This window comes from Coffea arabica, chromosome 1c, assembly GCF_036785885.1.
Source record: "Coffea arabica cultivar ET-39 chromosome 1c, Coffea Arabica ET-39 HiFi, whole genome shotgun sequence".
NCBI classification, from domain to species: domain Eukaryota; kingdom Viridiplantae; phylum Streptophyta; class Magnoliopsida; order Gentianales; family Rubiaceae; genus Coffea; species Coffea arabica.
This window is the reverse complement of record NC_092310.1, coordinates 39,480,602-39,536,947: the sequence shown is the minus strand read 5'-3', so window position 1 is coordinate 39,536,947 and position 56,346 is coordinate 39,480,602. Positions and strand designations below refer to the sequence as shown.

Sequence of the window (56,346 nt, the reverse complement as noted above, 5' to 3'; positions counted from 1 at the left end):
AAATTTTCATTCTACCCCTAACAAATTTCTTGATGCATCAAGGTCCACTTCTAAGACCACTCAAGAGACTCCTAAGCCTAGGAGTAGAGATATCAAATGCTTCAAATGCCAAGGATTTGTACATATCCAATCCCAATGTCCAAATCAAAGGATCATATTAGTAACTCACAACGAAAAAATCGTATCCGATGACGATGATTGTGAGGAGATGCCCGGCTTGACCAAAGATGATTGTTTGGAGAATGACTCGATCGAGGAAGAGTGCTTTCCTACTCAAGGAGAAATTGGTTGTTTGGTGGTACGACGAGTGCTCACCGCCTGAGTCAAGGAGGATGAGCATTTACAAAGGAAAAACTTATTTTATACTCGATCTAAAGTAAGTGACAAAGTATGCAGTCTCATCATTAATGGAGGAAGTTGCACCAACGTGGCAAGCTTGCTAATAGTGGAAAGTTTGGGACTTCTTACGACTAAACATCCACACCCGCACCAATTACAATGGCTAAGTGAGGATGGAGAGGTGCGTGTCTACAAACAGGTACGCCTTCCTTTTTCAATTGGCAATTATATTGATGAAGTTGTGTGCGATGTTGTCCCTATGCATGCTACTTATGCCATTTTAGGAAGACCTTGGCAATTTAATAAGTATGTTACATTTGATGGTAGATCCAATAAGTACATTCTATTGCACAATGATAAACGTATGGTCCTAACACCTCTCATACCTGCACAAGTATATGAGAACCAATTTAAGTTGCAAAGGGAGTGTGACTTAGACCGTCAAAAGAGAAAACAAAGGACGGCCGAATCTGGGAATTGCTCCACTTCAACAAGTGAGCATTCGGTCAAGGCTCAAGTCGGTATCCCTAGTGTCCCACATGATCATGCATTAATTAAATTCAACACTGGAAAGCAAAACATGATAATCAAGGCTAAGGATATTAGAAAGATTGTATATTCTGATCAGCCTGTGTTACTCATGATCTGCAAACATGTCCTTTTGAATGTTGATGAGTTCGATAAGGCATTGCCTTCGAGTGTGGTTGCACTGTTGCAGGAATTCAAGGACATATTCCCTTATGAGGTCCCTGATGGCTTACCACCCATTCGAGGGATGAAGCACCAAATCGATCTCATTCCTGGAGCACCATTACCCAACAAACTCGCCTACCGCATGGGTCCCGAAGAAACTAAGGAGTTCCAAAGGCAAGTTGATGGTCTACTAAGTAAGGGTTAGGTAAAAGAAAGTTTGAGTCCTTGTGTTGTGCCTATTATACTTTTTTCAAAAAAGAATGGTACTTGGCGTATGTGCACTGACTATAGAGCAGTTAATGCTATAACTGTTAAATACCGTCATCCCATTCCTAGATTAGATGATATGCTTGATGAACTTGATGATGCTGTCATTTTTACTAAAATTGATTTGAGAAGTGGCTATCATCAAATTAGGATGAAAAAGGGAGATGAGTGAAAAACAGTTTTCAAAACAAAACATGGACTTTATGAGTGGTTAGTCAAGTCTTTTGGGTTGACTAATGTCCCTAGCACTTTCATGAGATTGATGAACTATGTTTTAAGGCAATTTATAGGAAAATTTATCATTGTTTACTTTGATGATATCTTGATATATAGTCGAAACATGCATGAGCATATGGAGCATCTTAGATTGGTACTTGAGACACTTCGAAAGGCAAGCCTCTATGCTAATGTCAAGAAGTGCACTTTCTGTACTAATGAACTTGTGTTTCTAGGCTATCACTACAAAAAAATTGTTCATCAGTGACAACACAAAGTCATCGCAGAACATACAAATATCGTCACAAATACATTTTATTGACGACTTTTTGATCGTCACAAAGTCGTCACTAAATCCCCGTCGGTAAAAGAAAACAGTGACGACCTAAAATGTCGTCACTAAATAGTTTTCATTAGTGACGACTTTAAGTAGAGCATTTTTGACAAAAGATCAAGTCGTCAATAAAACACTTCCAAATTGTTGTCACTAATGACAACTATTTAGTGACGACCTGAAATGTCGTCACTAAATAGTTGTCATTAGTGACAACAATCCGGAAGTGTTTTATTGACGAATTGATCTTTTGTCAAAAATGCTCTACTTAAGGTCGCCACTAAAAAGCACCGAAAACCATTGTATATAACTATTTTACTGACAACAATTGTCGTCACAAATGTAGCTTAGATTTAGTGACAGTCTCTGTTGTGACAAGGAGTTTTTATTTTCTATTTTGTGACAACTTTTTTTGTCATTAGATAATTTCTCAATAGCTTAATAGTCATAATTTGGCCTGTAATCATTGCTAAATCATTGATTTTAAACAAACCATACAAATAAACATGAACGATTGATAACCAAAAGTATTTGCATTAGATTACATGGTAATAATATAGCATTCTCAAATGCCAAATTCAAGTGTACATTACCCAACTAATGCCTACAAAAATAACATTTGTCCAAAATATCACTTGTACATAAGGTACATTTACAAAAGCAATCACAGTTTAAGAAATTGAAGAACATCTAAATGAACCACTCCATGAGCAAAAGGCAATTTTGTCTTCAACATTCTTCAACCATAACCATAGATATCTTCCAAAAGCTAATATGAATAGCATTTATCTGTCATAAAAGAGTAAAAGAAGTAGGTAAGGGGAGGAGTACAATAATAAAGAACAAGTAATGAGACTTAGATTATTAAGACAAAAATTACAATTCATTAAACCTCATATAATTTGGGCCCACATATTACAACACCAGCAAGAAGTTAGAAATCACAGTCCAATCTATACAAATACAACACTGCATAAGCTCAACTAAAGAGCTCTCTAAAACAGTTTTTTTTTAAATTTTCTTTCTTCTTCTTTAAATAGCTCAACTTATTGAACAATTAAATTGGACTCCCACAGTAATTATTGTTTAATCTTTATGCTTTTGGTTGTTTATATATTAAAACACAGAAAGCAACTTATTGTACGAGGTGTGAATACAGGAGGTACTAGCCCTCTTTGATTTTAGGAATTTATGCTTCATAAATCACGAAGGAAACAATGCCTCTGTAGGATTAAACTGTACAAAGAGAATGAGCTATTTGCCTCACAATGTGAAAGTGAAGACCATCTAAATAGGTGAAACCAATCAAAGTTCACAAACGCCCCCTTTGCATTATATTCATTTCTTTCAAGTCACTACATAGGCAAAAAGAAGATTGCTATCCATGCATGGTCTGTCGCTTGTACTTGGAAATAATATACTATTGCAGATGAACAATCAGATTTTTACCTCTATATTGATAAACTAACAGCACTATATACATGATACCAAGATATTTCCCAAAGAATAAGTTCAGATAACAATAATGCATAACATCAGCCCCAAAAAATGTTATTACACAACCATCAGCCCCATAACCATAACCATAAACTACACAAAGTCACTATCGTCAAAGTCACTATCGTTGTCATTTATTTCTATGTCATCATTCTCATCATCAGATTCAAACCCTTCGCCATAATATATCCACCTGGTATAACTATCAACAATTCCTCGACACAAGTGATTGGCCATGATTTCCTTAGTTTGATCCTCAAAATTATTGCATACTTTGCAAGGACATGGCAGTTTACAATTAGGATCCTTGCCTAGAAAAGCAAACTTAATAAATTCATCAACTCCATCTAAATACTTGGGGTCTAGGTAGTTCTTAATAGACATCCAACTCCTATCCATATTGTTGCAGCCCTTTATCCTACCATAAAGAATATGACCGCCACATTATATAGAAAACAAATGCAATGTAATATGAACTAAATTTAAACTCCTCAAATACCAGCAATGGGATCCAAAGTGTAAAACACATTTTTAGCAAAAATCAACCATCTCAAGTACAAATGCATTAGTAAGGCAACAAACTAAATAGAATCTGCAGCCACAGTATACATGCAAAAGTTTGGCAAACAAAAGATAAAGCTATAACATGAATAATCAATTTCATAGGCTGATTTTGCTAGCTAACAGCACACTACATGTTCAAAAAACATAGGATCAGGCATCATATATTTGTAAAGGGAAGATGCCCAACGCAGAAATAATAGAAGAGTAAAGCACAAATATAAATTTCAAGCCTGAATAATGGTAAGAAGGAACAGTACCTGAAACTCAGACCACTCAATTGGTTTCCTTTTCCTACCAAGAACAGGAGCTATTTGCAATCTTAGCACCGCTCCAGATGCAGCAGTATGTGCCTTTACAAGAACCTCCTTATATCTGGTCTGAAATGCAACTGGGAGAAAATGTCCAGTGCTTTTGTCACCAACCCTGTTTATCAAGAATATCCCCAATTATATGGTAAGCCACTAATGCCTTGTATAATTAGTGGTAGGAATTAAGTCTTCAGATTTAATGTTTATCATATCCTCCTATGAGTTTTTTACTAATAAATGAGCTATGGTTGACAGTTTAGCTTTGTTTTTTGTGTAGGCTAGGTCTATGGGTGGGCCTGTAGGCGAAGCAGTCCACAATTTACCACATCATCATAAGTGCATTGAATATTCATAGATCTAAACTCTTATTTTCTTTTGTTTCCTATTTTTGGTTTGGTCTTTTACTACTATTAAGTATCAAAGAGTTTTCCCTTTGCAACCATATTCATGCTGTACCAAGTCATTGGAACTGATTCTTAAGGACGCAACTCTGTAGGAACAAAATGGTGGCACTTCCATTTTCCTTTTAAACAAAGAAAGCAGGCGAAAATGGAAAAAGAAATAAACTCTAGGTAGGAAATTTTGGGAGAAGAAAAGAGGAAAAAAACCCATCCCTGTTCACTTCTATCTTTCTTTGATTTTTACATATACTAGAAAAAATCCACTTAACATGCTAAATTAAATCAAGTGAGACCCTTATATATTCATGTGCAACTTTTTCATTCGTCTAGAAACAACTACTAAGCATGCCTACTAGTTGTTTCGGACCGATATAAAATTTTCTATTCCGCACACCCCATAATGGAGGCAGATTTGTTGGGTTAGAGTTATGCAGAATCCTAGATACAAAAGGAAAAGAATTAGTGAGACTATAAACCAATGATCAATTTGCTAAAAATGGTTTGTCGACAAATATAATAACAGCAAATAAAGTGTAATTAAATAACAACAAATAACAACAAATAATGCATTATAATTAAATAAATAAATCATTTATAATAAACAAATGAATATTTAATAAATAACAACAGAATCCTAATTCATCACCTTAATTAAATGCATTTGATCGAACCTCTTTAATTTAACTAATTTCACAACTAATTAAACTAATTAATCCACTAAACTAATTAAAATAATTGTTTACTAAATAACATAAACTAATTATCAACTAACTAAACAAATAATGTGAATAGCATTAAACTAATATCACTAGCTATGAAATTTTGCTATGCTAATTACATTAATTTTATGTATTTATTTTATTAGCATAGGTATTATTTCAATTACTTAAATTGCTCCGACTAAACGGCTATCTTAATCAAAACTCAATTGCACAAATTCGTTCAATTAATCCATTCAATTAATTAGCCTTGCCGAATACATCTAAATTCACCCCTAATTGAACCTCTTAAAATTAATTCATTCAATTAATTAAACTAATATATCCTATTGGCTAATTAAACTAATTCATATACTAAATAACATAAACTAATTCATTTAAATTCATTTAATCGAAATTCATTTAAACTAATTAAACTAATAACATATACTAAATAACATAAACTAATTCATTTAAATTCATTTAATCAAAATTCATTTAAACTAATTAAACTAATAACATATACTAGATAACATAAACTAACCTTGCCGAATACATCTAAATTCACCCCTAATTGAACCTCTTAAAATTAATTCATTCAATTAATTAAACTAATATATCCTATTGGATAATTAAACTAATCATATACTAAATAACATAAACTAATTCATTTAAATTCATTTAATCGAAATTCATTTAAACTAATTCAACTAATAACATATACTAAATAACATAAACTAATTCATTTAAATTCATTTAATCAAAATTCATTTAAACTAATTAAACTAATAACATATACTAGATAACATAAACTAACCTTGCCGAATACATCCAAATTCACCCCTAATTGAACCTCTTAAATTCAACGAATTCCACAATTAATTAAACTAATTAATCCACTAAACTAATTAAACTAATCATATACTAAATTACATAAACTAATTCATTTAAATTCATTTAATCGAATTTCATTTAAACTAATTAAACTAATAACATATACTAAATAACATAAACTAATTCATTTAAATTCATTTAATCAAAATTCATTTAAACTAATTAAACTAATAACATATACTAAATAACATAAACCAACCTTGCCGAATACATCTAAATTCACCCCTAATTGAACCTCTTAAATTCAACGAATTCCACAATTAATTAAACTAATTAATCCACTAAACTAATTAAACTTATCATATACTAAATTACATAAACTAATTATCAACTAATTTGCATAATAAAGTAAATTGTATTAAACTAATAACACTAATATCGTTAATTAAGTTATGCTAATTTTATGTATTTTAGTTAAACTAATTTAATTCATCCATTAAATAAATTTAAACAACTAATTAAACTACTTAAACTAATTTTATCACTAAACTAATTCAACTAAGCATGTACCATATTATTATTAAACTAATATTAGCTAACTTACGTAAAAAGTAAATTACATTATTTGTATACAACTATTCTATAATAAATTAAATATTTATTTAATAAAAAATATTAATAACACAATATAACAACAATATAAAATATTTATCACCAATTGAGTAACATAATATAACAGTTATAACAATTTTTATATAAGACAGATCACTAACCTCTTTCGAACTATTTATATTTAAAAAATTGATTGTCTTGTCAGCACTGTTAGTAGTCAATACGGCGACCTAAACAAAAGCACCGTAATTAATTAGCACGGCGGTATCGTAATTAATTAACACGAACGCCTTAGCAAAAATACATTAACAATAGGCTCACCAATTCTGCCCGCGAACAAAGCTATGGCCAGAGACACCGACAGGGACAATCCTCGACAACGCAAATCTGAGACACCAATAGGGAAGGCAAATCGCAAACACAACAAATGTCTTTCGGCTCTGGAGGAACTTTGGCCGAGAAGCTGAGTGAGAAGTGAGAGGGATGATGCAAATAGAATTGGGAGAGCTCAGAAATCAGGAAATGAGAAATGAGGTGCGGGGTGAGGGTGAAGGGTGAAGTTTGGTTCGTTTATATACACATTCGGAGTTCACGACGCTGGAGCAAGCCCACGTGATTGCAGCTTTTGTTTGTCTGTCCGTAGCTAGCCACCACAGGGTGCTAAGTTGAGATAGCTTTTGTTTGTTTTTCCGTAGCTAGCCACCACGGGATGCTAAGCTGAGATTCCACCAGCTAAGAAGCACGTAAATACAAAAGCTCTGGCGGGTCAGGAAATTGCACGGAGGGGCGCATGGCTTTAAAAAGCTGTCTGGTGCACAGCTTTAAAAAAAAAAAAAAAGGAGAATCTGCCCGACACAAAATTCTGTCAGTTGCACCTGACAGCCCACACCTGCTAAAAATGTGTCAGGTGCCGGGCTGAGACCCATGTGGATTTAAAAAAAAAAGAAAAAGTGTCAGACAGCCCGGCACCCATAGATTTATACTCCCTGCCTGTCAGATCCGTAGTTGTCCGACAGTTTTTTTTTAACCTATATACTGATCAATTAGCCGCTGGAACCCCTAACTGATTAATTAAAATTGGCACAAAAGAAAAATGAACTTGGAAAGCAAAAAAAGAAAAAGAAAAATCAAGTTAATTGTTAGTAAAACTCGCCATTTATAATAGAATCTTCTTTTTTTTCTCTGTAATAATAAAAGGTAAGGTTGTGTTTGGATTGCATTTTTCATGGATTTTTCGTTGGAAAAATACTGTAGCGATTTGATGTATGTGAGGTAAAAAGGTGATAGGGAAATGTGTTCACGGAAAATAAGGCATTTTTTCTGTGGAAAATGGCTATCTAAACAAGCCCTAAGAAATTTTTGACATAATTATTTCCTAACATATTAAAAGCATATCAAATGCACATTAGTAGAAAATATAGTTTATTTGAATTCATTTCATTATCTGAAATCTTGATTATCGTCTTCTCACTATAACTTATGTCTCTTATTTTGTTGTCCTATTGCCTTCACAGTTTCAAAATTGAAATACTGCCCGTTGCAATAACAGTTGTAAAGTTACTTAATAAAATGTTATCTCTCCTCTTATATGAATTTTTTAATCCATAATGGATGATAATGTTACAAAATATGTCAATTATAGGGTGGTGAGATAATTTTTAAAAATATGAAGGTGTTCCATGATATTAAGGCAAACTTCAGGGGAGGTTCGTGAAATTATCCCCAGAAATAGGAAGGGTTTACGATGTAATCGAGGTGAATTTCCCAGTAACTTAATACCAGTGTTGTTCGTTGTTGTTTGGCCATGAAATATCTTCTGTCAATTATTGCACAATATAAATTCTTTGATGTCATCATTTTTTAATATGCTACTTTCAGATTGGTTTGGTCGAGCTTGAATGAGAAAATTTTTGCGGTTGAAATTTTTTAATATTGTATAATTGCCTTAAGTAAACTTGCAAGAGACTTATTCTTAGTTTAGAGAATCTTCATAATAATAAACAACGACAAGACTTAGGAGCGGCCTTGTGGATAAACTTGCACGACTTGGCTTACTTATCTTTGCTAATGTTACTTCTTATATAAAATTTCTTGAAATATTCTTATATAAAATATTGAACTTGCTTTGAGCTATTACATTTCTTTTTCTTTCTTTTTTGGACAATAATAATGTTTGGTTTACTAAGATAGAAAAAATTGTTCTTGTAAATTAAGTAATTAGAAAAAATCTTTTTACTAAGCTTGGTTTGGATTGACACTTTTTGGAGAATTTTTTCTATTTTTTATGAATATTTCTTTTATACATTTTTCATTCATATTTTTACCTCACATATATACATATATATATATATATATATATATATATATATATATATATATATATATCATATTCTAAAAAATGTGTTACAGAAATTTTTCTCTAAAAATTCAACCCAAAAACATTTCACAGCATAATATACTTTCAACTAGCATATTAGAAGAATTTGAATGAGCCTTTTAGCAGTCACAATCGATTCACATCAACTTGTTTGGATTGTTATTTTTTGAGTTTTTGTAAAAAAATATACTATAGTTATTTGATATATATGAAGCAAAAAAGCGGTTGATAAATATATTCACAGAAAACTTAAAATTTTTTTTTAAGAACTAAGAAGACAAAGAGGATTCAACTTTTAAAACTATAGACGCAAACGAATCGAGCCGATTGCGTGCAGTTTGAACCCGATATTGAGTTGAAAAATACTAAATTCGTTAACTTGCGAGCTGGCTCGACCTCAAATTTATATATATATATATATATATATATATTATTTTAATAGTAAAATTATATATATATTGTTCATATTTTATTATTTATTAAGAAAAATATTATTTTATTTTATTTTTAAAAATAAAAAAATTTATTTTTTAAGCTTTAGCTCGGTTCAAATTCGAGTCGAGTTTAAGCTTAAACTCGAATTTTGAAAATTATTTTGAAACTCAATTCAATTAAATCGAAACTCGATTCAACTCAACTCATTTACACTCCTATTCCTAAGAGTATGTGTCACGTTGCTAAGGACGAAATAATCCCTAATCATTTTCGTATACCCTTTCCTCCATTATCACTAGAGGGTAGGATTTGAGTAGACCCAAAAAAAATATTTAAAAAAATCCTCCAAAAAAAAAGGGGTATTAGATGCTTTCACACTGTAATGACGCGTTTCTATCATTTTGGCCATGAAATGTAAAGATGAGAAGCCGATTTTCCTAGTTTTAGGCACGGCTTCAAAAAATAGTCTCAACTGTCGTTTGAGAGAGGATTTAAAGCTCACGAACAAGTAGCGCCAAAGATAATAAAGCTATTGCAGTGCACTGATGGTAGAACAAGTCGGACGGGATTAAGGAGGCATATGAACCAGCCATTAGTGTGCTTAAGATAGCATTCGACCTCATTTTCAGAAATAATCTTTAGAAGGAAAGGAAGAAACGTCAAGTTGTTAATGAAGTTTGTGGAATAAATACTTTGAAAGTTCATGTTTTATGTAATGGTAATGGTAATAGAGAATGTATTAATTGCCCTATGGGATGTTAATTAGTAATAGATAAGAATGAGTTGCTAAAACAAGTTAAGAAATCTGTTCCTTAAAACTTTAGCTCATAAAAACAAAAACAAAAAAAAGAGGTTAAAAAACTATTCTAAGGGTTAAAAAAGAGGTTGAAGAAGATCGTAACATAGAGGTTGAAGATTCTCAGGAGAAGCAGCTCAACTAAAAAAAAAAAAAAGAGAAGAGAAGAAAATCAAATACTCCACAGCTCCAAGAATATTCCTTTGCCTTTTGATGATTGATGCTGACTTGCTATAATTATGCCTTGCAGAGTATGTGGTGCCAAAATATTTTGAAATGAACCTACGTAAAAAAAAAAAGCTACTAGGTATATGATACATACTAGGCAAGGGGTAGTAAACGACAAGAATTAATGGCTATAGGTACAAGCATTAGGAGAAACATAAACCCTTCTCAATAATTTCTTTTTTTTTTTTTTTTTTTTTTTTGTACACAATTGGATACAGGAACGCCCCTTTTTGACAGACGGACACCCGTTCATCAAAGGCACACATAGAGCTGCCTTTTTTTTTTTTTGGCCCTTTCCGCTAGATATTGATCGTCCCGACATCCTATAAAAGGAAAAGTGCATTTTCACCTAAAAGTCGAAAGCAATCCATTGTTATTAAGTAATGGAAAATTTTCAATTGAGTGGGAACTTCTATCACTCCCCAACCTTTTGCCCTGTTTACAGGGAATACATCCAAACATTTTCACGTGCTTTCCTACTAATCATAAAGCAACAAGTGATTTTTTATTATTTTTTTAACGAGTATCTAATGAAAATCAGTTCAGTACATAAATAATATCAAGTATTAAGAAGGGTCGTACCGACATGGAATCAAGAAAATTGGGCATCATCAATGGTATCATAGCACAGTTAGAGCTACAAATGAATCGAATCAAGTCAACTTTTGACTAATCGAGTCGAGTCGAGTTTTGATTTAATTTTATTAAGTTCGAACTCGAGTTGGAACTTGAGTTTGATTCAAATTTGAGATCGAGCTCGAAAAAATAAAAAAATAAAAAATTTTATTTTTAAAAAATAAATAAAATAATATTTTTTCTTAATAAATAATAAAATATTAAGAATATATATGTAATTTTGCTATTAAAATAAAAAATAAAAAATAAATATATATACACAAACTCGCGAGTCGACTTGCGAACTAATAATGAGTTTAATATTTTGAGTTTGAGTTCAATTTGACCAGCAACCTACGCCTACATTTTTTTTAAAAAAATAATAAACAGTAAGAAAGATAGTAATTCACATTGCTGTACCATCTTCCGAGTCAATTTCTTATTTAATTCGCCTATAACGTTTCGTGTGGTGGTGGATTAGTAGCATATGCCACTTTCAAGAGACTATCCATTGTTAAATTAGCCTAGAAAAAGCTCATATGGCGGTGGAAGAAAGTTCCATCTACCTATAAACCTTCTTTTTGTTATCATTATTCTTTTCAAGAATGAAAAGGAGAGGGAAATGTATACAGATCAACAACTCCTGATACAGAACAAAAAGTTGTGGATGGGCAGTAAGGACAAAGCTAAATTATGCAGGCCTTCTCTACTATGTTTTCAGAACCGGACCGGATAGCGACTCGGCCAAGGTCAGAGGTCAGGGGTCAATGGGTTCGACCGGGGGTCGATAGGGGTCGAACCGGATGACGTCATAAATAAAAATTATTTAAAAATTAAAATATTATATATATCATATCTAATAATATATTGATATTAATAAAGGTATATTCATATATATTTGATGTTTCAAATATATTTAACAAGAAAATACAAAGAAATTAGAATAATCAAGTAGCAATTTATATTATTTAATAAATATTAACAAGTTTAGAATTAAAATTATGAATTTAATTGAAAAATAACATCAAATTGTAGGACAATATTTATAAAGTATCAAATATTTGAGGTATACGAATAAGTTTTAACAATTTAGGGGGCCAAAACATAATATTATAAAGTTTGAATTTTTTTTTTTAAAAATCACTGTTGAACCGGAAAAACCGATTTTTTCCCGGTCAAACCCGGATTTTGACCGGCTTTGACCGAGTTTTAAAATTTCCGGTTTTCTAAGTTGACTCGGACCGGCTACCTGGCCGGTTCCCGGTTCGACCGGTTCGACCGGCCGGTCCGGTCCGAGTTTGAAAACAGAGCTTCTCTAGTCCCTCTTGATAATAATAAATATATGTTTTTGTATTTGTATCCAATATTGAAATGTGTATATATTTCTTCGTTGGTGTGTAGTTTTCAGGATTTTAGCTGTTTGGATAAAGTTGAGAGAAGTTTGTTTGTTGACCCAACAAAGGCATAGCAGGATTCCTACCGCAAAAAAAAAAAAAAGGCATAGCAGGAAGGACGTGGGAGCGTTTGGCATGTGATTGTTGCTATTTGATCCCACAAGTTTTCGTCCATCCATTCATCAATGGCCTCTGATACGCCAAACCCAGCCTGGCTTTCTACGATTGTGTGGACAGATATAAAGATTCTGTCCAGGATTTTTTGCATCTAAAAATGCGTTTTTTTTTTGTCTGTTGTTGACCGACCTCACGGTTAAAGTACCAAAAAAAAAAAAAAAAAAAGGACATCGGCAAAATTAATCATTCGAACATGTTTCATGCGTTCTTAGTCTGCTATAATAAGAACCCGTTTGAATTGTTATTTTGAAAAATTTTTGTAGAGAAATATATTATAATGATTTGATATTTATGAAATTAAAAAGTGATCGAAAAATATATTCATAAAAAATGGAAAAAAATTTTGACAAAAAATTACAATCCAAACAAGGAGACGCTACGACTCGACTCATCTTGTAGCTGCTTATGGAAGCAAGACTTGTTAAATTGAAGAATTTGGATAATGTCTTCAAATATGTAATGCTTTTCTTTCGGTTCTCAGCAATGATTTGATGATGCATGCACAGACGTCAGCGAAAAGGATGCAACAATTGTTGGTCACAGCTCAGAATTTAAGGATTGGTTAAACTGTAGAATGAGAAAATATTGGACGCAATAACTTCCCATGCATTCATTTTGCAAAAGAAAATGAAATACAAATGTGACAGGTAATTGACAAGTCAGTGTGAAGCCATCCGCAGAAGAACTAATGAAAACTGCATTTTGCACATCCTTTATTCAAATGTGGCACGCCCAGGTTGCCATCAATATGATTAAGCAGATCCTCCTAGGAATGGACCTCTCGGAGAGGGAACTTCTTCAGATGGGATAAGGCAGTTGCCCCCTCCCTAATCCTGTAAAAGTAGGCCTCCAGATGAGTTAAATAATCACATTTGTACAACTCTTTCAACTTTTCTAAAGCGCCCGTGAATTCTACCTTCCATTGGAACTTGAGGCTTTTGCGCAACCGGCTGAATTCATTCTGGCAGAAAATTGTGCCTTGTCACAGCTTGCAAACCCCTGATTTAACTGATGCATCAGCTCAGGCAACGCACACCCTCTCCATGTACATAAAAACAAGAACAAGAACCAAAAACGTTGGCATAAATGGCAATTAGCAAATAGTTGAAGGAACATTACTGAGAATATTTTCTAGCAGCATACTGCTAACAAATTGTATTCTGCAGATGCAGGAAGATTAACCTGAACCTTAGTGTAAGCAACTAAAAGTAATTGTTCCATCCATCCAATACTGCTGTTCTTTTTGACTCCATTCGACTTGTTTTTACTTCGTGTTCCCCCTCACTAAATACTAAAGAACTCTTATGCAAACACGCTAGAACTAGAAGTTGAAAAGGAATTGAGATTTGAGAAGGCAAATATATAGCACGCATTCCCCAAAAAAAAAGAAAAAAGATGGCATGAGTTGAAACCTTCCCGCCTGACTGATTACTTACACAGACATATGCATAACTAGTTTACTTTCGAAGAAATTGAGTGCCCAAGCCACACAACAGGATAGCTCTAATGTACTAAGAATTAACCCAACATTGTTGGCTTCTCATAGTTTATGATCAGGTTCAAAAAATAAAAAAGGATAAAGGAATTGTACCAAAGGTTTCTGCCACCCGCACAAGTGTCATCTACCATGGGTCCATGAATAGCAGCATGACAATGTGATCTCAACATGATTGAGGCGCACAGGTCAATCCAATTATCTGAAAAACCGCTAAATTAAAGTTACAAACTTGGAATTCCTGGCAATTGCTGGACTTTATTGACCTCTAACTATGTATATCCAACTCTTTTAAGTGCAGAAAAAAAAATTTTTATGCATCAAAATGCTTAACTTGATTCATGTTTCAATCAGACATAAAAGCAACTAGTAAGAACTCTTGAGTTATTTAAAAGCGCTATACACAAACACTTGAACAAATTCAAGTACAAAGCTCAATTATAGTAGAATCATTAGCTTTTAAAAGAAGGAATTATGCAGGAGTTAAACTAAAGTGCTGAAGAAAGAAATTTCAAATTTCACCACATCAACTATTATGAAGTCTAGATGGTAAAGTGCAAAGTAACTTAGGGCCATATAATAGATGCTAATCACCTTACTAATATTTCACACTTACATCTCACATTTACTAATTTTAAAACCCATGGATTTCCTTTTTCATGGTATCTTTCCCAAGATTACATGTTCTAGAGTAAGAAACAAGATGCTTTGTGAAAATCAGATACATCAACTACCATTAAATGCATTAAATAGGCACCAGGTTAGATCCATCCACATAACGCCACATTTAAGATGCAGAAGGAAGCACTATAGTGCATGACTCATGAGATTCTGTCACCTTTAATAGTCTCATTTGGTCAAGAAGAAATAATTCCACTTGCCAAAACATTGTAGATACAAAAAATTAATAAGTTTGTTTTTGTCAAACGCATAGGATAAATTTTGAACTTCACCCTTTTCTTTCTTTCTATCATCTTAACAAAAGTTAATTGTGGACTTCAGCAAAGAGCGTATTTGTTATAAAAAATATTTACCAGACAGCAGGCTAGCTGAGCAATCTGCCTCGGAAAGCGCAAAGTGAACCATACTATTTTTATCATCACTCCTCAGGTTCACCAAATTTCACTACATGTTAGCTACTCCAGCAAGATTGCTTCCTTGAGATACAACCTGCAATGTGGTGCCTTTGGTAATCCAGGCAGTCAGTTGCGGTTGATCCTCGAAAGGCATAAGAGGATGCACTTTTCCATCATCCAACTTTACACCATAAACAAAGGGAAGCCTGAGTGAGAGAAAACTGTCTGGAGGCAAAATTACCCGACAGCCAAGGCCAAATTGCAGCTTTTCTTTGCAATCTGGGACTGTTGAAGGGAGGCATGAATCCTGTGAATTAGCCAAATTATCTTTGATCAATTGAAAACCGTTCCAAATAACATATTGATGAATACACCAAATTAAGCTGCAACCATATCTATATTATTCAATTCTAATCACTTGAATGATTCAAAGCTAATATATGATAACATACCATCACGTATTTAAGATAATATGTCATAATGATCCAAGCATGCAATGGAAGCAAGTCCTATTTTTTATAGTCCACAAGCTGGGCAATAAGCAGTCACAGTTGAGTCAATTATCAAACAGTAGTTGTGAATTTCTTGCACACCAAACAATTTTACATTTGCAACAGCAACACCTGAATCTATGTTGAGTTGATGACTATGGTCATTTAAAGAATACAGTGCCTGATGCCAGCTTGGTGCAACCTTGGATAGCAGTAAACACTTTAAATAGTTTAAAAATTTAAACGAGTCGTTTTGAACCTTAAATAGACAACTCATATTCAAATGTCCCAGGAAACAAATAAAGCAAGTTTGTAATGAAAAATCCTAATAATGATGAAAGCACATTTCCAGCAACTGGTGCATACCTCAAATTGCACAACTGGGCAGGCTGCTAAAATTACTGGAAAGGCAGGCGTGACCTACACATTGAGCAACACAATAATTAAGATGCGCAGTCACAATAAAATAATCAACAGTATCTGAATTCATAAAAACCACACTGGCAATGTAGATCTTAGGGAATAAAAAAATGTAATTAATCTCCTTGGGTGTCCATTCACATGTGATGTAGAAAGTATAAAAGAAGGCTCTCATGGACATGCATGGCAATGCAGTAACTTTTATTTAAACGTGCTTCTAAAAATTCACTTTACCATGGTGGTATAAATCTGAATCTAAGTTACCAAAAGAAGACAAGATAAAGATATGACAAAGTGAGTCAGATAAATGCAAAGAGAAGAATAATATCATTTACAAGCTTGGACTAATTTCGCACTGATGACTATCAATATGCATGACCAACCCCATTTCTAAGTTCTATCTTAGAGATGCTATTCCTTTATTATCTCTGACTTCATACATGTTATAGCCTAACAACCTTTTCCAGAGATCTAGTTTCATTACCAAGACAAGTATTATTAGTAATCTTTACTGGCCGCTGGAAGTACAATTAGGCAAGTAATCATCCTGTGAAAACCTTTAAACTTGCATTGATGCATCAAAGAATAGAAATTCAATTTTACATGAGGCATATAACTGTTTACTAAGAGAAGATAAATATATTCAGACACTCACAGTCGCACTTAATTGTTAAGATGATAAAAGACGTTTTTTCATACCAAAAAGATCCTTTGCAGCTGTGAAATAGTGCTAGCAAATTTAACATTCATTGTATCTTTTTTCTTCCTTGACTCCCTGCAGTGAGGGCAGTTCATGTAAATGGGTAGACTTCTATTCACGAGGGAGAAAGCAGTTCCACCATCATCAAGATTAACAGACTGAAAACCAGCTGCAAGGTCCATCACTGAAGAAGTACCTTTAGCTTCACTGAGATTTTGTTCTCTTAATATATTGGAAACTTGCATCTGTCCATTTTCATATACAATTTTATTGGTGCTTCTCACTTTTGACTCTTCCAGATTACTTGTCATGCGAAAAGCATTGTTAATAGTTCCGTTTGACTGTTTGCGTGCCCTAGCATGACCACCATTCTTACCAGATTTAGAAGAATCTGCCATATTATGATCTGAGTTCTCAATGGATGATGTAACAAGAGATTCTTCAGGCATTGCATAAGGGGAACCAAGGCCTTTGAGATGATCTGGCGTCAATATAAACCGGTGCCCATGGGGACACTCATGCTCGAACCCAACATAAATCGATACATGCTTCAGAGGAATAAATTCTCTCACCTTACCTCCAGTAGCCATGTTCAATGGAACATCATTGCTACCTATCTGTAATGGTGGATCACTATTTGCATCAGCATTAGTATTAATTGCAACCCCATTGGTTGCATGATCAATAGTAGCAATATTTGGAAGTTTTTGAGACCCTTGATTATTGGCAATTTCCATGGCCTTTGACAAACCCTTCTCTCTTGTATCATGCTGCTTAATTCCCTTCCCAGAACCTGGCAGAGGTTGTTTTCTGGTCTGAAGAGGAGGAAACCCTGAATGTGTTCCAGCTGATCCAGCAACCACCTCAGAAAAAGGTTTTCTCATTGTCAAGTTGGAAACTCCCATCATTTTGTCACTAGCTTTATTGTTTAATAAAGGCTGCCTTTTTGGTACTTCAACTTCACTCTGCACTTCTTGTGCCTGAAAATGAGCATCACCAACCTTCTTTGTGTCTTTACCTGCAAGAGGTTCATCTTTGTCGCTGCCACTTAATTTATTTGAATAAACTTGTAGCTGATTACTCAAAGACAAACCATTGCTCATCTTCTGTTTTCCAAGAACAATTGACCATTTTAAAAGGAATTTCTGAGTTGTACCAAAGCCACTTTGGAGTAGACCTTTTGCAGGGTTATAGTACCTTGCACCACCAACACGTATCAATCTCCAACAAGAAGGTTTAATAGGCCCTTCAACACTACCTTGAGGGATATGTAGTGCAGGAAGAAGCTTGTCACATTCTGGAAAACAATTGAAAGAAATGTTGGCTGTTTCAAAATCAAAAGGATCGGGTCGTAGTTGTCTTGAACGACCACATGCACATGCATGAAGGAATACAAATCCACTGGAATGTGGCTTGATCTCGTCGGTTACAAGCAAATCATCAGTTCCAACGCTGTGTCTTTTATGCATGCATGGTTTTCCTGTCAAACTAACAGCATCACACAATTGTCTACCAGAACTCCAGATGGATGTGCATTCATCCTTGAGTTTTTTCATGTAAATTTGCACGGCAGGCCCTTTTACCATTGACTTAAAAGCCACCAGAGCCCTCTCCAAGTGGGCTTCATGCCGTGAAGTTGGATAACAGGGTGGCAACTCATTCAGATAAATCTCTTTAGCGATTGGAAGGGATTTTTCACACCACAAAGTAGAAAATTTGGCGCACAGCCCTCTACCACTCTCCAAAATAGATATGGCATTTTCTAAGGAATCAGTAGCTTTTGCTGCATTCCCTTCAACGGCAGGCATAGCAGCATATTGTTGGTCCGGTTTTCTTTTGCTAAATTCACTTTCGCCAGTATACCCTGGTTTCACAGAAAGGATTCCATGGAGAATTGGTTGACTCAAAGATAGCCAGGTCTCTAAGCTGGGAAGTTCAGGAGTACTAACTGTCTTCCCAGAAGCAGCTGAGGCCGCTGCGGCAGCGGCAGCAACTGCGACCATGCCAACACCAGTAGCTGGGCCACTGCTGGTGCTAGTTACCATACCCCCTCTTCCTCGCAGGAAATCAGACTGCCTTAAAATGAATTCTTTAACTGAAAGTATGTCCTCCTTGTTTGCACTCTGGCTATTGCTTTCGAGCAAAAGAGAATCTGAAGTTGCCTTCCCATCAATAACATCTTCAACAAGGCGAGTGGCAAACTCAAGAGATTCACCTCTATGGTTTGAGCACAAATCTACAAGTATAACAGCTTTTGATGCATCTAGCAAAAATAAAGGTGCTGCACTTGAAATGCCTCCACTTCTTGTACCAGCATGACCAGTTTCAGAGCTTGAAAGTATTCGGCATTTTTTGATAGAGAAACGAATTTGTGCTTCAAGGGATGACTGTAATTTCTTCCTGAAACCGCCTTCAGGTTTATTGACAGGACGAGCCAGTACAACAACTGACCCAGATCCCTTTGTTGGTAAGTTTGGCCTAGCCATATTGTTTGAACTTGATGACTGACTTAACGGGGAACCCTCCACTTGCTCTCCCAAAGCAGAACTAGGATTAGCATCACTAAAATCGTCAAGAAAAATGAAAAGAATAACAGGATAACACTGTCCCGGCAATAAAGAGGAGTGTGAACCTAAGCCAGACATCAATGTCACTGCAGCACCACGATTTAAGATGCTGCGGCTTCTACCAGGAGATGGACTATTTGATGATGCTCCTGACAGGAACATTCTAGAAGAAGATGAAGCATGAGAATTTGGTGTCAATGGTTGCATACTCTGTGATTTGAAATAGGGAGACATAGCATGTTTTGCAGCTTGCAACACTCGAAACTTTTTCAAAATCTGTGTGTCAAAGTGTGATCCTTCTTGGGTTAATATTAGTACATGGCAAACCTGCATTGCTAAATAAACTAGAGTCATTTACTAGTTGTAATTAGAACAGGAGACCATTTTATTCAAGGGGAACTAGTAAATTCAAGAATGGAAATTCAAAAAAAATGGAAATAGGAATATAACAAAAAAAATTCTGTTCAAATTTGTAATTAAACTCTGAAACTATTGGGAATTGCAAAAATTACTCTGAGAAAATAACTTTGCAAAACTAGAACCATGGTGTTGAAGTTATAGTGTCTCTACTTCAGAAAACTATAAATTCACTTTTCAGAACGATTCAAAAGAATCTTCTGAAATTAGTAGGTAATCTAAGCCTACAACTTCCTGCAAACTTCTGTTTCAATCTTAATGTAGTCCTCATCAAAATTGTTAAATTCCAAACTCTTCATCTTGCTGTCATAACACAGATGCCCAACATACTCATGCAGACCTCCTTTTAAGCTTTCATGTTTATCTAAGTAGAATACCATCTATAGAAAGGAACCGAATATGACTTCGTATCTAGATATACATCTATGAAGCAATTAACAACTTAATGTAAAACCTTCTACAGAGTGCAGCCTCCTTCAAGAAACAAAACTATTATCAGGCGAGTTGATATTAAATTACCAAATGAATCTGTTCCTATGAGCATCTTATTGATGTATCACTATACTTCTAGATTCTTACCTTGCATGTGATAGATAGTTCATAATACAGTCTGAAGACAGCTTTCTTGCATGAATATGCAAAATTTCCCAACCGTACAGAGTGGCAGAGATAAAAAATCACCTATTTATAGATGCAACTCAAAAAGTATCCAGAATTCCTACTTATATTTTGGCCGGACAAGTGCAATGATTGATGTGTACAGACCTGGCTATCAGACAAAAACTTGAAAGGCGGCCAATGGATCTCAAATGCCACCTTCTCATCCATGGGAAACTATAATAGTTATTCTCCTTAGATAAAAAAAAAAAAGGCCATTTTAACTATCAAATCCAAACTCATGCCACGCCTTACATTTGCAATGCTGAATTAAACAAAAAAGGCATCAACTTCGAATATTTAACTGAATGTCTATGTTTGCTAATCTGCCTATGAGGTGTAAGCGTTAAACAGATAAACTTCAGTCCCTTTTTTAATCTACGACCTAAACATATTGAGTATTTTAGACAAGAATATTTGAATCTTTATACAAACAACTTCACAATATGAAAAGAGCCTTAGAATCGAAGGTAACAGCACAAATAAGATTCAGAATGTAAATAAAGTTAAATGCTTCATAAACAATAGGGAACGAGAATGCTCACAGAGAACATAAAAAGCAATCCTTGAAGATCACCGAATTCACGGTCCTCGAATAAAGAGTCAAATCCCAATTGAGACTCCAAATCCGCGTCCATGATAGGACAAGAAATCGAAGAAAACTGCAAATACAAAATCCCTTTTTCCTCCTCAAAATAATAGCTGATGCATCTCAGCTTAAACCACTCCTCAATCTCCTCACTAATCAATTCTTGCTTATTGAAACGAAAGGGGGTGTCAAGATTCCCAGAACCAAACACATTTGCGTCAATAACTCGGTTAATCAGTTGGGTTACATCGCCGTGGCGCCTGCCCACGAAACCCACTACAACGATGCCGTTTTGCTGAGATGGGATGGGAGTTGGACTTTGGGTGGGTGAAGGATCAGGTGGTGTAGGAGGAGGAGGGGAGGGTGGTGGTGGGTTTGGAGCGGGGGGCCGAATAAGGACTCTCATAGGTTGGGAATTGGGATTTGGGGAATCCATGTATGGAATTTGAACTTGGAGGTTTTTGTGGGACGAGGGAGTAATAAGAATGAAAAAAGTTTACTACACCTTCTTGAAATCCCTGTTTCTCAACCTCCATATGCAGCAGCAATATTAGTGGACCAAGTAGTTGAAGCCAGTGTGTTTGGATTGCCATTTTTTATCAGAAAATTACGTCGTTTTTCGTGAACACATTTTTCTATTATCTTTTTTCCTTATGTACATCAAATCGCTACAATAATTTTTCCATGAAAAATGACGGAAAATGCAATCCAAACGGGTAGCTGCCATTTCTCATGCTCACCCCCTAGTGAAGTGGATTCTCATGATAAGCAATCAATGCAGGCCCTTCTGCTCCAGATCGTTCTGCATAATTTGTGAGTTTTTCATCAACATTATCATTGAAGAATTGAGCAATTATCAACTTGCATGTTCAGTTGACCAACCGTCCTGCACTGGAGAGAAGATATGAAGAAACTAATCATGACCAACAACACAAAAATCGCAGGTGGGATCCGAAATTCGTGGACTCAGGAACTTCGAGTTTCTTCCTCTATACAAGTAGTTGCAGTCTAGTCCCTGTAAAGAAACCTGACGTATCAAAACCAGTTGCAAGCTAGTTCGAGAAGGAAAGAACGTGTAGAATCTGATACAATTATTCATTTGGTGGTGTATTAATTATTCCGTTTATTTAGGTTTAGGTAGGGGTTCATCATTACAACTACATTCCATTGTTTATCTTATTATAGATTTTTTGTTCTGTACCAGCGTACCACCACAGCCAGTTGCAGACAGAATTTGGAGTTTTTTTTTTTCTGGAACTCCAATCAACAACATGACTTGAATGGCTCTCATTCAAAAACTGTTCCATCAACCCCGTGTATGGAGACTGTGGAGAGACCTTCAGAAGAGGGATATCAATTATTATTAAAATTAAAAAACAATGAAGAAACTCATGCAAATAACCTAAGTTTGGCAAGTCAAAACAGATTTTATATTATTTGTGATGATCAGTATACTTATAGACGTTTTGGTCGGTTTTTATTTCTTATTTCTTGTTTTGCAAGTTTGGTAAAATTAAGCATTGGGATTGGTCCAATGACCAACGTCGTCGAGTTCAAAGTTCGAATTCTGAACTTGACAGTTGGGAGTAGAAAAGTGTAGGAATGGGTGCGAGAGTTAAAATTTTGGAAAACTGTTTTCTTTTAAAATTTTTTTATTTTTTTCTTAAACACGTTTGCTAATCACCTTTTTTTACCTTCGTATGCATCTTTGCTAATCTTTTAAAACTTGTATCATTACAATTGGGTTGGACAATCCACTTTCGAGCTGATTTTGACATGTGCAATATACATGGTTTTGTGAATTGACCAAATTATGTTTCCATGTCACATAAATTTTTTACCAAAAAAAGTTTTTGAACAAACTTGAATCAATAAAATAAGTCAAAATTGTAACGCTTTTGATCCACGGGTTGGCCTAATTAACTTTTGAGCCAAATTATGGTACAAAATATGATTAATCTAAATTACTTAATAACTCACGAGCCCAAGCATATATGCATGCCGTTTCCACTCCACGATGCGACATATCACAAAAATAAACTATATGGATATTGCACTTGTCCTAACAATTTTTAAAACATTTTTCATCTCAAACCTTCAAATCACAAATTTCAAGTCACCTATTGCTAGCTTACGAAATGAAAATTTTAGTCCCTTTCTCAAGATTTTGTTAACAACTCATCACCCAAACACCAAAAATGGCTTCCCCAGCAATTTTTTTCCAAAGGTTTTTCTGGCAATTTTCAATCCTAAGTGCACAAAACCCTCAATTTCCTTTCCCGCCATTTGCCTTCCTCTTCCCTCCTATCCATCCGCATCCGCAACAGCAACCCGTGTCAGTTGTCTCCCTCTCCGTAGCAGAAAAACGGCAGCTGATGCTCACCGCATTCAGGTCATGCTCTTCTTCACTCCACTTTACCCACCACACTCTTTCGCTTCATCCCCTCAGAAAACCACTCGGCTTTAAGCCCTACTTTCTCATCTATTCTTCCTTCCCCGCAAAACCCTTCTCTCAGAGATCCCTCTTTCTCTCGATTCCATTAGTTAATCCAGGATCACTAGCAGCAATGGCTTCTCGCCCTTCTGCCTTCGACCTCCTCATGTCCAATGCCAGCAAGAAAAAGTCCGAGCAGAAACAACAAAAACCATCTCCCAAGAAACGCAAAACCCCCACCCCCATCATCACTTCTCAAAATTCTGCTCCGATTTCAGTCAAAGAACCTGATTCAGCTCAAATTAAAGAAGCCCAACTGGAAAACGATATGAAAAATGACGATTCGAGCAAGATTAAGGATGCCCAGCTGGGGAAAAGTGAGGAAGCGGTGGTTAAGAAACCTAAGGTGGCAATTACTCCTGATGAGAGCCTTCTTGAGTTGAAGGATAAGGCGGCAAGTTTTGATCCCAAGAAGGCGGCATATTGGGGAAAGGGACAAAGGGTGCCGTTTATGTTTGTAGCAAAGGCGTTGGATGCTATTTCTAAAGAATCAGGGCGGATTGCGATAACTGCAATTGTTTGTAACATGTTGAGGACTGTGATGGAAACGACGCCAGAGGATTTGGTGGCTGTTGTTTACCTTTTGGCGAACCGGATTGCTCCAGCTCATGAAGGATTGGAGCTTGGGATTGGGGATGCTTCGATTATTAAGGCTCTGTCCGAGGCGTGCGGAACAAAAGAAGCACAAATTAAGAAGCAGTACAAGGTGAAACTCTACTACATTCCAGTCACTTGTGTTTATCAAATCTTGGGTGTGGTTTAGAACTGATTGAATTTCTTTTCTTATCTCTGAATATTATTGTTTGTGGAGTTGGCTTTTCTTAACTCGATGCCAAGAAATTAAAGAAATTGTACTTCAAGTGAAATGACAGAATGATCGCGGGTAACTTGTTCTCAGTTCTAGTAAATGAAATTCTAGAGATTTTTGGCCTTGTTTCATTAATTGCAAAACATTAATAAATGAGATGGAGAATAGGGGAGGAGAAAGAAACATAAGTCCCACGCTGTATTTAGGTCTCTGCCTAGCTGTGGCTTCAATGCTGTAGAATGCTGCTATGGTGATTATTGTGTTGTCTGATTCGGTTTGCAAGGTATCTACTAACTCAGTACAAGCACTATTGTTCTTATACAAAATATCAAGAATGGGATTAGAAAAAAAGCTTGTCCAGTCAAATGCCACATTTAATTGAATATTTTGAATTTAGCTTTGGTGCTATGTTGATGTCAAAAACATTCGACCCTTTGCCTGTGATTTTAGTTTTGGGCTCGATTTTGGTTCTACGAAGTAACTGCATTATTTGAGAAGCTGCTTTAGTTTTACCTTGTTACTTTCTTTGGCTGCAGCTGTACGTTGGTTGTTGTTACATTTTGTACGCTGTAGCTTGTCTGGAAATTTTTTTTTTAATTGATCTAAGATACAATTTGCAAAAAAAAAGTTATCATTTATTCTCTTTATGATTTACTTGACTTCTGTGACTCTAGTTGCTTGATTTAATGGAAGACTCTGGCTGATCTTTCTGCAATGAGTACACTGCACTTGTTTTAAGAAATTTTGTAGTTAGAGGAGCAGAATTTCATTCAAAGCTTGCGAATGGTGTAGTCAAGTTATATTTGCTTAATAATTTGTGTGCAGGAATCTCCTGACATATCAAAATCCTGCAAGTTTTTGCCCGCAATTTCTTTCTTCTTTTTGATTTTGAATGATTACTTCACTATCCGACTTGCCTCAGGAGCTTGGTGATCTAGGCCTTGTTGCAAAAGCAAGCCGTTCGTCTCAGTCTTTAATGCGCAAACCAGAAGCACTAACTGTTGTTAAAGTTTTTGATACATTTCGCCTTATTGCTAAGGTACCTTGGAATTTTCCCATTTCATGGACTTCGATGATGAGCTTTGATCTTATTCGCTGTAGATGAGAGTTAAACTGGATTGCCTTATTCCTTAAGATATTCATAGCTGCCTTTATTGGTTTCCATACATGAAACTTGAAATCTATTTTTTGAAATGTTTTGGAGCTAGAGTACACTAACTACCTGTTTGGTTGGTATTCTGGAATGGCAATAGCAATGAGTATCAAAGGTCCTCAATCGTAATGGGTTTTAGCAACTTCTTTTCGTATGTTTGGTTTGTTGTGGTGAAATAGGAATCCACTGAATTTTTTTTTTTTAGTATGTCTAGCTAATTCTTTGCCCCCTTTTGCCAACTTTGTTATCTTTCTTCCCAAATGGACTCTGTATGACTGCAACTAGACCGCCACCGAACTCAGCCAACAACGAAATTGAAAAAAAAAAACTCAGCCAACAACAAACAACAAAAGCAGCTGCTAACATCACATCCATTCTTGCCAAACTAGAAATGTTTTCAACTCTTTGAATCATCCCACTAATCCCCACCAATTTCAAATGACAACACACTATTTTTTCAAAATTTCATATATCTGCAAAACCGCCAAAATCACCACAAACTGTTAATCAAAACTTTAATCCATCATGAATTCCCAACAACACCCCCACAACACTGTTAATATGTAGGAAAGGCTGATCTACCATGAGACCAACAAAAAAAAACCTCAATTATCTATCTCTAGCTTGGCTTCCATGGTCATTGCATGTTGAAGGGAGGGCTGACCGGTAGAGGAGAGGATGGGTTAGGAGGTAAAAGTGAAAGTTGCGAGGGGGGCAAGAGAAGCATAGGTAGAGAGAGAGAGAGAGAGAGAGTAAGATAAAGATTACAGAGGAAACGGAAGAGAGAGAGACGGGTGAGAAAAGTTGAACATCAGGGGGGAGAGAGAGAGGCTTTTTTTTTTGGGATGATGGGTAATTAGCCGAGATATGCACATGAATTGGTGCTTGTTTATTAACTTATAATTTATTGATCTAGAGAAGAGCATAACGGTTTAATTCTTTTAGTTTTGTAACTGTATCTCTATGTGATTTGCATTCGGAATCTGGTAAGGATAGTCAAGAGAAGAAAAAGAATCATATCAAGGCACTACTGGTTGCTGCTACTGATTGTGAACCTCAGTACTTGATTCGTCTGCTCCAGGTGAGACAATTGAAGATCTAACATCACAAATTGGCACCTTTAATCCCTGAAAATTATTCTTGAACTCTACATGCAGGCTAAACTGCGCATTGGTTTAGCTGAGCAAACTCTGTTAGCTGCTTTGGGCCATGCTGCAGTTTATGCTGATAAGCAATCTTCAACTCCTGCAAATATAGATTCTTCTTTAGAAGAGGTATCTTGGCATGAATTTAAACTTCTGAGAGAGTTTGAATCAATTTTTTAATTAGATTTTATTATTGTGCTTATACTATGTGCAAATTTAAGAGAGTTTTTTGTTTATTGCATAAACATGTTGTGAAATTGCTTTCCTTCCCTCAGGCTGCTAAAATCGTGAAACAAGTTTACTCGGTAATTCCAGTCTATGATAAAATAATCCCTGCTCTTCGTGCTGATGGTGTATGGGATCTTCCCAAGACATGTAGCTTTTCACCTGGTGTTCCTGTTGGACCTATGCTAGCAAAACCAACTAATGGAGTTTCTGAAATATTGGATAAGTTTCAGGATATTGAATTCACCTGTGAATACAAGTATGATGGAGAACGTGCTCAGGTAGCAAGAAACTAGACATGACGCCTATGTTATATGCCTTTCCTTTCACAGTCTTGGTGATGTGTGTTTGTCTAATCATGTCCTGCAGATTCACTACATGGAGGATGGTTCAGTGGAGATATATAGTCGAAATGCAGAAAGAAACACTGGAAAGTATCCTGATGTTGTGGATGCAATTTCAAGGTACTTTTATTGTAGCCCATTCCAACTTTGATTTGGAACATGCTGTCACAAGCTGGTTAATGGTTTGATGAACAGGAAGAGTCTCTTTACTTGGTTGAGTAAGGCTGTCTGAGCTTAGCACTGTACTTTCACTGCTGTGGTGGGCCTTCTCATGATGGGTTTTTGTAGTCTATTGCTTTCTTAATGAGCAGAAATATAATTTACATAGTTGGGTATGAGAGTATATCAGTAGAGCTTATTTTTAAGAATGACTAGTTGTTTCCTACTAACATTACAAGTCTGCCAGAAAATCTCTCTCAATTTTCCTGACATTTAGCTGTTTTATTGCAGGTTTAAAAGGCCGTCTGTAACCTCATTTGTTCTTGATTGTGAAATTGTTGCATTTGATCGTGAGAAGAAAAAAATTCTCCCCTTCCAGGTGAACTATTTACTTCTGTAATATTGAGCTTGCCTAAGTGCAAGATCTTTGTAAATCTGATTTTGTCATGGGCCTGCTGAAGTGGTCCTTTTAACTATGCTAGCACATCAGAACAATTGAAGTTAAATAGAAAAATCGATTGCTAACTGATTTAAGTCTCCCATTCTGGCTCTAGCATTGCTTATTGTGTAGCCTTCATGATCTTTATTGTGGCATATGACAACAACATATACAATGTTAATAATTTATGTACAATCAATGCTGAAGTATTAAATTGGCAAAGTAACAAATCTCCTTCAATCCTGTATTGGGAAGAAAGTGGTCGAGTCATCTTTGTTTTTCGTTTGTGAACTCATCAACTTTGGGTGCTGTAAGAATCATCTTGGTATTGAGCATGCTCAAAATCCTAGGGCTATCTATTATGGGCTATCTCATCATGAACTTAAATGGGGCATGCCTGGGGCCTGGCACATGAAATGCTTCCCGACACCTTCAGTCCCCCTATGGGATATCTTGAAACTACACGTGCAACTTCTTTCTTGCATCTATTTCAGGTGCTTCATTTGAGTCAGTTGATGTCATATAATTCTTGATTTTCTTTGATAGGAACTGGAGATTTTTGAGTGTTGAGGTATTAAAGTTTCGGCCAATTTGATCTGTCCAGTGTCTGCTCTAAAATATTTGAAGGTGGTGAAATTTTGATGAATATGACTAAGGGTAGATTCATTACTAATTGGGCTACTTTTTGTTGATCAAATGAGGAATTTACACTTTGAGGGGTGATGATGCTACATGGATGTTAGGCCAAACAACTTGAAAATTGAATTTGGAATATATTGTATTTGATTTGATGCTTTTGTATAAGCACTTTTTTTAGTTTCTTTTAGGTAATTCAAATCATGCTTTGGCAAACAGACCATCAGTAGTCTCCATCAGGGGCCTTGCCTTAATCTTGTAACATGTCCACAAATTTTACTGATTTATATATATCAGGCTATTCTTTTCCACTGACCATGTCCCTACCACCCACCAGGAGGATAAAGGGGACACACTTAGGTTTCCTAAACATATGTTGTCTCTACACTTTATCCTTCTAAGTATATTTCTTGTCATTTAGGAGCCAGCTTCTTCTGGTGTTCAGCTTTTCATTTTGCTGGAAAGAGTGTCACACATGAATTGTTACTTGATGAAATGCTAGAGTTGTAAGAATGGTATTACATATTCAGACTTAAAAGTATGAATTGGTGGCAAGTCCTCAGCACACGGGCTCGTAAAAATGTGGTCTTGAGTGAAATAAAGGTTGGTGTTTGCATATATGCTTTTGATATCTTGTATATCAATGGCCAACCTCTTCTACAAGCACAGCTTGACAGTCGAAGGCAGGTATGCTAATTTTTGTTCAATGATGTTTATATCTTTACCTGCTTTTAGCATTGGGCAAAAGACTCTTGGATTTTTTTAAGTCTGTCAACAGGTATCTTGGGAGGAAAACATCTAATCACTGTATTATGAGTGACCAACTAGTATTTATAGGAGTACAAACCTAACCAACTATTTACAAGAATACCCTTACTAATATTATCTATAAAAATATTGATATTCTCCTAGCACTCCCCCTCAAGTTGGAGCATATATATCATAAGTGTATTTCACCCTAGAGCCCCCTAAATTCTTGGTAAACAAATCAGCCAATTGATCTACATACGGTACATGAGATGTCTAGATGACTCCGTCAAGCAATTTCTCTCGAATGAAGTAACAATTAATTTAAATATGTTTTGTCCTTCCATGAAACACTGGATTAGACGCAATATGGACAGCTGCCTGATTATCACACACTAAATTTATAAGTTGTTTATGCTCAAACTCAATTTCAAGTAACATGCTCTTCAACCAAACCAACTCACATACAGTGAGTCATTCAGATTTTGCACTTGATCTGGAGACAATTGTTTGCTTCTTACTCTTGCACGACACTAAATTACCACCAAAAACACACAATATCCTTTGGTCGATTTTCGATCTGAGGCAGAACCAGTCCAATCTGCATCACTATATCCTTCAATATTAGTATGTCCATGATTTTGATACAGCAACCCTTTCTCAGAAGCACTCTTAAGATACTTGAAAATTCGTATAACAGCATCCCAATGACTAGTACGAGGGGCATCAAGAAATTGAGTCACAACACACACTGCAAATGAAATGTCAGATCTCGTTACAGTGAGATAATTTAATTTACCCACAAGTTTTCGATATTGCTTAGGATCATCAAGTAATGCACCTTGATCTCCTACTAATTTCACATTGGGATCCATAGGAGTATCCACAGGTCGGCAACCTAACATCCCAACTTCACTCAACATATTGAGTACATATTTCCTTTGACATAAATAAATCCCATATTTAGACCGAGCTACCTCAATACACAAAAAATACTGTAGATGACCTAAATCTTTTGTCTGAAAGTTTGCCTGCAGATTGGATTTAAGTTTCTGGATCCTCACAACATCATCACTTGTAATCACAATATTTTTCACATAAACAACTAATAAAATTTTACTAGCATTAGAATGCCGATAAAATATAGAGTGATCTACTCCACAACTTGTCAGATCGAACTCCATGACAACATTGCAAATGTTCCATTCTGTCCTGTTCTCTTTTGGTCAATTGTTTAGTCACTCTCCTTTGTAATTTATGCTACCAAATCGAAGCAGCATGAAGAGAGTTACCAAACATGAGAAAGAAACCAAATTAACCCTTATTAACTGACACTAATTTTGTATTTCTTGGAATGCCAAATCTTCTTTTGTCTGCTTGGTTAATTTCAAAACATTTTAATAAGAGCAGATTTCCACGAGGTCATGTCTACAATAATTTAATGTTTTGTTTGTTTAAACTTCAGGGGTAAAGATTATTTCTTTTTGTTTTTTTGTTTTTTTTTGTTGACTCATCAATCAGTAGCCTAAATCCTATACAAGTCTTGACCTACCAGATGTAGATGGATGGTCTCCCCGCAAAAACTGCACAGTTTAAATTAGGATGGATTTTCTATGGGAAGCCCGTGAACTGCAGGTGAAAGTGGAATTACAAGAGCTGATTTTGGAAAATGAGTAGTGTGTCGGTTACTGATTGGAAATTTTTTTTTTAAAAACATTATTGCAATCCCTATTATGTCTTAATTGTCTAATGCTATCTAGTGGACACTGCCAAAATTGATTTCATACAGTAGTACTTTTTTTGAAAGTGTGAAATTAAATTAAAAAAATATTATAAATGTATATGCATGCATTTTAATAATATATATAATGACTACGAATCAAATGTTACTACACTTTCTTTCTTTTTTTTTGGGCTTATGAACTATAATAAAAGTATCATACTCCCTCCGTCCCACTTTGATAGTCCTGTATTCCTTTTTCATCTATCCCAAATTGTAGTCCACTTTTCAATTGAAGAATGTAGTTGTATTTTAATTTTTCTAATATACCCTTATTCAATGTAAGTAGTTGTTACTATAAATCTACTCCATTTAATAAGAGTTTATTCTTTTTTTACCATCAATTCTAAGTTCCCATAAAGTTGTACCATATTTGATGTAAGGATATTTTAGAAAAATGGCAATCTAAATTTACTTTTTCAACAAAATTAACTATTTTTCCTTAAATTGTGTGAAAAAAAACAGGACAATCAAAGTGGGACGGAGGGAGTAATAAGAATGAAAAAAGTTTACTACACTTTCTTTTTTCTATAGACAGAAGAAGAACACACACAGTTAGATTAGAAACACTCATGAGTCAACGAAAGAACGGACCCTAAAGTCAGTCTAAGGGGGACCCACAAACCAACACCATCCCTGTTTCTCAACCTCCATATGCAGCAGCAATATTAGTGGACCAAGTAGTTGAAGCCAGTGTGTTTGGATTGCCATTTTTTACCAGAAAATTGCGTCGTTTTTCGTGAACACATTTTTCTATTATCTTTTTTCCTTACGTACATCAAATCGCTACAGTAATTTTTTCATGAAAAATGACGAAAAATGCAATCCAAACGGGTAGCTGCCATTTCTCATGCTCACCCCCTAGCTCTCTGCCCAAGTGAAGTGGATTCTCATGATAAGCAATCAATGCAGGCCCTTCTGCTCCAGATCGTTCTGCATAATTTGTGAGTTTTTCATCAACATTATTATCATTGAAGAATTGAGCAATTATCAACTTGCATGTTCAGTTGACCAACCGTCCTGCACTGGGGAGAAGATAAGAAGAAACTAATCATGACCAACAACACAAAAATCACTGGTGGGATCCGAAATTCGTGGACTCAGGAACTTGGAGTTTCTTCCTCCATACAAGTAGTTGTAGTCTAGTCCCTGTAAAGAAACCTGACGTATCAAAACCAGTTGCAAGCTAGTTCGAGAAGGAAAGAACATGTAGAATATGATACAATTATTGATTTGGTGGTGTATTAATTATTCCGTTTATTTAGGTTTAGGTAGGGGTTCATCATTACAACTACATTCCATTGTTTATCTTATTATAGATTTTTTGTTCTGTACCAGCGTACCACCACAGCCAGTTGCAGATGGAATTTGGAGTTTTTTTTTTCTGGAACTCCAATCAACAACATGACATGAATGGCTCTCATTCAAAAACTGTTCCATCAACCCCGTGTGTGGAGACTGTGGAGAGACTTTCAGAAGAGGGATATCAATTATTATTAAAATTAAAAAACAATGAAGAAACTCATGCAAATAACCTAAGTTTGGCAAGTCAAAACAGATTTTATATTATTTGTGATGATCAGTATACTTATAGACGTTTTGGTCGGTCTTTATATCTTATTTCTTGTTTTGCAAGTTTGGTAAAATTAAGCATTGGGATTGGTCCAATGACCAACGTCGTCGAGTTCAAAGTTCGAATTCTGAACTTGACAGTTGGGAGTAGAAAAGTGTAGGAATGGGTGCGAGAGTTAAAATTTTGGAAAACTGTTTTCTTTTAAATTTTTTTTTCGTAAACACATTTGCTAATCACCTTTTTTTACCTTCGTATGCATCTTTGCTAATCTTTTAAAACTTGTATCATTACAATTGGGTTGGACAATCCACTTTCGAGCTGATTTTGGCATGTGCAATATACATGGTTTTGTGAATTCACCAAATTATGTTTCCATGTCGCATAAATTTTTTACCAAAAAAAGTTTTTGAACAAACTTGAATCAATAAAATAAGTCAAAATTGTAACGCTTTTGATCCACGGGTTGGCCTAATTAACTTTTGATCCAAATTATGGTACAAAATAAGATTAATCTAAATTACTTGATAACTCACGAGCCCAAGCATATATGCATGCCGTTTCCACTCCACGATGCGACATATCACAAAAATAAACTATGTGGATATTGCACTTGTCCTAAACATTTTTAAAACATTTTTCATCAATTGGGTTGGAATAATTCAGACTTCAGAGTGTGAACATAGTGAAAGAAAACGTATAATAAACCACTAATAAACCACTAACTCACTAGTCTGCCTATTGCTAGCTTACGACTTTGTTATTATTTTTTTGGGGGGTACACCTCAAACCTTCAAATCACAAATTTCAAGTCACCTATTGCTAGCTTACGAAATGAAAATTTTAGTCCCTCTCTCAAGATTTTGCTAACAACTCATCGCCCAAACACCAAAAAAGGCTTCCCCAGCAATTTTTTTCCAAAGGCTTTTCTGGCAATTTTCAATCCTAAGTGCACAAAACCCTCAATTTCCTTTCCTGCCATTTGCCTTCCTCTTCCCTCCTAGCCATCCGCATCCGCAACAGCAACCCGTGTCAGTTGTCTCCCTCTCCGTAGCAGAAAAACGGCAGCTGTTGCTCACCGCATTCAGGTCATGCTCTTCTTCACTCCACTTTACGCACCACACTCTTTCGTTTCATCCCCTCAGAAAACCACTCGGCTTTAAGCCCTACTTTCTCATCTATTCTTCCTTCCCTGCAAAACCCTTCTCTCAGAGATCCTTCTTTCTCTCGATTCCATTAGTTAATCCAGGATCACTAGCAGCAATGGCTTCTCGCCCTTCTGCCTTCGACCTCCTCATGTCCAATGCTAGCAAGAAAAAGTCCGAGCAGAAACAACAAAAATCATCTCCCAAGAAACGCAAAACCCCCACCCCCATCATCACTTCTCAAAATTCTGCTCCGATTTCAGTCAAAGAACCTGATTCAGCTCAAATTAAAGAAGCCCAGCTGGAAAAAGATATGAAAAATGACGATTCGAGCAAGGTTAAGGATGCCCAGCTGGGGAAAAGTGAGGAAGCGGTGGTTAAGAAACCTAAGGTGGCAATTACTCCTGATGAGAGCTTTCTTGAGTTGAAGGATAAGGTGGCAAGTTTTGATCCCAAGAAGGCGGCATATTGGGGAAAGGGACAAAGGGTGCCGTTTATGTTTGTAGCAAAGGCGTTGGATGCTATTTCTAAAGAATCAGGGCAGATTGCGATAACTGCAATTGTTTGTAACATGTTGAGGACTGTGATGGAAACGACGCCAGAGGATTTGGTGGCTGTTGTTTACCTTTTGGCGAACCGAATTGCTCCAGCTCATGAAGGATTGGAGCTTGGGATTGGGGATGCTTCGATTATTAAGGCTCTGTCCGAGGCGTGCGGAACAAAAGAAGCACAAATTAAGAAGCAGTACAAGGTGAAACTCTACTACATTCCAGTCACTCGTGTTTATCAAGTCTTGGGTGTGGTTTACAAATGATTGAATTTCTTTTCTTATCTCTGAATATTATTGTTTGTGGAGTTGGCTTTTCTTAACTTGATGCCAAGAAATTAAAGAAATCGTACTTCAAGTGAAATGACCGAATGATCGCTGGTAACTTGTTCTCAGTTCTAGTAAATGAAATTCTAGAGATTTTTGGCCTTGTTTCAGTAATTGCAAAACATTAATAAATGAGATGGAGAATAGGGGAGGAGAAAGAAACATAAGTCCCACGCTGTATTTAGGTCTCTGCCTAGCTGTGGCTTCAATGCTGTAGAATGCTGCTATGGTGATTATTGTGTTGTCTGATTCGGTTTGCAAGGTATCTACTAACTCAGTACAGCACTATTGTTCTTATACAAATTATCAAGAATGGGATTAGAAAAAAAGCTTGTCCAGTCAAATGCCACATTTAATTGAATATTTTGAATTTAGCTTTGGTGCTATGTTGATGTCAAAAACATTCGACCCTTTGCCTGTGATTTTAGTTTTGGGCTCGATTTTGGTTCTACGAAGTAACTGCATTATTTGAGAAGCTGCTTTAGTTTTACCTTGTTACTTTCTTTGGCTGCAGCTGTACGTTGGTTGTTGTTACATTTTGTACGCTGTAGCTTGTCTGGAAATTTTTTTTTTTAATTGATCTAAGATACAATTTGCAAAAAAAAATTTATCATTTATTCTCTTTATGATTTACTTGACTTCTGTGACTCTAGTTGCTTGATTTAATGGAAGGCTCTGGCTGATCTTTCTGCAATGAGTACACTGCACTTGTTTTAAGAAATTTTGTAGTTAGAGGAGCAGAATTTCATTCAAAGCTTGCGAATGGTGTAGTCGAGTTATATTTGCTTAATAATTTGTGTGCAGGAATCTCCTGACATATCAAAATCCTGCAAGTTTTTGCCCGCAATTTCTTTCTTCTTTTTGATTTTGAATGATTACTTCACTATCCGACTTGCCTCAGGAGCTTGGTGATCTAGGCCTTGTTGCAAAAGCAAGCCGTTCGTCTCAGTCTTTAATGCGCAAACCAGAAGCACTAACTGTTGTTAAAGTTTTTGATACATTTCGCCTTATTGCTAAGGTACCTTGGAATTTTCCCATTTCATGGACTTCGATGATGAGCTTTGATCTTATTCGCTGTAGATGAGAGTTAAACTGGATTGCCTTATTCCTTAAGATATTCATAGCTGCCTTTATTGGTTTCGATACATGAAACTTGAAATCTATTTTTTGAAATGTTTTGGAGCTAGAGTACACTAACTACCTGTTTGGTTGGTATTCTGGAATGGCAATAGCAATGAGTATCAAAGGTCCTCAATCGTAATGGGTTTTAGCAACTTCTTTTCGTATGTTTGGTTTGTTGTGGTGAAATAGGAATCCACTGAATTTTTTTTTTAGTATGTCTAGCTAATTCTTTGCCCCCTTTTGCCAACTTTGTTATCTTTCTTCCCAAATGGACTCTGTATGACTGCAACTAGACCGCCACCGAACTCAGCCAACAACGAAATTGAAAAAAAAAAAACTCAGCCAACAACAAACAACAAAAGCAGCTGCTAACATCACATCCATTCTTGCCAAACTAGAAATGTTTTCAACTCTTTGAATCATCCCACTAATCCCCACCAATTTCAAATGACAACACACTATTTTTTCAAAATTTCATATATCTGCAAAACCGCCAAAATCACCACAAACTGTTAATCAAAACTTTGATCCATCATGAATTCCCAACAACACCCCCACAACACTGTTAATATGTAGGAAAGGCTGATCTACCATGAGACCAACAAAAAAAAAAACCTCAATTATCTATCTCTAGCTTGGCTTCCATGGTCATTGCATGTTGAAGGGAGGGCTGACCGGTAGAGGAGAGGATGGGTTAGGAGGTAAAAGTGAAAGTTGCGAGGGGGGCAAGAGAAGCATAGGTAGAGAGAGAGAGAGAGAGAGCGAGAATAAGATAAAGATTACAGAGGAAACGGAAGAGAGAGAGACGGGTGAGAAAAGTTGAACATCAGGGGGGAGAGAGAGAGGCTTTTTTTTTTGGGATGATGGGTAATCAGCCGAGATATGCACATGAATTGGTGCTTGTTTATTAACTTATAATTTATTGATCTAGAGAAGAGCATAACGGTTTACTTCTTTTAGTTTTGTAACTGTATCTCTACGTGATTTGCATTAGGAATCTGGTAAGGATAGTCAAGAGAAGAAAAAGAATCATATCAAGGCACTACTGGTTGCTGCTACTGATTGTGAACCTCAGTACTTGATTCGTCTGCTCCAGGTGAGACAATTGAAGATCTAATATCACAAATTGGCACCTTTAATCCCTGAAAATTATTCTTGAACTCTACATGCAGGCTAAACTGCGCATTGGTTTAGCTGAGCAAACTCTGTTAGCTGCTTTGGGCCATGCTGCAGTTTATGCTGATAAGCAATCTTCAACTCCTGCAAATATAGATTCTTCTTTAGAAGAGGTATCTTGGCATGAATTTAAACTTCTGAGAGAGTTTGAATCAATTTTTTAATTAGATTTTATTATTGTGCTAATACTATGTGCAAATTTAAGAGAGTTTTTTGTTTATTGCATAAACATGTTGTGAAATTGCTTTCCTTCCCTCAGGCTGCTAAAATCGTGAAACAAGTTTACTCGGTAATTCCAGTCTATGATAAAATAATCCCTGCTCTTCTTGCTGATGGTGTATGGGATCTTCCCAAGACATGTAGCTTTTCACCTGGTGTTCCTGTTGGACCTATGCTAGCAAAACCAACTAAGGGAGTTTCTGAAATATTGGATAAGTTTCAGGATATTGAATTCACCTGTGAATACAAGTATGATGGAGAACGTGCTCAGGTAGCAAGAAACTAGACATGACGCCTATGTTATATGCCTTTCCTTTCACAGTCTTGGTGATGTGTGTTTGTCTAACCATGTCCTGCAGATTCACTACATGGAGGATGGTACAGTGGAGATATATAGTCGAAATGCAGAAAGAAACACTGGAAAGTATCCTGATGTTGTGGATGCAATTTCAAGGTACTTTTATTGTAGCCCATTCCAACTTTGATTTGGAACATGCTGTCACAAGCTGGTTAATGGTTTGATGAACAGGAAGAGTCTCTTTACTTGGTTGAGTAAGGCTGTCTGAGCTTAGCACTGTACTTTCACTGCTGTGGTGGGCCTTCTCATGATGGGTTTTTGTAGTCTATTGCTTTCTTAATGAGCAGAAACATAATTTACATAGTTGGGTATGAGAGTATATCAGTAGAGCTTATTTTTAAGAATGACTAGTTGTTTCCTACTAACATTACAAGTCTGCCAGAAAATCTCTCTCAATTTTCCTGACATTTAGCTGTTTTATTGCAGGTTTAAAAGGCCGTCTGTAACCTCATTTGTTCTTGATTGTGAAATTGTTGCATTTGATCGTGAGAAGAAAAAAATTCTCCCCTTCCAGGTGAACTGTTTACTTCTGTAATATTGAGCTTGCCTAAGTGCAAGATCTTTGTAAATCTGATTTTGTCATGGGCCTGCTGAAGTGGTCCTTTTAACTATGCTAGCACATCAGAACAATTGAAGTTAAATAGAAAAATCGATTGCTAACTGATTTAAGTCTCCCATTCTGGCTCTAGCATTGCTTATTGTGTAGCCTTCATGATCTTTATTGTGGCATATGACAACAACATATACAATGTTAATAATTTATGTACAATCAATGCTGAAGTATTAAATTGGCAAAGTAACAAATCTCCTTCAATCCTGTATTGGGAAGAAAGTGGTCGAGTCATCTTTGTTTTTCGTTTGTGAACTCATCAACTTTGGGTGCTGTAAGAATCATCTTGGTATTGAGCATGCTCAAAATCCTAGGGCTATCTATTATGGGCTATCTCATCATGAACTTAAATAGGGCATGCCTGGGGCCTGTCACATGAAATGCTTCCCGACACCTTCAGTCCCCCTATGGGATATCTTGAAACTACACGTGCAACTTCTTTCTTGCATCTATTTCAGGTGCTTCATTTGAGTCAGTTGATGTCATATAATTCTTGATTTTCTATGATAGGAACTGGAGATTTTTGAGTGTTGAGGTATTAAAGTTTCGGCCAATTTGATCTGTCCAGTGTCTGCTCTAAAATATTTGAAGGTGGTGAAATTTTGATGAATATGACTAAGGGTAGATTCATTACTAATTGGGCTACTTTTTGTTGATCAAATGAGGAATTTACACTTTGAGGGGTGATGATGCTACATGGATGTTAGGCCAAACAACTTGAAAATTGAATTTGGAATATATTGTATTTGATTTGATGCTTTTGTATAAGCACTTTTTTTAGTTTCTTTTAGGTAATTCAAGTCATGCTTTGGCAAACAGACCATCATTAGTCTCCATCAGGGGCCTTGCCTTAATCTTGTAACATGTCCACAAATTTTACTGATTTATATATATCAGGCTATTCTTTTCCACTGACCATGTCCCTACCACCCACCAGGAGGATAAAGGGGACACACTTAGGTTTCCTAAACATATGTTGTCTCTACACTTTATCCTTCTAAGTATATTTCTTGTCATTTAGGAGCCAGCTTCTTCTGGTGTTCAGCTTTTCATTTTGCTGGAAAGAGTGTCACACATGAATTGTTACTTGATGAAATGCTAGAGTTGTAAGAATGGTATTACAAATTCAGACTTAAAAGTATGAATTGGTGGCAGGTCCTCAGCACACGGGCTCGTAAAAATGTGGTCTTGAGTGAAATAAAGGTTGGTGTTTGCATATATGCTTTTGATATCTTGTATATCAATGGCCAACCTCTTCTACAAGCACAGCTTGACAGTCGAAGGCAGGTATGCTAATTTTTGTTCAATGATGTTTATATCTTTATCTGCTTTTAGCATTGGGCAAAAGACTCTTGGATTTTTTTAAGTCTGTCAACAGGTATCTTGGGAGGAAAACATCTAGTCACTGTATTATGAGTGACCAACTAGTATTTATACGAGTACAAACCTAACCAACTATTTACAAGAATACCCTTACTAATATTATCTACAAAAATATTGATATTCTCCTAGCACTCCCCCTCAAGTTGGAGCATATATATCATAAATATATTTCACCCTAGAGCCCCCTAAATTCTTGGTAAACAAATCAGCCAATTGATCTGCAGACGGTACATGAGATGTCTTGATGACTCCGTCAAGCAGTTTCTCTCGAATGAAGTAACAATTAACTTAAATATGTTTTGTCATTTCATGAAACACTGGATTAGACGCAATATGGACAGCTGTCTGATTATCACACACTAAATTCATAAGCTGTTTGATGAGAACATGAAGATTTGCATGGATTCCTTTCATTTTACAAGTCTTCACATTTTAATGATGGTTGATGGTGCAATCAGGCTCGAGAATCATTGAAGATCCAAATGTTCCAAATTTTAATTGGCTTCCAAATCTTGATTGGTATCTTGATTGATTTCCAAATTGAGAGTTAAGTAAGTTGCTTGAATTAGGGAATAAAGGCTAAGGTCATGTTGACCATAGTTAAGCCAATTTGAATTAGTTAGTTTCCTATTCTAGTTGAATTAGAGTTTTAGGAAAGCAGTTAATTGCTTCCAAATTTGTTTAGAAAATTGTGTCAAGTTTAGAAGTCGAGTCAAATAAGGAAACTTGTATTGTTTCCAATTTAGATTAGGGTTTTGAGTCTTGTAAGGCTATAAATAGCCAACTTTATTTAACTATTGGGAGAGCAGATTGAAGATGAATTAATAAAAAGAGAGTTGTCTCCTTTTATGGAGTTCCTTGATGGAACTTGAGTTTCTTCTTGAACAGTATCAAGTATTTAGCTTGGATACTTGTGGTGTTCAAGGCAAGATGATCACATCATCTTGTTCTTTCAAGCCAATAACCAATCCACTAGGTTTCTAGAGACAGATTCTCTTTAGATCTAGCAAGGTAGTTATTGTTCCATAACCTGATCAAGATAGATCCTTCCGCTGCCTGATCGATTCGGTTCTTCAAGACAGGTTCTTATTGGGTCGAGTTCGCATCATCTGGTATCAGAGCTTCGGCTCTTGATTCAGGTTAATATCCTTTTTTCTTTTCTTATTTTTCTATTTTTTTTCTATCGAAACCTTAGCCGCCTTTTGATTTAAAGAGGAAAAAAAATTTTGATTCTTGTTTTTTATTTATTTTTATTTTATCACTTGAGTCTAACTTACCCCCCTTGATTGATCGAGATTGAAATTTTTTGGTGTGATTACGTTCTTGAAAACAGGTTTTTCAAGGGTTTAACTCCCATTAAATTTCTTCCAAGTGAAATCCTAACCTTGCATCGAGTCGTCAAAAAAAAAAAAAAGAATACTGGTCATCGGCACTGTTTGCAACTATAGCAGTACTGTTCATCACCGCAACTGTAGCGGTACTGTTCATCCGAAATTTTTTTTCTTTTTTTTTCTTTTCCTCCATACCTTGTGTTTGTTTCTTGTTGTTCTTACTTCTTGTAGTTGGCTTGATAATTTCTTGAAGTTCTTGGATTGTATAGTGGGTTCTTGAAAAAAAAAATCTTGAGATTTTGACAACTCTAAAAGTCATTCTCTTGAATCTTGAAGTGCGGCTACCTTGTTTTGTTGAATTGGCAAGTTAGAACAAAAAGGACAGAAAGAAGAAAAAAAAAAGGCAGCCTTGCGTTAGATTTGGAAATTGAGAGGGATTTGGAATTTTATTTCCACATTCTTGATTTCTAATTCTTGTTAGTCTTGGTTCATATTATCAGCTGCCAAAATCCAAACATACACTTAGGAAACCTTTTCAAACTAGCAATTTGCTTTCCAAACGTGAATCCAAGAATCAACTAAACTGAACTTCCAAATTCTAGCCAAGTACAATTGGGTGAAGATATTCTTTGACAAATGGAGCATGTGCAATGGGTTGTGTTCATAATCAAGTTGAGTTGGCGTCATGCTTCTTGGATTACATATATCAAGACATTCTTCGAGTTACTCCTTTGTAAACAAGCACTCGATTTGAGGACAAATCGTCTTTCAAGAGGAGGGGGATGATGAGAACATGAAAATTTACATGGATTCCTTTCATTTTACAAGTCTTCACATTCTAATGATGGTTGATGGTGCAATCAGGCTCGAGAATCATTGAAGATCCAAATGTTCCAAATTTTAATTGGCTTCCAAATCTTGATTGGTATCTTGATTGATATCTTGATTGATTTCCAAATTGAGAGTTAAGTAAGTTGCTTGAATTAGGGAATAAAGGCTAGGGTCATGTTGACCATAGTTAAGCCAATTTGAATTAGTTAGTTTCCTATTCTAGTTGAATTAGAGTTTTAGGAAAGCAGTTAATTGCTTCCAAATTTGTTTAGGAGATTTAGTCAAGTTTAGAAGTCGAGTCAAATAAGAAAACTTGTATTGTTTCCAATTTAGATTAGGGTTTTGAGTCTTGTAAGGCTATAAATAGCCAACTTTATTTAACTATTGGGAGAGCAGATTGAAGATGAATTAATAAAAAGAGAGTTGTCTCCTTTTATGGAGTTCCTTGATGGAACTTGAGTTTCTTCTTGAACAGTATCAAGTATTTAGCTTGGATACTTGTGGTGTTCAAGGCAAGATGATCACATCATCTTGTTCTTTCAAGCCAATAACCAATCCACTAGGTTTCTAGAGACAGGTTCTCTTTAGGTCTAGCAAGGTAGTTATTGTTCCATAACCTGATCAAGATAGATCCTTCCGCTACCGGATCGATTCGGTTCTTCAAGACAGGTTCTTATTGGGTCGAGTTTGCATCACTGTTTATGCTCAAACTCAATTTCAAGTAACATGCTCTTCAACCAAACCAACTCACATAAAGTGAGTCATTCAGATTCTACACCTGATCTGGAGACAATTGTTTGCTTCTTACTCTTGCACGACACTAAATTACCACCAACAAACACACAATATCCTTTGGTCGATTTTCGATCTGAGGCAGAACCAGTCCAATCTGCATCACTATATCCTTCAATATCAGTATGTCCATGATTTTGATACAACAACCCTTTCTCAGAAGCACTCTTAAGATACTTGGAAATTCGTATAACAGCATCCCAATTACTAGTACGAGGGGCATCAAGAAATTGAGTCACAACACACACTGCAAATGAAATGTCAGATCTCGTTACAGTGAGATAATTTAATTTACCCACAAGTCTTCGATATTGCTTAGGATCATCAAGTAATGCACCTTGATCTCCTACTAATTTCACATTGGGATCCATAGGAGTATCCACAGGTCGGCAACCTAACATCCCAACTTCACTCAACATATTGAGTACATATTTCCTTTGACATAAATAAATCCCATATTTAGACCGAGCTACCTCAATACACAAAAAATACTGTAGATGACCTAAATCTTTTGTCTGAAAGTTTGCCTGCAGATTGGATTTAAGTTTCTGGATCCTCACAACATCATCACTTGTAATCACAATATTTTTCACATAAACAACTAATAAAATTTTACTAGCATTAGAATGCCGATAAAATATAGAGTGATCTACTCCACATCTTGTCAGATCGAACTCCATGACAACATTGCAAATGTTCCATTCTGTTCTGTTCTCTTTTGGTCAATTGTTTAGTCACTCTCCTTTGTAATTTATGCGACCAAATCGAAGCAACATGAAGAGGGACACCAAACATGAGAAAGAAACCAAATTAACCCTTATTAACTGACACTAATTTTGTATTTCTTGGAATGCCAAATCTTCTTTTGTCTGCTTGGTTAATTTCAAAACATTTTAATAAGAGCAGATTTCCACGAGGTCATGTCTACAATAATTTAATGTTTTGTTTGTTTAAACTTCAGGGGTAAAGATTCTTTCTTTTTGTTTTTTTATTTTTTTTTTGTTGACTCATCAATCAGTAGCCTAAATCCTATACAAGTCTTGACCTACCAGATGGAGATGGATGGTCTCCCCGCAAAAACTGCACAGTTTAAATTAGGATGGATTTTCTATGGGAAGCCCGTGAACTGCAGGTGAAAGTGGAATTACAAGAGCTGATTTTGGAAAATGAGTAGTGTGTCGGTTACTGATTGGAATTTTTTTTTTAAAAACATTATTGCAATCCCTATTATGTCTTAATTGTCTAATGCTATCTAGTGGACACTGCCAAAATAGATTTCATACAGTAGTACTTTTTTTGAAAGCGTGAAATTAAATTAAAAAAATATTATAAATGTATATGCATGCATTTTAATAATATATATAATGACTACGAATCAAATGTTACTACACTTTCTTTCTTTTTTTTTTGGGCTTATGAACTATAATAAAAGTATCATATTCCCTCCGTCCCACTTTGATAGTCCTGTATTCCTTTTTCATCTATCCCAAATTGTAGTCCACTTTTCAATTGAAGAATGTAGTTGTATTTTAATTTTTCTAATATACCCTTATTCAATGTAAGTAGTTGTTACTATAAATCTACTCCATTTAATGAGAGTTTATTCTTTTTTTACCATCAATTCTAAGTTCCCATAAAGTTGTACCATATTTAATGTAAGGATATTTTAGAAAAATGGCAATCTAAATTTACTTTTTCAACAAAATTAACTATTTTTCCTTAAATTGTGTGAAAAAAAACAAGACTATCAAAGTGGGACGGAGGGAGTAATAAGAATGAAAAAAGTTTACTACACTTTCTTTTTTCTATAGACAGAAGAAGAACACACACAGTTAGATTAGAAACACTCATGAGTCAACGAAAGAACGGACCCTAAAGTCAGTCTAAGGGGGACCCACAAACCAACACCATCCCTGTTTCTCAACCTCCATATGCAGCAGCAATATTAGTGGACCAAGTAGTTGAAGCCAGTGTGTTTGGATTGCCATTTTTTACCAGAAAATTGCGTCGTTTTTCGTGAACACATTTTTCTATTATCTTTTTTCCTTACGTACATCAAATCGCTACAGTAATTTTTTCATGAAAAATGACGAAAAATGCAATCCAAACGGGTAGCTGCCATTTCTCATGCTCACCCCCTAGCTCTCTGCCCAAGTGAAGTGGATTCTCATGATAAGCAATCAATGCAGGCCCTTCTGCTCCAGATCGTTCTGCATAATTTGTGAGTTTTTCATCAACATTATTATCATTGAAGAATTGAGCAATTATCAACTTGCATGTTCAGTTGACCAACCGTCCTGCACTGGAGAGAAGATAAGAAGAAACTAATCATGACCAACAACACAAAAATCACTGGTGGGATCCGAAATTCGTGGACTCAGGAACTTGGAGTTTCTTCCTCCATACAAGTAGTTGTAGTCTAGTCCCTGTAAAGAAACCTGACGTATCAAAACCAGTTGCAAGCTAGTTCGAGAAGGAAAGAACATGTAGAATATGATACAATTATTGATTTGGTGGTGTATTAATTATTCCGTTTATTTAGGTTTAGGTAGGGGTTCATCATTACAACTACATTCCATTGTTTATCTTATTATAGATTTTTTGTTCCGTACCAGCGTACCGCCCCAGCCAGTTGCAGACGGAATTTGGAGTTTTTTTTTTCTGGAACTCCAATCAACAACATGACTTGAATGGCTCTCATTCAAAAACTGTTCCATCAACCCCGTGTGTGGAGACTGTGGAGAGACCTTCAGAAGAGGGATATCAATTATTATTAAAATTAAAAAACAATGAAGAAACTCATGCAAATAACCTAAGTTTGGCAAGTCAAAACAGATTTTATATTATTTGTGATGATCAGTATACTTATAGACGTTTTGGTCGGTCTTTATTTCTTATTTCTTGTTTTGCAAGTTTGGTAAAATTAAGCATTGGGATTGGTCCAATGACCAACGTCGTCGAGTTCAAAGTTCGAATTCTGAACTTGACAGTTGGGAGTAGAAAAGTGTAGGAATGGGTGCGAGAGTTAAAATTTTGGAAAACTGTTTTCTTTTAAAATTTTTTTTTTCGTAAACACATTTGCTAATCACCTTTTTTTACCTTCGTATGCATCTTTGCTAATCTTTTAAAACTTGTATCATTACAATTGGGTTGGACAATCCACTTTCGAGCTGATTTTGGCATGTGCAATATACATGGTTTTGTGAATTCACCAAATTATGTTTCCATGTCGCATAAATTTTTTACCAAAAAAAGTTTTTGAACAAACTTGAATCAATAAAATAAGTCAAAATTGTAACGCTTTTGATCCACGGGTTGGCCTAATTAACTTTTGATCCAAATTATGGTACAAAATATGATTAATCTAAATTACTTGATAACTCACGAGCCCAAGCATATATGCATGCCGTTTCCACTCCACGATGCGACATATCACAAAAATAAACTATGTGGATATTGCACTTGTCCTAAACATTTTTAAAACATTTTTCATCAATTGGGTTGGAATAATTCAGACTTCAGAGTGTGAACATAGTGAAAGAAAACGTATAATAAACCACTAATAAACCACTAACTCACTAGTCTGCCTATTGCTAGCTTACGACTTTGTTATTATTTTTTTGGGGGGTACACCTCAAACCTTCAAATCACAAATTTCAAGTCACCTATTGCTAGCTTACGAAATGAAAATTTTAGTCCCTCTCTCAAGATTTTGCTAACAACTCATCACCCAAACACCAAAAAAGGCTTCCCCAGCAATTTTTTTCCAAAGGCTTTTCTGGCAATTTTCAATCCTAAGTGCACAAAACCCTCAATTTCCTTTCCTGCCATTTGCCTTCCTCTTCCCTCCTAGCCATCCGCATCCGCAACAGCAACCCGTGTCAGTTGTCTCCCTCTCCGTAGCAGAAAAACGGCAGCTGTTGCTCACCGCATTCAGGTCATGCTCTTCTTCACTCCACTTTACGCACCACACTCTTTCGCTTCATCCCCTCAGAAAACCACTCGGCTTTAAGCCCTACTTTCTCATCTATTCTTCCTTCCCCGCAAAACCCTTCTCTCAGAGATCCTTCTTTCTCTCGATTCCATTAGTTAATCCAGGATCACTAGCAGCAATGGCTTCTCGCCCTTCTGCCTTCGACCTCCTCATGTCCAATGCTAGCAAGAAAAAGTCCGAGCAGAAACAACAAAAACTATCTCCCAAGAAACGCAAAACCCCCACCCCCATCATCACTTCTCAAAATTCTGCTCCGATTTCAGTCAAAGAACCTGATTCAGCTCAAATTAAAGAAACCCAGCTGGAAAAAGATATGAAAAATGACGATTCGAGCAAGATTAAGGATGCCCAGCTGGGGAAAAGTGAGGAAGCGGTGGTTAAGAAACCTAAGGTGGCAATTACTCCTGATGCGAGCCTTCTTGAGTTGAAGGATAAGGCGGCAAGTTTTGATCCCAAGAAGGCGGCATATTGGGGAAAGGGACAAAGGGTGCCGTTTATGTTTGTAGCGAAGGCGTTGGATGCTATTTCTAAAGAATCAGGGCGGATTGCGATAACTGCAATTGTTTGTAACATGTTGAGGACTGTGATGGAAACGACGCCAGAGGATTTGGTGGCTGTTGTTTACCTTTTGGCGAACCGGATTGCTCCAGCTCATGAAGGATTGGAGCTTGGGATTGGGGATGCTTCGATTATTAAGGCTCTGTCCGAGGCGTGCGGAACAAAAGAAGCACAAATTAAGAAGCAGTACAAGGTGAAACTCTACTACATTCCAGTCACTCGTGTTTATCAAATCTTGGGTGTGGTTTACAAATGATTGAATTTCTTTTCTTATCTCTGAATATTATTGTTTGTGGAGTTGGCTTTTCTTAACTCGATGCCAAGAAATTAAAGAAATTGTACTTCAAGTGAAATGACAGAATGATCGCTGGTAACTTGTTCTCAGTTCTAGTAAATGAAATTCTAGAGATTTTTGGCCTTGTTTCATTAATTGCAAAACATTAATAAATGAGATGGAGAATAGGGGAGGAGAAAGAAACATAAGTCCCACGCTGTATTTAGGTCTCTGCCTAGCTGTGGCTTCAATGCTGTAGAATGCTGCTATGGTGATTATTGTGTTGTCTGATTCGGTTTGCAAGGTATCTACTAACTCAGTACAAGCACTATTGTTCTTATACAAATTATCAAGAATGGGATTAGAAAAAAAGCTTGTCCAGTCAAATGCCACATTTAATTGAATATTTTGAATTTAGCTTTGGTGCTATGTTGATGTCAAAAACATTCGACCCTTTGCCTGTGATTTTAGTTTTGGGCTCGATTTTGGTTCTACGAAGTAACTGCATTATTTGAGAAGCTGCTTTAGTTTTACCTTGTTACTTTCTTTGGCTGCAGCTGTACGTTGGTTGTTGTTACATTTTGTACGCTGTAGCTTGTCTGGAAAATTTTTTTTTTAATTGATCTAAGATACAATTTGCAAAAAAAAAATTTATCATTTATTCTCTTTATGATTTACTTGACTTCTGTGACTCTAGTTGCTTGATTTAATGGAAGGCTCTGGCTGATCTTTCTGCAATGAGTACACTGCACTTGTTTTAAGAAATTTTGTAGTTAGAGGAGCAGAATTTCATTCAAAGCTTGCGAATGGTGTAGTCTAGTTATATTTGCTTAATAATTTGTGTGCAGGAATCTCCTGACATATCAAAATCCTGCAAGTTTTTGCCCGCAATTTCTTTCTTCTTTTTGATTTTGAATGATTACTTCACTATCCGACTTGCCTCAGGAGCTTGGTGATCTAGGCCTTGTTGCAAAAGCAAGCCGTTCGTCTCAGTCTTTAATGCGCAAACCAGAAGCACTAACTGTTGTTAAAGTTTTTGATACATTTCGCCTTATTGCTAAGGTACCTTGGAATTTTCCCATTTCATGGACTTCGATGATGAGCTTTGATCTTATTCGCTGTAGATGAGAGTTAAACTGGATTGCCTTATTCCTTAAGATATTCATAGCTGCCTTTATTGGTTTCCATACATGAAACTTGAAATCTATTTTTTGAAATGTTTTGGAGCTAGAGTACACTAACTACCTGTTTGGTTGGTATTCTGGAATGGCAATAGCAATGAGTATCAAAGGTCCTCAATCGTAATGGGTTTTAGCAACTTCTTTTCGTATGTTTGGTTTGTTGTGGTGAAATAGGAATCCACTGAATTTTTTTTTTAGTATGTCTAGCTAATTCTTTGCCCCCTTTTGCCAACTTTGTTATCTTTCTTCCCAAATGGACTCTGTATGACTGCAACTAGACCGCCACCGAACTCAGCCAACAACGAAATTAAAAAAAAAAAAACTCAGCCAACAACAAACAACAAAAGCAGCCGCTAACATCACATCCATTCTTGCCAAACTAGAAATGTTTTCAACTCTTTGAATCATCCCACTAATCCCCACCAATTTCAAATGACAGCACACTATTTTTTCAAAATTTCATATATCTGCAAAACCACCAAAATCACCACAAACTGTTAATCAAAACTTTGATCCATCATGAATTCCCAACAACATCCCCACAACACTGTTAATATGTAGGAAAGGCTGATCTACCATGAGACCAACAAAAAAAAAACCTCAATTATCTATCTCTAGCTTGGCTTCCATGGTCATTGCATGTTGAAGGGAGGGCTGACCGGTAGAGGAGAGGATGGGTTAGGAGGTAAAAGTGAAAGTTGCGAGGGGGGCAAGAGAAGCATAGGTAGAGAGAGAGAGAGAGATAAGATAAAGATTACAGAGGAAACGGAAGAGAGAGAGACGGGTGAGAAAAGTTGAACATCAGGGGGGAGAGAGAGAGGCTTTTTTTTTTGGGATGATGGGTAATCAGCCGAGATATGCACATGAATTGGTGCTTGTTTATTAACTTATAATTTATTGATCTAGAGAAGAGCATAACGGTTTACTTCTTTTAGTTTTGTAACTGTATCTCTACGTGATTTGCATTAGGAATCTGGTAAGGATAGTCAAGAGAAGAAAAAGAATCATATCAAGGCACTACTGGTTGCTGCTACTGATTGTGAACCTCAGTACTTGATTCGTCTGCTCCAGGTGAGACAATTGAAGATCTAATATCACAAATTGGCACCTTTAATCCCTGAAAATTATTCTTGAACTCTACATGCAGGCTAAACTGCGCATTGGTTTAGCTGAGCAAACTCTGTTAGCTGCTTTGGGCCATGCTGCAGTTTATGCTGATAAGCAATCTTCAACTCCTGCAAATATAGATTCTTCTTTAGAAGAGGTATCTTGGCATGAATTTAAACTTCTGAGAGAGTTTGAATCAATTTTTTAATTAGATTTTATTATTGTGCTAATACTATGTGCAAATTTAAGAGAGTTTTTTGTTTATTGCATAAACATGTTGTGAAATTGCTTTCCTTCCCTCAGGCTGCTAAAATCGTGAAACAAGTTTACTCGGTAATTCCAGTCTATGATAAAATAATCCCTGCTCTTCTTGCTGATGGTGTATGGGATCTTCCCAAGACATGTAGCTTTTCACCTGGTGTTCCTGTTGGACCTATGCTAGCAAAACCAACTAAGGGAGTTTCTGAAATATTGGATAAGTTTCAGGATATTGAATTCACCTGTGAATACAAGTATGATGGAGAACGTGCTCAGGTAGCAAGAAACTAGACATGACGCCTATGTTATATGCCTTTCCTTTCACAGTCTTGGTGATGTGTGTTTGTCTAACCATGTCCTGCAGATTCACTACATGGAGGATGGTACAGTGGAGATATATAGTCGAAATGCAGAAAGAAACACTGGAAAGTATCCTGATGTTGTGGATGCAATTTCAAGGTACTTTTATTGTAGCCCATTCCAACTTTGATTTGGAACATGCCGTCACAAGCTGGTTAATGGTTTGATGAACAGGAAGAGTCTCTTTACTTGGTTGAGTAAGGCTGTCTGAGCTTAGCACTATACTTTCACTGCTGTGGTGGGCCTTCTCATGATGGGTTTTTGTAGTCTATTGCTTTCTTAATGAGCAGAAACATAATTTACATAGTTGGGTATGAGAGTATATCAGTAGAGCTTATTTTTAAGAATGACTAGTTGTTTCCTACTAACATTACAAGTCTGCCAGAAAATCTCTCTCAATTTTCCTGACATTTAGCTGTTTTATTGCAGGTTTAAAAGGCTGTCTGTAACCTCATTTGTTCTTGATTGTGAAATTGTTGCATTTGATCGTGAGAAGAAAAAAATTCTCCCCTTCCAGGTGAACTGTTTACTTCTGTAATATTGAGCTTGCCTAAGTGCAAGATCTTTGTAAATCTGATTTTGTCATGGGCCTGCTGAAGTGGTCCTTTTAACTATGCTAGCACATCAGAACAATTGAAGTTAAATAGAAAAATCGATTGCTAACTGATTTAAGTCTCCAATTCTGGCTCTAGCATTGCTTATTGTGTAGCCTTCATGATCTTTATTGTGGCATATGACAACAACATATACAATGTTAATAATTTATGTACAATCAATGCTGAAGTATTAAATTGGCAAAGTAACAAATCTCCTTCAATCCTGTATTGGGAAGAAAGTGGTCGAGTCATCTTTGTTTTTCGTTTGTGAACTCATCAACTTTGGGTGCTGTAAGAATCATCTTGGTATTGAGCATGCTCAAAATCCTAGGGCTATCTATTATGGGCTATCTCATCATGAACTTAAATAGGGCATGCCTGGGGTCTGTCACATGAAATGCTTCCCGACACCTTCAGTCCCCCTATGGGATATCTTGAAACTACACGTGCAACTTCTTTCTTGCATCTATTTCAGGTGCTTCATTTGAGTCAGTTGATGTCATATAATTCTTGATTTTCTATGATAGGAACTGGAGATTTTTGAGTGTTGAGGTATTAAAGTTTCGGCCAATTTGATCTGTCCAGTGTCTGCTCTAAAATATTTGAAGGTTGTGAAATTTTGATGAATATGACTAAGGGTAGATTCATTACTAATTGGGCTACTTTTTGTTGATCAAATGAGGAATTTACACTTTGAGGGGGTGATGATGCTACATGGATGTTAGGCCAAACAACTTGAAAATTGAATTTGGAATATATTGTATTTGATTTGATGCTTTTGTATAAGCACTTTTTTTAGTTTCTTTTAGGTAATTCAAGTCATGCTTTGGCAAACAGACCATCATTAGTCTCCATCAGGGGCCTTGCCTTAATCTTGTAACACGTCCACAAATTTTCCTGATTTATATATATCAGGCTATTCTTTTCCACTGACCATGTCCCTACCACCCACCAGGAGGATAAAGGGGACACACTTAGGTTTCCTAAACATATGTTGTCTCTACACTTTATCCTTCTAAGTATATTTCTTGTCATTTAGGAGCCAGCTTCTTCTGGTGTTCAGCTTTTCATTTTGCTGGAAAGAGTGTCACACATGAATTGTTACTTGATGAAATGCTAGAGTTGTAAGAATGGTATTACAAATTCAGACTTAAAAGTATGAATTGGTGGCAGGTCCTCAGCACACGGGCTCGTAAAAATGTGGTCTTGAGTGAAATAAAGGTTGGTGTTTGCATATATGCTTTTGATATCTTGTATATCAATGGCCAACCTCTTCTACAAGCACAGCTTGACAGTCGAGGACAGGTATGCTAATTTTTGTTCAATGATGTTTATATCTTTATCTGCTTTTAGCATTGTGCAAAAGACTCTTGGATTTTTTTAAGTCTGTCAGCAGGTATCTTGGGAGGAAAACATCTAGTCACTGTATTATGAGTGACCAACTAGTATTTATAGGAGTACAAATCTAACCAACTATTTACAAGAATACCCTTACTAATATTATCTACAAAAATATTGATATTCTCCTAGCACTCCCCCTCAAGTTGGAGCATATATATCATAAATGTATTTCACCCTAGAGCCCCCTAAATTCTTGGTAAACAAATCAGCCAATTGATCTACAGACGGTACATGAGATGTCTTGATGACTCCGTCAAGCAATTTTTCTCGAATGAAGTAACAATTAACTTAAATATGTTTTGTCCTTTCATGAAACACTGGATTAGACGCAATATGGACAGCTGCCTGATTATCACATACTAAATTTATAAGCTGTTTGATGAGAACATGAAGATTTGCATGGATTCCTTTCATTTTACAAGTCTTCACATTCTAATGATGGTTGATGGTGCAATCAGGCTCGAGAATCATTGAAGATCCAAATGTTCCAAATTTTAATTGGCTTCCTAATCTTGATTGGTATCTTGATTGATATCTTGATTGATTTCCAAATTGAGAGTTAAGTAAGTTGCTTGAATTAGGGAATAAAGGCTAAGGTCATGTTGACCATAGTTAAGCCAATTTGAATTAGCTAGTTTCCTATTCTAGTTGAATTAGAGTTTTAGGAAAACAGTTAATTGCTTCCAAATTTGTTTAGGAAATTGTGTCAAGTTTAGAAGTCGAGTCAAATAAAAAAACTTGTATTGTTTCCAATATAGATTATGGTTTTGAGTCTTGTAAGGCAATAAATAGCCAACTTTATTTAACTATTGGGAGAGCAGATTGAAGATGAATTAATAAAAAGAGAGTTGTCTCCTTTTATGGAGTTCCTTGATGGAACTTGAGTTTCTTCTTGAACAGTATCAAGTATTTAGTTTGGATACTTGTGGTGTTCAAGGCAAGATGATCACTTCATCTTATTCTTTCAAGCCAATAACCAATCCACTAGGTTTCTAGAGACAGGTTCTCTTTAGATCTAGCAAGGTAGTTATTGTTCCATAACCTGATCAAGATAGATCCTTCCGCTGCCTGATCGATTTGGTTCTTCATGACAGGTTCTTATTGGGTCGAGTTCACATCAATGTTTATGCTCAAACTCAATTTCAAGTAACATGCTCTTCAACCAAACCAACTCACATACAGTGAGTCATTCAGATTCTACACTTGATCTGGAGACAATTGTTTGCTTCTTACTCTTGCACGACACTAAATTACCACCAACAAACACACAATATCCTTTGGTCGATTTTCGATCTGAGGCAGAACCAGTCCAATCTGCATCACTATATCCTTCAATATCAGTATGTCCATGATTTTGATACAACAACCCTTTCTCAGAAGCACTCTTAAGATACTTGGAAATTCGTATAACAGCATCCCAATTACTAGTACGAGGGGCATCAAGAAATTGAGTCACAACACACACTGCAAATGAAATGTCAGATCTCGTTACAGTGAGATAATTTAATTTACCCACAAGTCTTCGATATTGCTTAGGATCATCAAGTAATGCACCTTGATCTCCTACTAATTTCACATTGGGATCCATAGGAGTATCCACAGGTCGGCAACCTAACATCCCAACTTCACTCAACATATTGAGTACATATTTCCTTTGACATAAATAAATCCCATATTTAGACCGAGCTACCTCAATACACAAAAAATACTGTAGATGACCTAAATCTTTTGTCTGAAAGTTTGCCTGCAGATTGGATTTAAGTTTCTGGATCCTCACAACATCATCACTTGTAATCACAATATTTTTCACATAAACAACTAATAAAATTTTACTAGCATTAGAATGCCGATAAAATATAGAGTGATCTACTCCACATCTTGTCAGATCGAACTCCATGACAACATTGCAAATGTTCCATTCTGTTCTGTTCTCTTTTGGTCAATTGTTTTGTCACTCTCCTTTGTAATTTATGCGACCAAATCGAAGCAACATGAAGAGGGACACCAAACATGAGAAAGAAACCAAATTAACCCTTATTAACTGACACTAATTTTGTATTTCTTGGAATGCCAAATCTTCTTTTGTCTGCTTGGTTAATTTCAAAACATTTTAATAAGAGCAGATTTCCACGAGGTCATGTCTACAATAATTTAATGTTTTGTTTGTTTAAACTTCAGGGGTAAAGATTCTTTCTTTTTGTTTTTTTATTTTTTTTTTGTTGACTCATCAATCAGTAGCCTAAATCCTATACAAGTCTTGACCTACCAGATGGAGATGGATGGTCTCCCCGCAAAAACTGCACAGTTTAAATTAGGATGGATTTTCTATGGGAAGCCCGTGAACTGCAGGTGAAAGTGGAATTACAAGAGCTGATTTTGGAAAATGAGTAGTGTGTCGGTTACTGATTGGAATTTTTTTTTTGAAAAACATTATTGCAATCCCTATTATGTCTTAATTGTCTAATGCTATCTAGTGGACACTGCCAAAATAGATTTCATACAGTAGTACTTTTTTTGAAAGCGTGAAATTAAATTAAAAAAATATTATAAATGTATATGCATGCATTTTAATAATATATATAATGACTACGAATCAAATGTTACTACACTTTCTTTCTTTTTTTTTTGGGCTTATGAACTATAATAAAAGTATCATATTCCCTCCGTCCCACTTTGATAGTCCTGTATTCCTTTTTCATCTATCCCAAATTGTAGTCCACTTTTCAATTGAAGAATGTAGTTGTATTTTAATTTTTCTAATATACCCTTATTCAATGTAAGTAGTTGTTACTATAAATCTACTCCATTTAATGAGAGTTTATTCTTTTTTTACCATCAATTCTAAGTTCCCATAAAGTTGTACCATATTTAATGTAAGGATATGTTAGAAAAATGGCAATCTAAATTTATTTTTTCAACAAAATTAACTATTTTTCCTTAAATTGTGTGAAAAAAAATAAGACTATCAAAGTGGGACGGAGGGAGAAATAAGAATGAAAAAAGTTTACTACACTTTCTTTTTTCTATAGACAGAAGAAGAACACACACAGTTAGATTAGAAACACTCATGAGTCAACGAAAGAACGGACCCTAAAGTCAGTCTAAGGGGGACCCACAAACCAACACCATCCCTGTTTCTCAACCTCCATATGCAGCAGCAATATTAGTGGACCAAGTAGTTGAAGCCAGTGTGTTTGGATTGCCATTTTTTATCAGAAAATTGCGTCGTTTTTCGTGAACACATTTTTCTATTATCTTTTTTCCTTACGTACATCAAATCGCTACAGTAATTTTTCGATGAAAAATGACGAAAAATGCAATCCAAATAGGTAGCTGCCATTTCTCATGCTCACCCCCTAGCTTTCTGCCCAAGTGAAGTGGATTCTCATTATAAGCAATCAATGCAGGCCCTTCTGCTGCAGATCGTTCTGCATAATTTGTGAGTTTTTCATCAACATTATTATCATTGAAGAATTGAGCAATTATCAACTTGCATGTTCAGTTGACCAACCGTCCTGCACTGGAGAGAAGATAAGAAGAAACTAATCATGACCAACAACACAAAAATCACTGGTGGGATCCGAAATTCGTGGACTTAGGAACTTGGAGTTTCTTCGTCCATACAAGTAGTTGTAGTCTAGTCCCTGTAAAGAAACCTGACGTATCAAAACCAGTTGCAAGCTAGTTCGAGAAGGAAAGAACATGTAGAATATGATACAATTATTGATTTGGTGGTGTATTAATTATTCCGTTTATTTAGGTTTAGGTAGGGGTTCATCATTACAACTACATTCCATTGTTTATCTTATTATAGATTTTTTGTTCCGTACCAGCGTACCGCCCCAGCCAGTTGCAGACGGAATTTGGAGTTTTTTTTTTCTGGAACTCCAATCAACAACATGACTTGAATGGCTCTCATTCAAAAACTGTTCCATCAACCCCGTGTGTGGAGACTGTGGAGAGACCTTCAGAAGAGGGATATCAATTATTATTAAAATTAAAAAACAATGAAGAAACTCATGCAAATAACCTAAGTTTGGCGAGTCAAAACAGATTTTATATTATTTGTTGTGATCAGT

At 35.9% G+C, this 56,346-nt stretch overlaps 5 protein-coding genes, 1 long non-coding RNA gene and 1 pseudogene across 14 annotated transcripts; 3 read left to right on the top strand and 4 right to left on the bottom strand.

Moving 5' to 3' along the window:
• Positions 1 to 2,363: 2,363 nt before the first annotated feature.
• LOC113714379 (uncharacterized) lies at positions 2,364 to 7,447 on the bottom strand. Its single transcript, XR_003453695.2, has 4 exons — positions 7,085 to 7,447; positions 6,925 to 6,993; positions 4,168 to 4,333; positions 2,364 to 2,638 (listed from the first exon to the last, which is right to left on the bottom strand). It is a non-coding gene; the product is annotated as an uncharacterized lncRNA (long non-coding RNA).
• Positions 7,448 to 13,370: 5,923 nt separating this feature from the next.
• On the bottom strand, positions 13,371 to 21,739 carry LOC113714833 (uncharacterized). Of its 4 annotated transcripts, none has more exons than XM_072065267.1 (7): positions 21,154 to 21,739; positions 16,967 to 19,810; positions 16,214 to 16,267; positions 15,315 to 15,663; positions 14,377 to 14,482; positions 13,702 to 13,824; positions 13,371 to 13,618 (listed from the first exon to the last, which is right to left on the bottom strand). In XM_072065267.1, the coding sequence occupies exons 1-4, from the start codon at positions 21,631 to 21,633 to the stop codon at positions 15,406 to 15,408; spliced, it is 3,636 nt and encodes a 1,211-aa protein (XP_071921368.1). In that variant the 5' UTR covers positions 21,634 to 21,739; the 3' UTR covers positions 13,371 to 13,618; positions 13,702 to 13,824; positions 14,377 to 14,482; positions 15,315 to 15,405. The 4 variants fall into 4 exon arrangements, with proteins under 4 accessions (XP_071921368.1, XP_027094737.2, XP_027094738.2 ...); XM_027238936.2 differs by having other exon boundaries at positions 16,967 to 19,861; positions 21,154 to 21,738; XM_027238937.2 differs by having other exon boundaries at positions 13,702 to 13,784; positions 16,967 to 19,861; positions 21,154 to 21,738.
• A 1,656-nt stretch (positions 21,740 to 23,395) lies between these two features.
• Positions 23,396 to 28,534, top strand: LOC113714008 (DNA ligase 1-like). Its single transcript, XM_072045994.1, has 8 exons — positions 23,396 to 24,397; positions 25,422 to 25,537; positions 26,631 to 26,733; positions 26,810 to 26,926; positions 27,073 to 27,303; positions 27,392 to 27,486; positions 27,817 to 27,904; positions 28,511 to 28,534. The coding sequence occupies exons 1-8, from the start codon at positions 23,396 to 23,398 to the stop codon at positions 28,532 to 28,534; spliced, it is 1,776 nt and encodes a 591-aa protein (XP_071902095.1).
• A 1,346-nt stretch (positions 28,535 to 29,880) lies between these two features.
• Positions 29,881 to 30,270, bottom strand: LOC140005272 (uncharacterized mitochondrial protein AtMg00810-like). The gene has a single exon (XM_072045992.1). It carries the CDS (start codon positions 30,268 to 30,270, stop codon positions 29,881 to 29,883), a length of 390 nt encoding a protein of 129 aa, XP_071902093.1.
• Positions 30,271 to 33,882: 3,612 nt separating this feature from the next.
• LOC113713607 (DNA ligase 1-like) lies at positions 33,883 to 39,504 on the top strand. Of its 3 annotated transcripts, XM_027237363.2 has the most exons (8): positions 33,908 to 34,593; positions 35,618 to 35,734; positions 36,833 to 36,934; positions 37,011 to 37,127; positions 37,274 to 37,504; positions 37,593 to 37,687; positions 38,018 to 38,105; positions 39,357 to 39,504. In XM_027237363.2, the coding sequence occupies exons 1-8, from the start codon at positions 33,961 to 33,963 to the stop codon at positions 39,495 to 39,497; spliced, it is 1,524 nt and encodes a 507-aa protein (XP_027093164.2). In that variant the 5' UTR covers positions 33,908 to 33,960; the 3' UTR covers positions 39,498 to 39,504. The 3 variants fall into 3 exon arrangements, with proteins under 3 accessions (XP_071921234.1, XP_071921203.1, XP_027093164.2); XM_072065102.1 differs by lacking the exon at positions 37,011 to 37,127 and having other exon boundaries at positions 33,903 to 34,593; XM_072065133.1 differs by lacking the exons at positions 35,618 to 35,734; positions 37,011 to 37,127 and having other exon boundaries at positions 33,883 to 34,593.
• A 6,689-nt stretch (positions 39,505 to 46,193) lies between these two features.
• Positions 46,194 to 50,682, top strand: LOC113714368 (DNA ligase 1-like). Of its 4 annotated transcripts, XM_072064940.1 has the most exons (6): positions 46,201 to 47,283; positions 48,310 to 48,426; positions 49,515 to 49,616; positions 49,693 to 49,809; positions 49,956 to 50,186; positions 50,275 to 50,675. In XM_072064940.1, exons 1-6 carry the CDS (start codon positions 46,651 to 46,653, stop codon positions 50,398 to 50,400), a joined length of 1,326 nt encoding a protein of 441 aa, XP_071921041.1. In that variant the 5' UTR covers positions 46,201 to 46,650; the 3' UTR covers positions 50,401 to 50,675. The 4 variants fall into 4 exon arrangements, with proteins under 4 accessions (XP_071921151.1, XP_071921116.1, XP_071921041.1 ...); XM_072065015.1 differs by lacking the exon at positions 48,310 to 48,426 and having other exon boundaries at positions 46,197 to 47,283; positions 50,275 to 50,680; XM_072064984.1 differs by lacking the exon at positions 49,693 to 49,809 and having other exon boundaries at positions 50,275 to 50,676.
• Positions 50,683 to 52,405: 1,723 nt separating this feature from the next.
• Positions 52,406 to 54,164, bottom strand: LOC140005269 (uncharacterized mitochondrial protein AtMg00810-like; annotated as a pseudogene).
• Positions 54,165 to 56,346: the final 2,182 nt, after the last annotated feature.

Excerpts from the sequence above, each read along its gene's own strand:
- LOC113714833 (XM_027238936.2), bottom strand. The coding sequence starts at position 21,633 with ATGGATTCCCCAAATCCCAATTCCCAACCTATGAGAGTCCTTATTCGG. Across the intron at positions 19,862-21,153 it reads GATTGCTTTTTATGTTCTCT|GTTTGCCATGTACTAATATT; the intron begins GTGAGCATTCTC and ends TTAGCAATGCAG. Across the intron at positions 15,664-16,213 it reads GCCCAGTTGTGCAATTTGAG|GATTCATGCCTCCCTTCAAC; the intron begins GTATGCACCAGT and ends GCTAATTCACAG.
- LOC113714008 (XM_072045994.1), top strand. The coding sequence starts at position 23,396 with ATGGCTTCCCCAGCAATTTTTTTCCAAAGGTTTTTCTGGCAATTTTCA. Across the intron at positions 25,538-26,630 it reads ACATTTCGCCTTATTGCTAA|GGAATCTGGTAAGGATAGTC; the intron begins GGTACCTTGGAA and ends TGATTTGCATTC. Across the intron at positions 27,487-27,816 it reads GTTGTGGATGCAATTTCAAG|GTTTAAAAGGCCGTCTGTAA; the intron begins GTACTTTTATTG and ends GTTTTATTGCAG.
- LOC140005272 (XM_072045992.1), bottom strand. The coding sequence starts at position 30,270 with ATGTTGAGTGAAGTTGGGATGTTAGGTTGCCGACCTGTGGATACTCCT.
- LOC113713607 (XM_027237363.2), top strand. The coding sequence starts at position 33,961 with ATGGCTTCTCGCCCTTCTGCCTTCGACCTCCTCATGTCCAATGCTAGC. Across the intron at positions 35,735-36,832 it reads CATTTCGCCTTATTGCTAAG|GAATCTGGTAAGGATAGTCA; the intron begins GTACCTTGGAAT and ends GATTTGCATTAG. Across the intron at positions 37,128-37,273 it reads TAGATTCTTCTTTAGAAGAG|GCTGCTAAAATCGTGAAACA; the intron begins GTATCTTGGCAT and ends TCCTTCCCTCAG.
- LOC113714368 (XM_072064940.1), top strand. The coding sequence starts at position 46,651 with ATGGCTTCTCGCCCTTCTGCCTTCGACCTCCTCATGTCCAATGCTAGC. Across the intron at positions 48,427-49,514 it reads CATTTCGCCTTATTGCTAAG|GAATCTGGTAAGGATAGTCA; the intron begins GTACCTTGGAAT and ends GATTTGCATTAG. Across the intron at positions 49,810-49,955 it reads TAGATTCTTCTTTAGAAGAG|GCTGCTAAAATCGTGAAACA; the intron begins GTATCTTGGCAT and ends TCCTTCCCTCAG.